We start from the raw sequence: 72,089 nt of genomic DNA on the forward strand, positions 1-72,089 counted from the left end.
CCATTAAGGCTGCCATATCATGTTTTGTTGTCATTTGTACAATATGTGTAAAGATCTGATGTTGATAGTGAACAATCAATTCTTGCATCCGTAGCTTTTGCATGCATTTAAAGAAATTAATATATCCCACTTGGTTTGTTAGGTTTCAAGAGAGGAAAACTATCCAGAAGACATAACATTGAGGATGACGAGAGCGGGACAATTTCCAGTGTAATCTCCAAACAGGATTTAAACTGTTGTAGCTCTGAGTCTCAGTGGAAAGAAAGATGAGAACTGACTCAGAATCAAATTAAAAATCTTGTTTACATTTTGAATATGTGTGCATAACAGAAGTTTGTCATGAAGATTTGATTTCACATTGACAATGTTTCACTAATGTTTAAAAGCTGTGTGAACGTTTAAGTCAAAGAGTATTAATAAACTATGAATCATTGTTTAGTAATGCTTATTCAGCACTCTTATGCATTTATCAAGTGTAAGTTAAGGTGCATATGTTCTTAACTTTAGTTATGGTTTAGTAAGGCTTGTTCAGTATTGTTATACATTAATTAAGTGTTATTTAAGGTGTATATGTTCTCTACTTTACAATAAGTCTACCAAAGAGCATTACTAACTGTTTACTTATGGTTTAGTCAGGCTTGTTCAGTATTGTTAAATACTAAATTAAGTGTTAGTTAAGGTGCATATGTTCTCTACTTTACAATAAGTCTACCAAAGAGCATTAATAACTGTTTATTGATGGTTTATTAAGGCTTATTCTGTATTGTTGCACATTAATTAAGTGTTAGTTAGGGTGCATATGTTCTCTACAATAAGTCTACCAAAGAGCATTAATAACTGTTTTTCGATGGTTTATTAAGGCTTATTCAGTATTGTTACACATTAATTAAGTGTTAGTTAAGGTGTATATGTTCTCAACTTTACAATAAGTCTACCAAAGAGCATTAATAACTGTTTATTGATGGTTTATTAAGGCTTATTCAGTATTGTTACACATTAATTAAGTGTTAGTGAAGGGGCATATGTTCTCTACTTTACAATAAGTCTACCAAAGAGCATTAATAACTGTTTATTGTTGGTTAGGTAAGGCTTATTCAGCATTGTTACACATTAAGTATTAGTAAAGTTGCATATGTTCTCCACTTTACAATAAGTCTACCAAATAGCATTAATAACTGTTTATTGATGGTTAGGAAAGGCTTATTCAGTATAGTTACACATTAATTAAGTGTTAGTTAAGGTGTGTATGTTCTCAACTTTACAATAAGTCTACCAAAGAGCATTAATAAATGTTTATTGATGGTTAGGTAAGGTTTATTCTGTATTGTTACACATTAATTAAGTATTAGTAAAGGTGGATATGTTCTCAACTTTACAATAAGTCTACCAAAGAGCATTAATAAATATTTATTGAGGGTTAGGTAAGGTTTATTCTGTATTGTTACACATTAATTAAGTGTTATTTAAGGTGTATATGTTCTCTACTTTACAATAAGTCTACCAAAGAGCATTACTAACTGTTTACTTATGGTTTAGTCAGGCTTGTTCAGTATTGTTAAATACTAAATTAAGTGTTAGTTAAGGTGCATATGTTCTCTACTTTACAATAAGTCTACCAAAGAGCATTAATAACTGTTTATTGATGGTTTATTAAGGCTTATTCTGTATTGTTGCACATTAATTAAGTGTTAGTTAGGGTGCATATGTTCTCTACAATAAGTCTACCAAAGAGCATTAATAACTGTTTTTCGATGGTTTATTAAGGCTTATTCAGTATTGTTACACATTAATTGTTAGTTAAGGTGTATATGTTCTCAACTTTACAATAAGTCTACCAAAGAGCATTAATAACTGTTTATTGATGGTTTATTAAGGCTTATTCAGTATTGTTACACATTAATTAAGTGTTAGTGAAGGGGCATATGTTCTCTACTTTACAATAAGTCTACCAAAGAGCATTAATAACTGTTTATTGTTGGTTAGGTAAGGCTTATTCAGCATTGTTACACATTAAGTATTAGTAAAGGTGCATATGTTCTCCACTTTACAATAAGTCTACCAAATAGCATTAATAACTGTTTATTGATGGTTAGGAAAGGCTTATTCAGTATTGTTACACATTAATTAAGTGTTAGTTAAGGTGCATACGTTCTCTACTTTACAATAAGGCTACCAAAGAGAATTAATAACTGTTTATTGATGGTTATGTGAGGCTTATTCAGTATTGTTACACATTAATTAAGTGTTAGTTAAGGTTTATATGTTCTCAACTTTACAATAACTCTACCAAAGAGCATTAATAACTGTTTATTGATGGTTTATTAAGGCTTATTCAGTATTGTTACACATTAATTAAGTGTTAGTTAAGGTGCATACGTTCTCTACTTTACAATAAGGCTACCAAAGAGCATTAATAACTGTTTATTGATGGTTATGTGAGGCTTATTCAGTATTGTTACACATTAATTAAGTGTTAGTTAAGGTTTATATGTTCTCAACTTTACAATAAGTCTACCAAAGAGCATTAATAACTGTTTATTGATGGTTTATTAAGGCTTATTCAGTATTGTTACACATTAATTAAGTGTTAGTGAAGGTGCATATGTTCTTTACTTTACAATAAGTCTACCAAAGAGCATTAATAACTGTTTATTGATGGTTAGGTAAGGCTTATTCAGTATTGTTACACATTAATTAAGTAATAGTTAGGTGCATATGTTCTCAACTTTACAATAAGTCTACCAAAGAGCATTAATAACTGTTTATTGATGGTTTATTAAGGCTTATTCAGTATTGTTACACATTAATTAAGTGTTAGTTAAGGTTTATATGTTCTCTACTTTACAATAAGTCTACCAAAGAGCATTAATAACTCTTTATTGATGGTTAGGTAAGGCTTATTCAGTATTGTTACACATGAATTAAGTAATAGTTAGGTGCATATGTTCTCAACTTTACAATAAGTCTACCAAAGAGCATTAATAACTGTGTAGTGATGGTTTAGTAAGGCTTATTCAGTATTGTTACACATTAATTAAGTGTTAGTTAAGGTGCATATGTTTTCTACTTTACAATAAGTCTACCAAAGAGCATTAATAACTGTTTATTGATGGTTAGGTAAGGCTTATTCAGTATTGTTACACATTAATTAAGTGTTAGTTAAGGTGCAGATGTTCTCTACTTTACAAAAAGTCTACGAAAGAGCATTAAAAACTGTTTATTGATGGTTAGGTAAGGCTTATTCAGTATTGTTACACATTAATTAAGTGTTAGTTAAGGTGTATATGTTCTCAACTTTACAATAAGTCTACCAAAGAGCATTAATAACTGTTTATTGATGGTTTATTAAGGCAAGGCAAGGCAAGGCAGCTTTATGTATATAGCACATTTCAGCAACAGGGCAATTCAAAGTGCTTTACATAAAACATTAAAGAGCAGTTAGAAAACAATAATAAACAAATTAAAAACATTAAAAGACAAGAATAAAATTGATAGTGCAGTATAAGAATAAAAGTTAATAAAATAGATTATTTAAAGAAAAGCAACATCAAAAAGATAGGTCTTTAGCTTAGATTTAAAAGAAGTGAGAGTTGCAGCGGACCTACCGGTTTCTGGGAGTTTGTTCCAGATATGTGGAGCATAAAAACTGAACGCTGCTTCCCCCTGTTTAGTTCTGACTCTGGGGACAACAAGTAGACCTGTCCCAGACGACCTGAGAGATCTGGGTGGGTCATAATGTAGTAACAGATCAGAAATGTATTTTGGCCCTAAACCGTTTAGTGATTTATAAACCAGTAAAAGTATTTTGAAATCAATTCTTTGAGGCACTGGAAGTGTAGAGACTTCAGTACTGGAGTGATGTGATCCACTTTCTTGGTTTTAGTGAGGACTCGAGCAGCAGCATTTTGAATCAGCTGCAGTTGTCTGATTGATTTTTTAGGGAGACCTGTAAAGACACCGTTACAGTAGTCAAGTCTACTGAAGATAAAAGCATGGACAAGTTTTTCCAGATCCTGCTGAGACATAAGCCCTTTAGGCCTTGATATATTTTTAAGGTGATAATAGGCTGATTTTTTAATTATGTTAATGTGGCTTTTAAAATTTAGGTCTGAGTCCATGACTACACCAAGATTTCTTGCTTTGTCTGTTGTTTTTAACATTGTCGTTTGAAGCTGTGCGCTGACTTTCAATCGTTCCTCTTTTGCTCCAAAAACAACCACCTCCGTTTTTTCTTCATTTAATTTAAGAAAGTTCTGGCACATCCAATCATTAATCTGTTCAATGCACATATTTAATTGTTGTATTGGGCTATAGTTCCCTGGCGATAAGGTTATGTAAATTTGTGTGTCATCCGCATAACTATGGTAACTTATTTTGTTGTTTTCCATAATCTGAGACAGTGGAAGCATGTAGATGTTGAACAGAAAAGGCCCCAGAACTGAGCCTTGGGGAAGGCTTATTCAGTATTGTTACACATTAATTAAGTAATAGTTAGTTGCATATGTTCTCAACTTTACAATAAGTCTACCAAAGAGCATTAATAACTGTGTAGTGATGGTTTAGTAAGGCTTATTCAGTATTGTTACACATTAATTAAGTGTTAGTTAAGGTGCACATGTTCTCCACTTTACAAAAAGTCTACCAAAGAGCATTAATAACTGTTTAGTGATGGTTTATTAAGGCTTATTCAGTATTGTTACACGTTAATTAAGTGTTAGTGAAGGGCATATGTTCTATACTTTACAATAAGTCCACAAAAGAGCATTAATAACTGTTTATTGATGTTAGTTAAGGCTTATTCAGTATTGTTACACATTAATTGAGTATTAGTTAAGGTGTATATGTTCTCAACTTTACAATAATTCTACCAAAGAGCAATAATAACTGTTTATTGATGGTTTATTAAGGCTTATTCAGTATTGTTACACATTAATTAAGAGACCATTTAAGGTTAAGTAATGCTTATATAGCATGCACAATAATTTATATAGATTAATGTCTATATGAAGACAAGGGAAGAAGCATGGAGCCTATGGAGTCTTTTCCCTGATCTCACCCTCTACCAAAAGTAAGTCAAATGTTGGAGGATGGACAAATATAGTGGACAAAGGTATGTGGACAACCATGACCCTTAAATAAACAATAAAAAAAGTTTTCTCATAATGACATGGCTTGGCCGTGAACCTCAAGACATACATGCTATCAAACATCTTTATCAACCACCTAGTAATATTAGGAAATACCTTCATCAACATCAACTAAGGCTTTACTTAGACACTTTAGTTAGCTTTTATTTCCAGTTCAGGCTTTTTAGTACATTACCTAATGTTAAAATATACACCTTAGTTAACTGTTATTAACAGTTAGTCAAGGCTTGTTACTGCATTAACTAATGGTTAAATAGACACATTATTTAACTGTTATTAACAGTTATTCAAGGCTTATTATTCCATTTACTAATGATATAATAGACACCTTAATTAACTGTTTTTAATAGTTAGTGAGGGCTTATTACTGCATTTACTAATGGTAAAATAGACACCTTAGTTAACTGTGATTAACAGTTTGTTAAGGCATCGACTAATGGTAAATAATGCATCAATTCATACCTTAATTAACATGAGCATTGTTAATAAATGTTTATTACACAATTTATTAAACCCTTAATAATGGGTAGTTAATGCTTATTAATGCATTAACTAATGCTAATTAATGTACCCTTATTGTAAAATGTTACCCTGAATTCTTATTTCTCTCTCAGACCAGAGGTTTCTCTGCTTCTCTCGGACTTTTCTACCAATAGCAGTGTGTTGGCTGATACTGTTAGTCATCATGGGCCTCTGTATCTACTGTGAGTACCACTGTCTTAAATTGTTGTTGTAAGTCCTTATTTAAAGGACAGGCTGACATTTTGTCACATCTGTCAGATACCTACATGTACATAGAAACAGTTTTTGCTCGGTGTAATCCTTCCTCCTCTTCATACTGGCTCTGCTCAAAGATGTATTCCAAAGTTGATCTGAAGCTAATATGAGGCTTCAGCAGTCTGAGTTAGAGAAATCAACTGTGTATCACCTAAAGTTACAACCTTCATAGTACCAAGTTCACTCTTTATGTTTTCCCAGACAGGACTTCTGAAGTAGAGTGATAACACCACCAAAATATTTAAAGATAAAATCATATTTTTACAAACTTAGATGACTGAAGTAGGACTCTGGACTTTGTCCTCTATCTTTCATTAGAAAGATTATTCTCCAGTATAAACAGGAGGAATGATCAGAGCAAGAAATCTTAGTTTCAGAGTTCATATGAACACCTGACTATTGTTTTAAAGGGGTGATAGAATGATTATATAGGGTATTTCACATTATTCCTTAAAGTCTCCTAATGGGGTATGTAACATTGGTTGGGCTGAAAATGGCCTGGTTGATATTTTATTGGCCTTTATGCATCCCTGTGTTTTGGCCCTATTTGTAACAAGAACTTTTCTTCCAAATATGGTATGCCCATTAATATTTAGATGAGCTGCGCGCTGATTGGTTGAGAAAATCCCCATACACACACATTAGAGAAGCGACAGAATCTCATATTCCAGACACTGCAATGTTTCATTACCAAATTCACATCTGAGACTTTTATGCGAGAAATCAACTATATAAACCTCAAATATGGGCCGTTTTACCAAAATTGATGGCTAATTGCAAATTTGGTAAGACGTGTTGGACTTTAGGAGCTCCACACAGTCTGACGAGAAAGCGGCAGCCTGCTGGGCTCCATACAAGGGCAAAATCACCCTTTGTGGATTACTGCACTATGGGGCTCCACGGCCTGCTGCCGGCATAACTATAATATATTTACAGTTTGAATTTTGTCACGGCACTTATATCACAGCTACCCCAAGGTCTTACAACACTAACAAAAGCTAACAGTCCGATTTGAATTTAAGGCATTTTTATGAAGGTGAGGGGTCTTGTTAGAAGGAGCAGCTAGCTAGCTAGCTATATGTCCCATTGAAAACAATGGGAAAATATCGCGGCTAACTAGCTACACTTTTGGCATAACTATAGTATATTTACAGTTTGAATTTTGTCACGGCACTTATATAACATCTACCCCAAGGTCTTATAAAGCTAACTGTCGTGTCCGATTTCAAATTAAGGCATTTTTGTGAACGCCGGGGGTCTTGTTAGGAGGAGAAGCTAGCTAGCTTTGTGTCCCATTGAATACAATGGGAAACAATTGCGGCTAGCTAGCTACACTTTCGGCATAACTACAGTATATTTACAGTTAAAATTTCGTCACTGCATGTAAAATTACAGGTTTCCCAAGGTCTTACAAAGCTTAGCTAACACTTGTCCGATTTCGGATTTCAATTTAATGCATTTTTGTGAATTTCAGAGGTCTCGTTTGCACTGCAAGAGTGGTCATAAATAACCATACATATATAGACAAGGTAAAAAGGGTGAGATTAAAAATTGGGGGGGGGGGGGACTATCACTTCTTTGCTTTCCTGTGTTGATTCAACAGAGATATTGACAGAGGAACAAATGAGTGTTTATATTTGTTCTTTCTGCAGTCTGGGACCCTATAGCGCCTCCCAGAGGGCAGGAGTTGATACTCCCCATGCAACACATGGGAGGAGTCCTGGGAGATTTTGTCAGCCAGTCTGACAGTATGCAATACGTGGCTTTCAGTGAAATTGTTCTCCACTGAACGTCCCACCTATTTGGAACAAATCCTTAGGAGCTGCAGAATCCTGGCCTTCAGTTGGACTGAGAGGCCCCCAAACCAGACTGCGCCTCCATACTGCAGGATACTTTGAATTGTTGACACAAAAAAAAGAAACAGGATTTCGCTGCTCGCTCCGAATGACCTAAGTCTCCTTAAAAAGTAGATTCTCTGCTGTACTTTGCTGCAGCTAGCTCTCATTGATGGACTCCAACTCACCGCGGGCTCCATCAATGACACTCACGGACAAAAGGCGTTTATTTCCCCGATTGTTTGTTTAAATAACTCAACACCCATATCCATTATAAGATTAACTGGAACCTGCGTAAGAGATTGCGGGCATAACAAGCTCGCTGACCGCGCTCTCAGTCACACACCGGCCATTTAGCAGGAAGAGGGGAAGGAGAACAGCGAGCTGCAGGCCCTGGAGCTCTGTCAGAGCAGCGGCGTTTGGTAGTCCAGTCACCCAGAAAGGGTGAGTTTGCGCGGGTATTGAGAACCGTGGGCTGCCGGCCGTGACGTAGCTCAATCGAGCTCACAATCTGATCTCAGATCAGTTGTGTAGCCTATGTAAATGATGGGGAGTGACCGTTCTCTTAATACATCCATGGGCATGACAAAGGTACAGGTCTGGGGATGCTTACGTAAGCAACTAGCTTTGTTGAGATTCGCCTGTTTTCAGCAGCAGTTTCAAAATATGAGATTTTCATAGTAAAGGGGTGTCAATGGGAATTTGAGCTTCTATGTATGTCCTATTTACCCACCAAACTGTCGTTATTCTACTATGACAAGGTAAAATCGGTTTTGCATTCTATCACCCCTTTAAGATAGATTAAAACCTGGGAATCTATTCTGTAATGTCTTTTATTAGAATGTAAAACAAAAAATTGCCTTATCACTATTATTAAGAAGCTCATTTTCATTTTGCAGTTGCTACATTAAGTCATAAGAGGGAAAGTGAGCTGATGGCAGCCAATTGCAACCTCACAAACCTCAATGACAAACTCAGCATCTTAGAAAACCAGATCACAAACCTGACTGCAGTAAACCAGAACCTGGAGACACGAAACCAGAAGCTGAAGACACAAAACCAGGAGCTGGAAACACAAAACCAGGAGCTGGAGACACGAAACCAGGAGCTGGAGACACTAAATGAGACACGAAACCAGGAGCTGGAGACACGAAACCAGGAGCTGGAAACACAAAACCAGGAGCTGGAGACACGAAACCAGGAGCTGGAGACACGAAACCAGGAGCTGGAGACACTAAATGAGACACGAAACCAGGAGCTGGAGACACGAAACCAGGAGCTGGAGACACTAAATGAGACACGAAACCAGGAGCTGGAGACGGAGATGAACAACTTAACAAGACAAATACAAAACATCAGTCGAGCTCAGTGGAGCATTGATGAATACTGCCCCAAAGTAAATAACGGTATGTTAAGATCCCATTAATTAGGTCCAATAATAACCAATAATAATAATAATAATAATAATGATAATAATAATAATATCACAATGCACTAATGTTGTTTATTGGTTGGTCTCTATAGTTTCAGAGAGACGTGTCAAGCTTGTCAGAAGGGCTGGGGACTCATCAACGAGTCCAGCTGCTATCTGGTTAATGACGCTGATCAGAAAACCTGGGAAGAAGTTCAAGAAGACTGCAGAGCACGGAGTTCAGATTTGGTTGTTACACATAATAGAGATGAATGGGTAATGAGAAAACTGGCCATTTTTTTATGCAATTATGAAATGAAAATTAATTTTTCTGTAGGTCTGAACACAATGAATCTGTAGATCAGTGTGATTATTTAAGTGTTGTTTTTAAATATTTGATAAATGTTGTCTTCTCAGAATGTACTCCGTTAATACAGCCCGTACTGGATTGGCCTGAGAGCTGAAGGAGGGAGATGGAAGTGGAGCGATGGAAGTGACCTGACTGAAAGGTAAGAGACACATTCCTAAAAACATAAAATCTATCAGCCTTGATCTAAACATCATGTTCTCCCCTCATTGTCAGCGACTGGATAGATGAACCACCACCTCCTACTGATGGTCAGTGTGTAGTTGCTATCAGGTCCAGATGGATATCAACGAGCTGTGCTGACGGATACAGATGGATCTGCCAAAAGAAGCCTTTATCTGTTTAAACACACTGCAGTCAGACTTCAGAAGTTTATTGGATACTCTGCATGATAATATCAACTGGCTTAACCCTCTTTGTGGCAAAAATGTCCACGCACACAAAAACTGCTATTAAATCATCATATATCAATATATTTTTCTGCTTTTTTTTCATAAATCACTTAATCAACTTCTAACCTAATCAAAACTACCAAACATTCAATCATTTTCAGGATTTTAACCCTTTAAATGACAGTTTATTTATTTGAAGTATTTCAGTTTTTATTACAAAAAAGCACAAAAAATGATTTTTTTCCCATATAATGAATAATATGTAGATGGGGCTTTGGTGGGGATTAGAGGCTTGGATATGTCAAAGATAAGCAACAAAATTTATTTGATTGCATTTGTATTTTTTACATAGTGCCAGATACTCCCTTTGGACAAAAAAGAACGTAACATGAGACACAGCCATCTTCTAACAGTAAACAAACCGGGAACTATACTCTCAGACAGGCTTGCTGCGAGCATATCACTCCGCCCAAGTACTATATTCTTCCGCCTGAGAATATAGTTCCCGGTTTGTTTACAGTTAGAAGACGGCTGTGTCTCATGTTACGTTGTTTTTTGTACACGCTGTGACTCTATAAATCACAACATGTAAATAGGAACATGTTGGCGTTATTTGTGTGTAACAAGCATAGAGTGAAGGCGCTGGGCATAAGCCTTGGCGCATTTTACTAATTTGCTGTTAAAATAACAATGAAATGCTGCTCTATTGACTTTAGACCTGATTTTTGTTGGTCAATGGTGCGATCACTTCCCACTGCCTCAAGATAGCAATACGCCCAGAATGCACCTGAACACACCTCCCTGTAAGACCAGCATGCCCAGAATGCACCTGAACACACCTCCCTGTAAGACCAGCACGTCCAGAATGCACCTGAACACACCTCCCTGTAAGACCAGCATGCCCAGAATGCACCTGAACACACCTCCCTGTAAGACCAGCACGCAAATGGGTACACAGATGGGCGCAGGTGCATTTGCTATTTAAACGATGTGGGTGCTAGACGGGAAATTGACAACTGTGTCTGCCTGTTGTAGTCAAGACACCTAAACTGAGACCAAGTCAACACCAAGACCAGAGTGAAACAATACAGAGACAAGACCGAGACTTTGAGGGGGCAAGACCGAGTCAAGACCAAAGACCAAAGACCAAGACAAGACCAAAGACCAAGACAAGACCAGTGCCAGACAGCCAGAGCTTCTCCTCCTGTCTTCCGCATTCCCTTTCTTGGAAGTGTGTGTTAAAGTGCCGTGGAGAGGGGGTTAAAAGTAACACATTTCCAATTAGAAATTAGTCAAGTCATTGGTTGCAAAGCTCTTATTTTTGCCCCGAGGAGTGAGCATGGTGGAGCTATGGCGAGGATACAGAGAGCAGCCTTCCTGGAAGCCGTGCAGCTGAAGGAGTTGTTAACTCCGCCCAAACAGCTGATTTCCTGTCTCCACCCATGATTTCCTCACATCTCTCTCGTGCTTTCTCGTGGGAGGGACTAATATGTCAAATATATGTCATTTCTATTCATTAGCACCTTACTCATCTGTACATCTGTGTTCATATACTGTCTTTTTATATAAGCCTGTTTGTTGTGTAAATATGTTTGTTTTATAACTATTATTATTAGAACTAATTCTATTTTTTATATTTCTTATACTTCATGTATATATTTTTTCTCCTATGTCTACTTAATGTGTATTTGTGATTTCTGATGTGTGTAATGTTTTTCTTTTGAGCTGCTGTAGCACAGGAATTTCCCCAGTGCGGGATGAATAAAGTCTATCTTATCTTATCTAAGGGGGGAAGGGAGGCAAGTGAGGGAGTCGAGGAGGCAACTTAAAGGTCCCATGGCATGAAAATTTCACTTTATGAGGTTTTTTAATATTAATATGAGTTCCCCCAGCCTGCCTATGGTCCCCCAGTGGCTAGAAATGGTGATAGGTGTAAACCGAGCCCTGGGTATCCTGCTCTGCCTTTGAGAAAATGAAAGCTCAGATGGGCCGATCTGGAATCTTCTCCTTATGAGGTCATAAGGAGCAAGGTTACCTCCCCTTTCTCTGCTTTACCCGCCCAGAGAATTTGGCCCACCCATGAGAGAGAGACATCATGGCTTTCAAACGAGCAAAGTGGCAGTTGGTCAAGGCCACACCCCTTAACTTAAGCGACATGAGAAGGAGCTCAAGACCGGTCTTGAGTACTACAACACTAAAAACAGTGCTGGTTAAACCAATAAAACCTAATCAGCATCAGCTGCTAACCAAACAACAGCTCTGTCAAAACTTCAGAGAAGAACTTAAAAAAACATATCATCTCCATCTGTATGATTTTTAGATTTGAATCGAGGGCAGCAGCTTTTTGCAGGTTTTTTAAAATGGACACAAACACCCGTTTCCTGTGTAAAACCCTTGTGTTTTCTCCTTAACTTCTTCTGGGACATGGTCTCCACTCCCCCAAATTGAAAGCCCTGTATGAACACCCTAAAACCCATGCCACGTCCCTAATGCAGATCTTTGTGCTCTAATACAGCAGCAGTCAATGTAGTGCTGACAGCGATAAATACGTGGACTTTATACGAATTACATTGCTTTACTTTTCACAGCTATAGGTAATTGGTTCATGAGAACAGCCTGAATAACAACCATAAAACTAAAGGCAAACACCAAGTCAAAGATTAAACCCTGATAGATCCTCCTTAAGCAGTAATAATCATCAAACAATAAATGAATAAAAACAGACTCTGTCTTGACATCAACATCTGAAGAGTGCTGAATCTGTTTGACATAATACTCCTTATCGCAACCTCGACCCTAAAAACAAGTCAAGCCCTTGAATATAAGAACAGACTGTCCTGAACAAACACACACACACACACACACACACACACACACACATAAAGCCACTGTTATGCACCTTAAGAAATAAAACCATCAAGTAAGAAGACATCTCTGTTGCACCGGCAATCTTTTGCTATTTTACACACATAATGTGTTTTACTATCTTTGTGGGGACCCGTCATTGACATAATCCATGCCCTAGCCCCCTTACCCTAACCTTAACCATCCCAACTAAATGCCTAACCTTAACCCTTACCCTCACCCTAACCATAACCTAATTCTATCCCTAATCCTAGTGTAATGGGTGTGACGTCATGGCCCTGGTGAGGGCGGAGGTTATTTAGGGACACCGGTAATTTGCGCTCTCTCTCTCTCTTTGTCTCTATCGACCCGCAAAGTCAGGAAGTGCAACGGGGTGTACATGTGCGACGGCCAAACATTTTGCCTTGTGGTAGGTGCCGTTTTCATTAAAACCTATACAGCATAATAAGTGTAAGAAAAGTTGTTTAATTAGGAAATGCATTTGTTTTCATAGAGTGCAGAAGACTGCAGTGACAGAATACAGGTTGCCGTAGGCTATAGGTGCGCTGTAAAACAAATCCAGTCAGCTGTTCAGATGAGCTCAAACTTGGAGCGGAGATAATGATTGTAAGTTATGAACCGTGAAATCTATTAAATATAGTAGAATATAACTGAGATGTTCAGTGTGTTTTTGTTTTTCCTTTCTAGTACCGGTCATAACGACATTAAAACATACTGCTGGTCTGAATGAAATGTAAATGACTTAAAAGTACGGCAGACTGTCCGACAATTTTATGAATTATTTATTATTTATATTGTGTCTTAAAATATGCTGAAAAATGGACTAATATTGTCTTGATTTGTTATAGGTCTGTTTTCGAATGCAATATTGTCTGTCATTGTTTTTTCCCCACCCTTATTTATAGTAACGGGCATTTATTAGTACAATTGGTTTTCTTTCTTAGTTGGGTTTGTTCGTTTTATTTCATTTTTATTATTATTATTATTATTATTATTATTATTATTAAAGGGTAAAGTCCAATATCACTGACGGGCGCTGTACAATTCTAAAGCTGGTTATAGGCTCAGATATAGCTTTGGAGACCCCTTATTGCCTGTTAGTGTGGTTTGAGGTGTTGTTTTCTATTATTCCTTGCATGGAATTAATGTTTTAAAGTGTGTAGTGTTAATTTGTTCTTTTGCTCTTTTATTGTGTATATTGGGCCCTGAAGCATATCAATAGCCTCTATTATTATGTGCATTATTTGCTATATAAGTGATTGTGTCGATGCCATTGCACTTTCCCCGTTAAAGTTGTTACTGTGTAGTTTTATGCTGGCCTTATTGGCCTTTTCCTATTAGTGTTTTTTATCTATGCCAACTTTGTGAATAAACTCAATTCATATTTTGTAATTGGCCTCTCGTCCTGGTTTGTTCTGGACACTTACCTGTTTGAATCACTACACTAGAACCAACTATTAACCCTCAAACAGCCTTTTAAACTTGTGGGGTCCAGCATTTTGGCCCCACAAAGATGTTGGGTCCCCACAAGTATACTGTAATCCCGGTTGTTGGACCCCACGAATGTAGTTAAACAAGAAGACACACACACACACACACACACACACACACACACACACACACACACACACACACACACAAACACACACACACACCTACAGTGTTATGAGTACAAGGCTCGGAAAGACATTTCCAAAATAAAATTTGAAAGTTATAAACTTTTTTACAAAGTACATTTTTAGTTTTAAATCATGTAAAGGGTCATTGCTGCTGTTTGAACACTTAAAGTTTAGATTAGTATATTTAAAAAAATATTATGTGTGTGTATGTGTGTGTGTACAGGCTGCTGCCACAGGAGGGCAGCATGATTATGTGAAATATAAAGACCTGCATCTGTGTGTGTGTGTGTGTGTGTGTGTGTGTGTGTGTGTGTGTGTGTGTGTGTGTGTGCGTGCATGTGTGTGCGTGTGTGTTTAGGTTCAGTAACACTGCGTTTCATGTGACATGTTCAAACTCTCTCTTCTTCTGAACCTCTTCTATTTATTCTCTATCTATTCATCCCCCGTGCTGCTGAATCTGGGTAACACATTTTGTTCCTTCATGTTTTTAACATGCTTGATTGACAATAAACTAATCTGAATAATCTGAATCTGAGTTACCAAGTTAAAAAGTCTTTTAGAGTGTATGTTATGCCTATAATACACTAGAAGGCTTTGAAAAGACTAAAGTCTGACACCATCTCACATCTAAAGATAACCATCTCACATTAATGTTAAAGACGTTTGTCATGATATGCAAAGACTGAGGATCTTGCAGATTCACAAATTGCAAGAATACAACTAGATTCATTTTGAAAAATGTAAAGCGCCACTGTGTAATGTTTTGAGTTGATTCTTAGCAAAAAGAATGTGTTCTTTCACAAATATATGCTCATTCATGTGTAATTACTTCCACCAACTAATCAAAGTATTCTCGTACACGTAGAATCTGCCATTCAGAATCGTTCAGAATACATATGAGTGAGTCGTCTCGAATGAAGGCAGCCATGCAGCGCCTTCATCTTTAAAAATACATTAGCTAAAGAGGGACATACCTCCGCCTTTCGCCCTTTTACACTCAGTGGCACCGTGACAAATGCCAGCCGGGGGATTGACTCTCAGGATTATTCCGATATTGGAAACTAGTCCGCGGAATTGGAATCACTTGAAAAGTCGTTTGGTAGAAGTTCGGCATTAGTCAAGCATTAGTCTCGCTTTGCCAGACCTTCCTCCTTCCTAGAGCTGTGGAGGAAGGTCTGGCTAGTCCACACAGCATTCTGGGATGGGAGAAAAAACGTGCTCTGGTTTATTAGCATTTCTTTAAACCAATCACAATCATCTTGGGCGTGCTAAGGGCCAGATGGAGCCACGGTGCCTCTGCTAAATAGTCTCAGGAAAGAACTTGTTTCGGTGGAACATGTGTACGTTCAAAAGTAGTTTTAGTCGTGCAACAGAAAACTCAGATTGGACAGATAGTCTAGCTAGCTGTCTGGATTTACCCTGCAGAGATCTGAGGAGCAGTTAACCATAGTCCTCATAAATCCACCATAGTTTAAAATGTTGTTAGAAAATTATGATTACATTCTTCTTTTCTGTTAATATTAAATTGTTTGCATAGTAAAAAGCCAAAATACTACTGGCGCTCTCATGAGATAATCCTGGGAGCTGACTGACTAACCTTGTGAAAAACACAGAATGCTCCTGAGGAGGAGGAGATGCCCTGCCTCACCAGAGATAAGAGACAATATTGACTTTTCCTATTATGACTGTATTTTACTCATAAAAAAGCTGCTATTGAAGGCTATCGTTAGTCATTTTCTGTACTTAGGCTTATACGAGTGCTGTAAAACTGACTGTACTTGCAAGTAAACAAATTTTGAGACAATTTCAGTGATTCTGTCCATTCCTTGATAAATAATTATCTTAACAACTTGGTCCTTCGAGCCGGAAACACAAACACAAAGAAAACCCAAGGCAACGGATATCCGGTCTAAATGTGTCAGGGTTAGGGATAGAACTCAGGCGCAGAGACTGGAACTGGTGTAAAAATAATTTGTTTATTGAATAATGAGAGTGAGTTGGTAGCATGAGGGTCTGGGTCTGAAGCAGGCTGGGGCTGGCAGTGGTGGTGTTGAGTCCGGTGTTGGCAGAGCAGACGGTTGTAGGCGCTGGTTCTTGAGATAGCTGGGTTGGCAGAGGAGATGCTGGGTCCGAGAAAAGATTGTACTGGCAGAAGACTCCGAAGGTGAGTATTTCTGGGAACACGGACCAGACAGGTTAGTAACTCGACAACAACAAGACCGAAAATACTGCATGAAGGCTGGCAGTAACACGTACTGTGGTAAGCTAACAATCCGGCTCAGGTCAGGCTGGTCTTTAAGGGCGTTTTCACACATACTTCATTTGGTCTGGACTTTCGGACTTTTTAGTTTGATCTGAACCAAAATTACAGGTGTGAAACCTCACCCGGACCAATTTTGGTCCGATTAAAAAGAGGTGGTGTCGGTCTGGACCAAAACTGAACCATGGTCCGGTTCGTTTATAGTGTGAAAGCATTTTTTGGATGGTTCGGACTTTCGGAACAAATACAAGAAGCTCTGGCAGGCTGTCCTTGTGTTACAAGACCGGGGAAGCTCCTTTAAGGAAGAGAGAGAGACGGTGAATGAGCTCAGAGCAGACAGCTGTCGGCTATCAGAGCAGAGAATACATCAGCAGTTTACTTGTTAAGTGGTAGTAGTGGTAGTTAGTGGTAGTGGCGCTTTCATAACTGCAGTGTGAAACCGAAACTTACCGGATCAAATGTAGACTATAGCTAGGTTTCCATCCACTTGTCGATCGAATTATCTGAAGTTCGGTAAAAAAATGTGTGTGAAAGAGTGTGAAAGTGAGACATTTTGAGGGTGTTTCCGTTCATTTTCGCACTGAATCGCACAACATTCAAGCAAATATTTGCGAACAAAGTTTTGCTAGACAAAAGTAGTTGTTAATATTAGAAGCCGAGGAAGCTCCGATGGGCCTTTGGCCGAGGATCTGATCCAGCTCATCAAAAAGGTGGAACTTGCTTTTTATTTTCCCTCTGGCACCGCTGCGAGACAACTCTCTTTTTTGAGACGTGTATCGCTGTTAGAGCTCCTTCCATTTACTCCGCAGGACGTCCCACGGCTTGCCGTAACCTTTGTTGGCCATTTTCTTCGCGAGTTCCTGATAAATGATGGCATTTCTTAGAATTTTGCTATCTAAAATAGACGTTATATTTTGCTCGTAAATTAAATTCAAAAAGTCTCTCGTCTCCTCGTTCGTCCACTTCCATCATGTCTTTGTTGGCGCCCGTCATGTGTGCAAACAGAGCGAAAATACTGGGCGGAAATGAACTAAAACTTCTTCTTCTTCGTTTTGTGGCGGGTTGCAACCATAAAATTACCTAAAACTTAATCGCAATTCATTAATGTATTCAGCAAATAACGTTTCCATCAGTGTTTATCGCATAAGCCGTATATATATCGATCGGGAGAAAATCCGATGAGGCCGAACGTATTTCCTTTGAGTCGATATTCATGAAATTCTATCGAATTTTTCTGTTTCCATGACCAAACGTGTGGATGGAAACATAGCTAGTGTAACAAAAACATGAACCTTGGTCCGGACCTTGGTTCGGCCTTTCAGGTGTGAAAACGCCCCAAAGGTGGATGATGAGCAGATGAGCTGCAGGTGCGCTGATGAGTAACTGGTGTCAGGTGCGGAGAGAGAACAGCAGGAGGGGCGTGTCCACACACGGTGGCGAGTGAGGGTGACAAAAAACACACCAACCACACTGCAAGCATACAAACTGAAGAAATAAAACAAAACACAATCACACACACACACCAGACTCAGTCACTGGGTGTGACAAAATTAATGAAATACGGAATTTCTGTTGGCGAAGGAGCAATCCGGATGTGGAACGTCGTGGAGATAGACTGGTCGAGCATACATTATGTGCTAGTTTTTTTTTTATATAAAAAGGGTACGACAAAGGTAAAATGTAAAGTCTAACAATTTAAACTCAACAGGGTGTCTTAAATAGGCGTGTGACGATGGAGAGCTGTTTGTCTCACCATGTGTTAAACAAGCAGGACGGGCTTTGTGTTTAGCTGATAAGAAGTGATTGTATCTGATGTCTTCTGTTTCGTGTTCTACATCTCTAACCCTTCTCTTTTCATTCCCCTCCTTCCGTCTCTCCTGTCTGGATCTTTTTTCACGCTGCACAGCGAGCGGGTAGCTTTTAAAAAAAACATTGGATTCATTTCTTTTAAAGCAGCGGCTCGCTCTCTCGTCCATCATGTTGCATCATCTTCAAAAGCTGCGTTCAACAAGGCCGCTCGCACTCTCGCTCGGCTGTGCAGCCCTCGCCGGGTAATAGGGCTGATGGGTAATGTAGGGGGGAAACAAAGCAGAGGGACATTTCCCTTGTTTTCAGATTTTAGTTCTCACAAAAAAAAGTCAAACTATGAATAATTGAAAGTGATTTTCATTTGGATGACACATTAGCAGGAAAATAAAAGTTGTCCTCTTGCTGTTCAGCACAGTTTACATTATACACTGTAGCCTACTGTGGTGGGGAGGACAACACGGGACAAGAAAGTAAAATGAAAAAAGGGGCTCATCAGCCACCGTTTCTCTAAGTCAGTAAATACAGAAAAACTACCGTATTTTCCGGACTATAAGTCGCACTTTTTTTCCTACTTTGGCTGGTCCTGCGACTTATAGTCAGGTGTGACTTAAATATCAAAATATATATAATTTAACATGTTTTTACATGTTCATTCATACTGAAAACATTACCTACAGCCGCGAGAGGGCGCTCTAGGCTTGTGACAACTAGAACGCTCCTCCTAAAGACAACTGAGAAAGAAAAGAGACAAACTGCAGGTAGTAAAATATGCAGCCCCGAAAACGGTAATCGAGCAGCAGAAAGAGAGTTTGAAATGAGGGAGAAACTTATGAGGGAGACTGGCGAAAAGGTGACTCTTACTGCAATGAAGAAATCAAAGAAAGCTAATCGGCTAATCGCGGGCTGAAAGCTAGATGACCAGAGGTGGAGGAACGAGTCTGGAGGGGCTCGTTCACGGTGCAGTTACGTCTCCACGCCTTTTAATACCTCCATGCTCCACGCCCTGGTAGCTAGTTGTTCTGTGTGCTATTGTATAGTTCAATAACTGTTAATGTGTTACGTTAACATACCGGACACCTTCCGTATTCAGCGTATTGTTCTGTGTGCTATTGTGTAGTTGAATAACTCTTGTATTTATAATCTAAATAAATGTGACTTATAGTCCGGTGCGACTTATATATGTTTTTTTTCTCTTCATGACGCATTTTTTGACTGATGCGACTTATACTCCGGAGCGACTTATAGTCCGAAAAATACGGTAAATACAGTATGCCGGCCCAAACCTGGAGAATATAAATAGCGTGTATTTCAATGTGCATTGTATCATTATTGTTCATCACACACACACACACACACACACACACACACACACACACACACACACACACACACACACACACACACACACACGCACTGTTACATGTGCCTCTTGTGTGTGTGTCTTGTTTCTTTCTCTCTCTCTCTCGGTTTCCTACTCTGCCCTCCTCCCTCTGCCAGTTGCACACCTGAGAGTAATCAGTGCTCAGGTAGAGTGGGGGAGGTGATAAGAAGGCAGAGAGTGGAGAGCACATGGAGAGAGCACACTGGCAGCACACCAGTGAGGAGTTGTCTCCTCATCCTCCTTTTTCTCCACAAGCAGGTCTGTTCTTTTCCCAACCTCCATGCACATTTAGGTGCTGGAGTTTTGTTGTTTTAGTTTATTGTTTTAGTTTGGGCTGGAGATTACCGGTAGTTCAGTTATTCGTTCTTTTTGTTTGTTCTCGGATTAGTTTACCCTTTTTAATTAGTTTAGGGGGGAGACGCGGGGAGCGACGACCCACTGCGAGGTTGGTCCAGCCAGTCTTCCCATCTTTTGTTCTTTTTGGCTGGGGTCTCCAGTCCCTTTTTTTTGTTTCTTTTTGGTTTGTTACTTTTGGGAGTATTTATTATTTAATAAAGCTTGTTGGATTATTGTTAATTATTGTTAACCTGGTGTTTGGCATTCTTTTTATATATGTTGCATCCTCCATTCCCTTTTGAGCCTTTGTTTGTTCCTTTTAATGGAGGCCGTAACACACACACACACACACACACACACACCGCTGATTTGACAAATTTCTCTCTGATTTGGCTCCGTCTGTTTGAACGTGTCACATCGGCGTTCGTCTAAAAAAACATACGGAAACACACACACATGGATGAGCGATCATGCGTGTATTTCAGAGACCTGATGTCACGTGTGTGTGTGTGTGTGTATGTGTGTAGAAAAGTGTGTGTGTGTCACATCAGTGTGTCTGTGTGAGCCGCTTGCTGGCCGTCTGTCTCTTCTCATTGCACAGTTTCGTATTTCTGCTCTCAGATTCATGTCTCTGTTTCTAACATCTGGCTTCAGGTGAAAGGGGCTAGGGGGAGGGATATTGTGTTGTGTATAACTGTGTGTGTGAGGGGGGGTATGAAGAACTTTATGCTACATTAACATGCATGAAAACTGCTATATAAATAAAATGATTGATTGTGAGTATAAACTGTGTGTGTGTATGTCTGTCCGTTTGTGGTTTAATTTTTTAAATAATTGCATTGTCTGTCGAATCCAACAACCGGTGGTTTGACATGAAACTCCAGAGGATGTGTCCTTTTTTTTTTTTAGATTTTCAATAATGAACTTTGACCTTCAGGAAAAGCTTGTTAAAATGAACACCTAACCGACTGGAGTGTTTATTCTGAGTGATGCTCTGCTGACAGAACAACATACCTACAGTAAATCAAACTTACATCTTCCTCAAAACCTGCAAATCTGAAAATATTCTTCTCCGTTTTGCTGCAGCTCTGATTTCATTTTGTGTTGTAGCGGCAAGATCGAAGGTAGCTGGTTAAATGTGAGTGCTCCATGTGGTATAGGAACCCCACCCCCCGCCGAATCCCTAGTCAATGCACTTTCCACTAACCATCAGAAAATGGTTTATTGCCACAGTAAGTTACACAAACATGGAATTTGCAGTGGTATTTGGTGCATACATAAAGAAACTAACAATAACTGCAGAAACAGAAATAAATGTATACAAAATAGCTGTTTAGCATAGAAAAAGGAATCTGAATGAGTTGAGTGCAGAATATCTATCTACACAGTGCCTGGTCTAATGTCCAGTTCTTGTGTTCCTCGGCCCAAGCACTTCCTTGCTATTTGTTGTTGTTCCTCAGTAGTGGCTTCTTTGCAGCAATTCAACGATGAAGGCCTGATTCATGCAATCTCCTCTGAACAGTTGACGTAGAGACGTGTCTGCTACTAAGCCTTTATGTGGGCTCTAATCTGAGCTGCTGTTAACTTGGGGTTTCTGACTACTCAACTAATTCTCTGCAGCACAGGTAACTGTTGATCTTCCTTTCCTGGGGCGGTCCTCATGAGAGCCAGTTTCATCATAGCGTTTGATGGTTTTCGCGACTGCACTTGAGAAATACATTCAAAGTTCTTGAAATTTTCCAGAGTGACTGACCTACATGTGTAAAGTAATGATGGATTGTCATTTCTCTTTACTTAGTTGAGTATTTCTTGCCATAATATGAATTAAAACAGTAGTTGAATAGGGCTTTTTACTGTTTATCGCTGTGTACCAACCCTACCTCTGCACAACACAATTGATGGTCTCAAACACATTAAAAACGCAAGAAATTCCACAAATTAACTCTGGCAATGCACACCTGTTAATTGAAACCCATTCCTGGTGACTACCTCATGAAGCTGATTGAGAGAATGCCAAGAGTGTGTAAAGCTGTCATCAAAGCAAAAGGTGGCTACTTTGAAGAATGTAAAATATAAAACATTTTCTGGTTTGTGATTGGCTTTTTCCTTTACATAATTCCCTTGGTGTTTTTTCATTGTTTAATGTATTAAGTATTAATCCACAATAGAAAATAATAATACAAAATAAAAAAAACACTGAATCAGAAGGTGTGTCCAAACTTTTGACTGGTACTTTTTTTTTAGTTTTTATGTAATGTGTCACATTTTAGAGTACATGTGTAACTCCAAACTGTACTTAAGTTAATGCATGTAGTCACATGCAACCACTGTTAATCAGCCAGACTAACAGAGAACACCTGTGTGATCTAATTAACCTCACCTGGATCACTTGATTAAAGTAAAGCAGAAGACTCAGGTGTGTGTGTGTGTGTGTGTGTGTGTGTGTGTGTGTGTGTGTGTGTGTGTGTGTGTGTGTGTGTGTGTGTGTGTGTGTGTGTGTGTGTGTGTGTGTGTGTTTTCTGCTTCTCAGCTGACAGCTTCTGTGACATGTATTGTTTTCTTTTTATCCAATGTATCCTGTTCAAGGGTCAGTGGAAACTACAGTCTATCCCAGAAAAAGTAATGCACTGTAATTCGTATATATTGGCATTTGGTGCATACATAAAAAAATAAATTCAACATTCGTTTGAAAGAATAAACAAATACAGAAACAAATATATACAAAATAGCTACAAAAAGGCAGAATGGGTTGAGTGCAAAATGTATATAAATTAATGTAATTAAGAGTCTGTACATTTCTGGCTTTGTGCCCCCTTTGATCTGATCTTATACACTAAGACACGTCCGACAGTAATGCACGCACTTTATTTCCCCTTCACAACACATTATTAGCTGACGAATTGAAAAAAATGACAAGTCACATCCTCTGACGCAATTAATACAGTGAAATTTATTTTTTGTAGGTCTGAACACACTGAATCTGTAGATTACAGTCTTTGTATTTAACATAAGTGTTTACATGTCTTATAATTGTTTCTTGGTTGTCAGAATGTACTCAATTATTCCAGAAGGTACACTGGATTGGCCTGAGAGCTGAAGGAGGGAGATGGAAGTGAATTGATGGAAGTGATCAGACTCAAAAGGTAAGAGACACATTCCTAAACACTTTGAATTATAAAAAGAGGCTGAAGACCTGTCTGATTAACCAAATCTAACTAACTATCTGTATTGATCTGAACTATTCATATCACATTTTGTTTAGCCTTGCTGTCTGTCATTTCTACTTACACATACACACATCAGTCCATATATCCTCATTTTATATATATTATTGTAATTTATTTTATGCTTTTGAGGTTTATGTAGCCAACGTTATGCTTTTATTTTTAATTTTTTAATTCAGCTTACTTGTGTTCAATTTATTGTTTTTTGTGTAGGACACTTGTAATTTTAATTATTCTTCTCTTCCTTAGGTGAAACTCCTTCAATAAGCCAATAAGGATTTTCTGCACAATCTTTATTTTTTAACTTTTGTTATTGTTATCTTGATTTTATTGTGCAAAATAAACAAACAAAAAAAAAAAAAAATAATAAAATATATCAGCCTTGATCTAAACATAATGCTCTTTCCTCACTGTCAGCTACTGGATACTAGACTGACAACCACCACCTGTCCGTCAGTGTGTAGTTTATGTCAGGTATAGATGGAGATCAGTGAGCAAATCGTGAAGACTTCTACTTCACAATTTAAATGTTTGGGTTTTGTTTTCATAAATAAAAATGTAAAAGGGCATTTTATTTTATTTTTTTGGAAGAAGAGAAAATAAATCTTTGAATTCTTTTTCAAAGCTGTTGGTGTGTCTCTGAAAAAAAAAAAAAAAAAAAAAAAAAAAAACAGTCCGATGTAATGTATACCTGAATTAGATAATGGACAAAATAGCTATTGCTACGGACAATCTGAAAAAAATACAATGAATGGCCTGAAGGGGCACTAAACTGTTAATTATTAAAGGGATATTTCACCATTGGAAAGATGAATACATCTTTAAATTGGGTCACTTATGTAGTAGAAATGTGAATTTGTTTTTAGAAATTGGTGGCTTCTAGGGCGAGAAAAGCCAGAAAATGTGTTTTTGGCTCATGTGGATGAAAGACACCAAATCCCAGAATGCACTTGCTTCGCTGCTTTAGCATCTACTCCCAAACCACGTCTATCATTTACAGATGGACAGACTACTCAACTCTGTTTAATTGTTATTTCAACCATATACACGAAACAGCATTTCACTGTGGATCAAGTGGTTACACAATTAAAATATATAAAAACGGCATTATATAAAAACAACATACGAAACAGGCTACATTTAGTGCACACATTATATGCTCTGTAAAGTTCAGCTAACACATAGCTACTAGCATTAGCGCTTGATGTATAAACACAGCCGTAAATTTGCGTAGAATGATCGGCATTTAACAGTCACAAACTCCACCAGCAGTTAGCAGTTAGTTGGATACAAGCACCCAATTTCTGCACCAGGCAGTCCGTGTTAACACAGCCCACCTTGGCGACAGAGCAGCCGGCCTGGTAGCTGGATAGTCCGGTACACTGTTGTTCAGTTTCCAAAACAACAAAAACACAGCAGTCTCTGAACTCGTGTTGGGAGTTTCGTTGAAAATGGATGTAGTCCAGTTTGTTGTCTAATGAGCGGACACTTGCAAGCAGGATTGATGGTTCAATGTTTCCCCACTGATGATGTCCCTTTACTGGCCAGATGCATCGAGCGACACCGCTGGTCTCCATAGCCGGTGGGCGAAGCTCACATAGCGTGTTGAGTATTCAGTCTGTAATAGTGTCCTGCATGTTCTCCAATCTGTACCATTGTATCCCGGTGGTACACTTGTGCAGTAGTTTGAATGCACATAATTGTTGTTCTAGAATTTTATTCAGTATCTATCTATCTATCTATCTATCTATCTATCTATCTATCTATCTATCTATCTATCTATCTATCTATCTGAGGCCAGTAGCGAGAATTCAAGATGGCTGACACTCGTTTTGCTTCGGCAATACTCAGAAAGACGACAGTCCACCCACAGTACAGAGATCTCTCGTCTCAGGGTGACATGAGGGAGGGAAGCACGGTCATTCAAAAATACTACCGTGTTTCTGCTGATACAAAGCTTAATGCTAAATCGGTGATGTATCCCTTTAATAACTCTGAATGTGGCTTCAGAGCCAGGCCAAGGGTCAGCTGGGCCAGAGTCCGCTAACAAGGCAACAGGACCAGAAGTCGACTGGGCAGCCAACAGGACAGAGGGAGCAGGAGTCGGCTGGACTGCCGCCAAAACACTGGGGACTGAAGTCTCTGGGAAGCCGGGCACTGGCAAAGTCTCTGAGACGCTGGGGAACGGCACAGTCTCTGAGATGCCGGGGAACGGCACAGTCTTTTGGGCGCCGGGGAACGGCACAGTCACAGGGGCAGTATTAGATGCGCCGGAGACCGGCAAAGCCACAGGGGAAGTCCCTGGGGTGCCGGAGACCGGCAAAGCCAAAGGGGCAGTCCTTGGGGCGCCGGAGACTGGCAAAGCTACAGGGGCAGTCTCTGGGGCAGTCGGCCGACGAAGACTCTGGACGGCTGGACGTCAGCTGAGACTCAGGAACACTGGTCAGCTCGGGAATACTGGTCAGCACAGACTCAGGGCCGCTGGACAGCACAGGCCCTGGTCCGCTGGACAGCATGGGCTCTGGGCTGAAAAGTGGTTGATGCAGGGCATAGCGTTGGGAGCCATGTAGACAGGTTTTCAGGGAAGCTTCAGGAAGGCGAACTGGACCATTGATTTCCATCTTGAAAGCTGGCAGCTTTAGCCTCCTCAGCTCGTCTAGCACACCTAGCTAAATGCTTGAAAACAGTCGAAAAAGTCTCTGGTTCTCCTCCTGGTGGACAAACGACAGGACTAGGAGTAGTAAGCAGAAGAGCAGGCTGGGTGACAGACAAAAACCCAGTAGTCAAAATACTATCAGGCTGAGCAACAGGCAGGCTGGTGGGTGCTAGCTGGCAGTGAGGTAGGCCGGGAGTTAGAACAGGAGCAATGATGGATTTAGCAGGCTTGGAAGAACACCACCCCTTAGCAGATTGCTGAGCTGGAGTGGAAATAAAGTGTTTAACCCAGTTTGGAATAGAGTCCTCAAACCAGGGATTTTTGGACACCTTAAAACGAGCATACGACAGAATTGCCTCCTTCTGGTAATCACTGTCGGTCTTCATACACATCATTTTAAGCTCAATCAAGTCACAAATAAAGTCACAAAGTTTGTCCGGCATAGAATGTGCATAATCTATATCCCAGTCCTTAGGAAGCAGCAAACAGTAGAGAAAATAAAAACAAAACTGGGAACCCACCGGAAAATGAAGCCTTTCGGCTGGGTCCAAGTGGTCAGATAATTCTGTCGGTAGAGAATGTTGGCCCCAATGGCAGACATGGCAGGTGATGTGATGAGCTTGAATATTTATAAAACAAAAATCCATACAGCAAAAGGTGTCCAAAAACAGCAGGCAAGGTTATCCTAAAAGAACGAAGTAACAAAGAGGAACAGGAACCACGGGAATAAGCAACACAGAGACAAAAAACAGGCAGACTAATACACAGCATTCCGACACAGAAAATACATACAATGATCTGACACAAGACAAGGGAACACAAAGACTAAATAGACAGGGTAACGAGGTAACACGAGACAGGTGACACAAGGGCTGGGAAACAGAACAATCGAAAAAGGTGGGAAAACACAAGGCAGGAAGTAAAGCAAGACAAGACAAGACAGAAAACCAGACTATCAAAATAAAACAGGAAACAGAAACAAACACAACCATAACAGATATATTTAGAAGAGGTAAGTTTGTCCCCCTCAAAAAATATGAAAGACCCACTCCCCAAAAGAGGTAAAAACTAACCGTTCAGGGCCCAAAACATGTACAGAAAACAATAACTGTGTCTACTTGTGCTACATCAAGGGATTAAAGAACACAACAGGGCGTGACAAATAAAGATGTGATTTCTTGTCTTTGATGTAGATTTAAACTTTGGAGCTTTAACAAGGTCTCATTCTCTAATAGATTTGTTGTTGAGAAGTACATGATTCCTAAAAAACATCCTGAAATGTGAAGATGTTTTTAATGTGTAGAAAGTTTTGAACAATACAGAATAATAATAATAATAATAATAATAATAATAATAATAATAATAATAATAATAATAATTATTATAATAATTCCCTTTACATAAAGAAAGACATTTGCAACAATAAAACATATGTGAATTAGATCATTGATTCTATAGGTATGTCTACTGTCAATGTGAGAAAAATACAATGACTCACCTGAAGGGGGAATGAACTCTGAATGTGCTTTTGTTCTCCTTTGTTAGAGATGTGATGTTTATAATTTGTATATCAGCAGATTGATGAGAGGGACAGACAGACTGCTCAGCTTCCTGTTTCCTGTGTGACAGTTTATATTGTTGCTACTCATGAGCCAAAATGGAGGTACTGCTTCACTTGTTTTTCACAAAATGTCCCCAGAGCTCTTTTCTTTAGCATTTGATTTAAATAATATTAATATGTAGAGTGTTTTCTATTCATCTATCTAGAAAAAAAGTGATGTTTTTCGTGACAAATAAAGATGTGATTTCTTGTCTTTTATGTAGATTTAAACTTTGGAGCTTTATCAAGGTCTCATTCTGTAATAGATTTGTTGTTGAGAAGTACATGATTCCTAAAAAAAACATCTTGAAACACGTGAAGATGTGTTGAATATGTAGAAAGTTTTGAACATTACAGAATTTATGTAATTTCCTTTACATAAATAAAGAAATTTGCAACATATATTGTTGCATAAAAAATCACCAGAATCCGGGAAATTAAATGTTTGACGTTGAAAATGTTATGTGGGAGGACCCCCTGACCCCCGGTTGTAATGTTTCACCCCTAATGTTGAGACAAAACCTACGTCCTTGGGCGGCGGTAATCTATTTGTCCTCCAAAAAGGGAACCGGACACAAACGTTGCTTGAAGATGCTACAGACACACACTGTGAATTCACACCTTTAAAAGGAGAAGACTTGAGACATTAGCAGCTAACCAATCAATAATTGGTACACTGTAAACGTCACCACTTCCCTTCATAAAGTCTCTGTTACTTTAAAAAAAGTTTGATTCTTATCTGCGGGTGAGATTATGTATGATAGAACTAAATTGTGTGCATCTTATCTTTTGTCTAACAGTATGCTGTATTATTTTTCATAATGCTTCATTCATTGATTCATTCATGATGCTTTTGTAGCAATAAAACAAAGAACAACATAAACACTCATAATTACACTTAATGTAATTATTTTAGGCTACCAGAGTCTATATATTTCTGACTTTGTTCCCCCTGTGATCTCATCTTTTAAGACACTTTTTAGACTGTAATGCACGCGCTAAACTTCCCTTTCACAACAACACCTTATTATTAGCTGCCGATTTAGAAGAAACGACAAGTCACATCCTCAAAGTAGAAGTCCAGTAAAGACCATCACAGTGGAGCAGACTCCCTCCTAACAGCTCTCATACAGGACTGCAGCAGGACTTTAAACATTTGTTCAGGATGAACAGAAATCCACAGGAGGAAATTGGTAATTAAAAATACTCTGTTTATGTTTCTGTATGTAAATCTACTATATGTATATGCGCCAGGATGTTGTCTACATTTGTGTTTGATGTTTATCTTTCAGAGGAAATCGAGGAAGCAGAAGCAGCAGCTAACTATGTTAGTGTACCAGCATGCACTGTGGAGAAAGTGGCAGCTCGTCCAGGTACATTTCACACATTTAATATTGTTAAACATGAGATTTATTCATCAATCATGATGCTAAAAAATATGATAGTTTGAAGATTGAAAATGTGTAAGGGTTAATGCCCTTTGAGGTGTCCATTTGTCAGGTATTATTGGACTTCTGCGTGTCGGACGGTTCACGCCTCGCCGTTGTCCATTAATACCTGACAGTGCACACCTAGAAGGGCATTAACCCGCTTAAACCATGGGCACTTGCCAAATATAGTTCATATTTAATTTTTTTTACAATCAAAATCTAAAGTTTATCCAAACAATAACTCAGTTTCCCTGGTTATGCCTGATGGTTTGACTAATACCTGGAACAATCATTTCCATCCATCAGGTTCTTATGCAATGCCAACGTTGTTCACTCCCCCAGGAATTAGGAATGACATTAGGTATGACTTGCCACCAGAGCATGACGTTAACTTTTTTTTGCCTCATGAAGGTGAAAAACATCACTTGCTGTGTCTCTATCATCCTATCCTGTCCTATTCATGGTAGCCTACTCATGGACTTTGCGCCGTCATCACGTGCTGGAGTAGGGGGGCCAGCCTTGATAATACTGCATAGGGGTCCGGTGTTGGCTCGTTACGCCACTGCATATAAGAGATGAGATGACTGAAAAAATCAGGAGTAGCTTACGTGCACCACAACAACAAAAACACTGGTGAATGTGGACCATAACACATGAGTTGTTGCAAAAAAGTTGCAACTTTTTTTGTATAATAAAAAATAAAAAATAAAAAAAATAAAAAGGAAACTTGTTTTGGGAAGAATAATAATTAGTACTATTAATTAAGTACTTTGGGCTGAGATTTCCTAGGAACCTTACCAAAAAGACTCAGGATGATGATGTTGGTATAATATGAAAACGGCTGGTGGATTTAAAGGAACACGCCAACTTATTGGGAATTTAGCTTATTCACCGTAACCCCCAGAGTAAGACAAGTCCATACATACCCTTCTCATCTCCGTGCGTGCTGTAACGCTGTCTGATGGTTCCAGCATTAGCTTAGCCTAGCACAGATCCTGCAGGTAACTGGTTCCAACTAGCCTACTGCTCCCAATTGTGACAAAAGTGACAAAATAACTCCAACATGTTCCTATTTACATGTTGTGATTTGTAGAGTCACAGCGTGTACAAAAAACAACGTAACATGAGACACAGCCGTCTTCTAACAGTAAATAAACCTGGAACTATATTCTCAGACAGGCTTGCTGCGAGCATATCACTCCACCCAAGTACTATATTCTTCCGCCTGAGAATATAGTTCCCAGTTTGTTTACAGTTAGAAGACGGCTGTGTCTAATGTTACGTTGTTTTTTGTACACGCTGTGACTCTATAAATCACAACACGTAAATAGGAACATGTTGGCGTTATTTTGTCACTTATTCGGAGCAGTAGGATTACTGGAACCATTCACCTGCATGTTCTGTGCTGGCCTGATGCTGCTGGAGACATCAGACAGCATTACAGCACACACGGAGATGAGAAGGGTATGTATGGACTTGTCTAACTCTAGGGGTTACGGTGAAGAAGCTAAATTCCCAATAAGTCGGCGTGTTCCTTTAAGACACAATAATAATTTATTGAATGAATCAAATATGAACATATGTGTCAGTGGCTCGTTGATCTTTACATTGTTGGTTAATTCCCTATCCTGGGCTGGGACTCACATTCATACGGTTTGATAAAGTACATATTGGACTTTAACTTATCATTGCACAATAACGAGCGTACAGTACAGGCCAAAAGATTGGACACACCTTCTCATTCAATGTGTTTCTTTATTTTCATGACTATTTACCTTGTAGATTATCACTGAAGGCATCAAAACTATGAATGAACACATATGGAATTATGTACTTAACAAAAAAGTGTGAAATAACTGAAAACATGTCTTATATTTTAGGTTCTTCAAAGTAGCCACCCTTTGCTTTTTTTGATAACTCTGCAAACCCTTGGTGTTCTCTCAATGAGCTTCATGAGGTAGTCACCTGAAATGGTTTTACCTTCACAGGTGTGCTTTGTCAGGGTTAATTAGTGGAATTATTTCCCTTATTAATAAAAAAGCAAAGGGTGGCTACTTTAAATAATTAAAATATACATGTTTTCAGTTATTTCACACTTTTTTGTTAAGTACATAATTCCATATGTGTTCATTCATAGTTTTGATGCCTTCAGTGAGAATCTACAATGTAAATAGTCATGAAAATAAAAAGGAAACGCATTGAATGAGAAGGTGTGTCCAAACTTTTGGCCTGTACTGTAGCTGTCCTCAATTTAGGTCATCCTGTAGGTCTCATCTGCGTTTATTCCTGCATCCACCGTGTGTGATTGTGTGTGTTTGTGTGTGTGCGCGTCAGTCGCGGGGGAAACGGAGCAACACACAGCTGACAAGATTGAAACAGCAGCAACTTTCAGAGACTTTACAGTGAAAAATTGTTACAGCGTACATTGATGTTACAATGTATACAGGTTGGCAGGACGGTCTGAAAAGTTTTGCATGGTCTTTCGCTGTACGTTTTGTTGGTACATGTGAGATGTTCGAGTCACACGTCTCGTCTTCATAACAGAAACAAGGAAATTAATTTGACCCGTTCTCCCTCCCGCTTGGTCAGTGGCTGCGCGTGGGACTGCTGGGATTGTGTTAGTAATGAAAATGCGATAGGGAGCCCCGGCTGTCAATCAATGTCTTCCAGTGATGCGGGCCCATGATTGGACCAGGCCCGTAAGCAACCGCGTACCCTGCTTACCGATAGTTACGCATCTGAATCACTCAATTCTCATTGGCTACCGGCCAATGTGGCAGGTAGATTGACATTGTTACCCGCCAATTGCAAAATTCACCCGCATCTGGCGGGTGGTCAGGTGTTAATTTCATGCCCTGCTTGCCACCCTTAGCAACCGGAGCTATTTAGCTGATCGAACCCTTCAGTTTAGCTACGAGCCAGAAAGCTAACGCTATGCTAGCAAGATCCAAAGTCAATAACATTGTGTACAGTTGGCAATCAGTAAAAATAATTTGACAGTATGTTGAACAACAGGACAAGATAGCTATCCAGCCATGTTATTGTCCCCAAAACAATATGACGACTTTTACGAAGAATTTGATCCATGTGTAACGTTACTGTCGGCTTCAGCAACCTGAACAGTGAACGGGATGTGAGCGATAACGTTATTCTCTGTGAAAGAAAGTCAGTCCAGATGGGCAGTATAACTTATTTCTTGCAGCGTGTGTTTTAGAGCCATCCTGTGGTGTTCAGAGGACGAGTTGGAAATAATAAATCCACATTTCCTTTTTGATTTAATGTAGTGCATTCATTTAGAACAGTAAAACGACAGTTTCACCGGAACTCCTTTAGTAGGTGTCCTACATCACTTTTTTATGGACACCCTGCAGCCAATCAGAATCGAGTATTCACCCAGACCATGGTATAAGAATGTTTAAAAGCTCAGCTTCTTTTTTCTGTACTGTAAGACTTGATGTATTAAAAGCACCTTTGACTGTTAAATCAGCATCATTTATTAAACTGAATTCTTATTTCTCTCTCAGACCAGAGGTCTCTCTGCTTCTCTCAGACTTTTCTACCGATAGCAGTGTGTTGGCTGATACTGTTGGTCATCATGGGCCTCCGTATCTACTGTGAGTACCACTGTCTGAACTTGTTTTTGTTAGTCCTTATTTAAAGGACAGGTTCACATTTTATAAAGTCTGTCAAATGCCCATATGTTTATAGAAACAGTTTTTGCTCGGTGTAATCATTCCTCCTCCTCATACTGGCTCTGTGCGAATGTTGCAAGGGTCCCCAATAAGGGGGAAATTTGAATGAAGGAACTGACAGCGTGAACATTGTTTATTGGAGAAAATGGACAGAAAGGCACAGATATGATACAATATAAGAGATAGCTATATCTTAAAATAGCCTTGATAGAAATGTTAAAACATGTTTTAATATAAGAATTCAGGCCAAAATAACTTATAAACAGACCAAGCAGAGGCCACTTGTGGAGAGGCAGACTACACTAAAGAGTGTTCAGGAGTAACCTAACGCTTAACACACACTAGAAGACTTTGAACAGACTTTGAAAAGACTGATGTCTGACACCATCTCACATCTGAAGACAATCATCTCCCGTCTAACGTTAAAGACTGTCATAATATGTAAAGACTGGAGATCTTGCAGGGTCACACATTGCAAGACTATAACTAGACTTTGTGTTTTCCCAGACAAGATTAATGCTGCAGAGTTATAAAAACACATAGAAGATATATAAAAATAAAATCATATTTTGGCAAAGTAAGCCTACTGAAGTAGAACTTTGTCCTCTATCTCTAACTTTGAAGTGCATTAGAAAGATTATTCTCCATTATGAACAGGAGGAATGATCAGAGCAAGAAAACTCAGTTTTAATGTCCATATGGACACCTGCCTATTGTTTTAAGATATATCTGAAACATCCATCCTGTAATGTCTATTATTATAATGCACATTGCAAAAATTGCATTATCACTATGACTATGATGCAAAAAAAAATATTTTGCAGTTACCAATCGCATCCTCAACGACAAACTCAGCGTCTTAGAAAACCAGGTCACAGACCTGACTGCAGTAAACCAGGAGCTGGAGACGGAGAGGAACAACTCAAGAGGACCAATACAGAACATCAGTCGAGCTCAGTGGAGCATTGATGAATACTGCCCCAAATTAAATAATGGTGTGTTCAGATCACAATAATGAGATCCAATAATAACCAATAATAATAATATCACAATGCAGTAATGTTGTTTATTGGTTGGTCTCTTTAGTTTCAGAGAGACAGTGTAGAGCTTGTCAGAAGGGCTGGACACTCTTCAAGTCCAGCTGCTATCTGATTAATGACGCTGATCCTCCTGAAGAGAAAACCTGGGAAGAAGCTCGAGAAGACTGCAGATCACGGAGTTCAGATTTGGTTGTTGTACATGATGAAGATGAACTGGTAATGAGAAAACTTTGGGAGTTTTGATGAAAACAATTATGAAATAAAACGTATTTTCTCTAGGTGTGAACACATTGTGAGTCTGTAGAGCAGTGTGTTAAAAATTAAAGCATAGTGTTTAAATCTCTGATAAATGTTTCTCTCTTCTCAGGATGTACTCATTTTTAACGGCTGGTCCTGGATTGGCCTGAGAGCTGAAGGAGGGACATGGAAGTGGATCGATGGAAGTGATCTGACTGAAAGGTAAGAGACACATTCCTAAACACTTTGAATCATAAAATCTGTCAGCCTTGATCTAAACATCATGTTCTTCCCTCAGCGACTGGATACCAACACCACCACAACCTCCTACTGATGGTGAGTGTGCAGTTTTTGTCATGTTCGGATGGAGATCAGAGAGCTGTGCTGAAGAGAGAAACACATGGATCTGCCAAAAGAAGGTTTTATCTGTTTAAACACTGCAGTCAGACTTGAGAAGTTTACTGGATACTCTGCATGATAATATCAACTGGCTTCATTAATATATATATATATATATATATATATATATATATATATATATATATATATATATATATATATATATATATATAATGTACAACAAGTTTTGTTTTAATAAATAAACATGTACAGGGTTTTATTTTTGAAGAGGAAATACATATTTCAAAGCTGTTTGTGTGTCTGAAAAAAAAAACAGACACTCAGATGTAATGTATAGGTGAATTAAATAATTTATTCTATAGGTATGGCTACTGTCAATCTGAGAAAAATACAATGACTCACCTGAAGGGGGAATGAACTCTGAATGTGCTTTAGTTCTCCTTTGTTAGAGATGTGATGTTTATAATTTGTATATCAGCAGATTGATGAGAGGGACAGACAGAATGCTCAGCTTCCTGTTTCCTGTGTGACAGGTTATATTGTTGCTACTCATGAGCCAAAATGGAGGCACAGCATCACTTGTTTTTCACAAAATGTCCCCAGAGCTCTTCTCTTTAGCATTTGATTTCAATAATATTAATATGTAGAGTGTTTTCTATTCATCTATCTAGGAAATAAAGTGATTTTTTATTACATTGAATAAAAATCCTGCGACACATGGTTTTTAATCGTCTTTTCTTCCATATTGAAGGAACAACATAATTCAGGAAGTTACAACATCACTGAACAGGATGTGCGAGAAGCGGAGAGAAAAAATTGACAGTCATAAAAGTAAACTAATGAAACAGGGTGCAACCTTAAAGCAGAAGTCGACTAAAGACTGTCACAGTGGAAAGATTTTGAAGATTGATTTCAGAAAAACAGCTTACAACAAAAAGTGTCCTGAGGCAGTGGTGGAATGTAACTAAGTTTATTTACTCTGAGTACTGTACTTAAGTCTAATGTCCCATATATTTAGAGGTAAATTTGTCCCCCTCAAAAAATATGAAAGACAACCCACTCCCCAAAAGAGGTAAAAATAACCATTCAGGGGGCTCAAAACATGTACAGAAAACAATAACTGTGTGTACTTGTGCTCAACTTTGGAGCTTTAACAAGGTCTCATTCTTGTTGTGTTTGCAGACACTGGCATTTATGTATATGCTTCACCACCAGTAGGTGGCACTATGAGTGGTGTAATGAAGGGAAGTTACCGAGTGGTAAGGGTAGAAGAAGGAGAGAAGGTGTGTAGAAGAAGAGTGTACACAAGAGTGAAGACAAGTGCTACAAGTTTAAAAGTAATGCTGAAAATGAAGTAAAGTCTGAAGAGAATTAACCGTCTCCGTTTTGTCCAAGAACACAACAATACTGTTATAGATTTGCTGTTGAGAAGTACATGATTCCTAAAAAAACATCCTGAAACATGTGAAGATGTTTTGAATGTGTAGAAAGTTTTGAACAATACAGAATAATAATAATTTCCTTTACATAAATAAAGATATTTGCCACATATATTGTTGCATAATCACCAGAATCTAGGAAATTGATATTGTGTTGACATTGAAAATGTTATGTGGGAGGACCCCCTGAGGTAATGTTTCACCTCTAATGTTGAAAAAACGCCTACGTTCTTGGGCGGCAAAAATCGATTTGTCTTCCAAAAATGGAACCGGACACAAACGTAACTTGAAGATGCTGCAGACAGACAGAGTGAATTAACACCTTTAAAGGAGAAGACTTGAGACATTAGCGGCTAACCAGTCAGCAACTGGGACATCTAAAAAGCAGAACTACAAATCAAACACTTATGTATCTGTGAAATCTAAATTAAATAGGTAAACTGTAAACATCACCACTCCCCTTCATAAATGCTCTGTTACTTTAAAAAAAGATGAATGATTCTTATCTGCTGGTGAGATAATCTATAATGGAACTAAACTGTGAGCATCTTATCTTTTGTCTAACAGTATGCTGTATTATTTTTCATAATGCATGATGCTTTTGTAGCAATAAAACAAAGACCAACATAAACACTCATAATTACACTTAATGTAATTATTTTAGGCTACCAGAGTCTATATATTTCTGACTTTGTTCCCCCTGTGATCTCATCTTTTAAGACACTTTTAAGACTGTAATCCTTCCTCCTCTTCATACTGGCTCTGCTCAAAGATGTATTCCAAAGTTGATCTGAAGCTAATATGAGGCTTCAGCAGTCTGAGTTAGAGAAATCAAGTGTGTATCATCTAAAGTTACAACCTTTATAGTAACAAGTTCCCTCTTTGTTTTCTCAGACAGGATTTCTGAAACATATTTTTTTAGACGACTGAAGTAGGACTGTGGACTTTGTCCCCATCTTTTAAATTAGAAATGCATTAGTAAAAGATCTGTTATTCTCCAGCATGAACAGGAGGAATGATCAGAGCAAGCAAACAGAGTTTTAGCATTCATATGAACACCTGATTATTGTTTTAAATAGATGTAAAACATGAATCCATCCCGTAATGACTTTTATTATAATGTAAAACACTAAAGTGGCATAATTGATAAAAAACCAAAATGCATTGCCACTATGATTCAGAAGCTCTTTATGTTTTTTTGCAGTTACCAATCGCAACCTCAACGACAAACTCAGCGTCTTAGAAAACCAGATCACAGACCTGACGGAGAGGAACAACTTAAGAGGACCAAGACAAAACATCAGTCGAGCACAGTGGAGCATTGATGAATACGGCCCCAAAGAAAATAACGGTATGTTAAGATCCCGTTAATTAGGTCCAATAATAACCAAAAATTATATGCAGTAATGTTGTTTATTGGGTGGTGTCTGTTGTTTCAAAGAGACGGTGTAGAGCTTGTCAGAAGGACTGGGAAGTCTTCGAGTCCTGCTGCTATCTGATTAATGGTCCTCCTGATCAGAAAACCTGGGAAGAAGCTCGAAAAGACTGCAGAGCACGGAGCTCAGATTGGGTTGTTGCACAAGAGCATGAGGTAATGAGGAAGCGGTGGGAAGTGTTTTTTCGCTAGGTCTGAACACTGTATGTAAATCAATGTGTTTATTTAAGAAGTGTTTAAATATCTAATAACTGTTTCTCTCTTGTCAGGATTCACTCAGCTGGTCTTGTTTAGAAAAGGTTGGATCCTGGATTGGCCTGAGAGCTGAAAAAGGGAGATGGAAGTGGATTGATGGAAGGGATCTGCCTGAAAGGTAAGCAACACCTTCCTAAACACTTAGAATCATAAATATTGATTTAAATAGCATGCTCTTCCCTCAGTGTCAGCGGCTGGATAGATGAACCACCAGTTCTGTTCAGTTTCTGTCAAGTTCAGATGGATATCATTGAGCTGTGCTGACAGAAGGCGATGGATCTGCAAAAAGAAGAATTTATCTGTGTAAACACTGCAGTCAGACTTGAGAAGGTTACTGGATACTCTGCATGATAATATCAACTGGCTTCATTAATATCAAACCGTGAAGACTTCTACTTCATAATTTAAATGTTTGTGTTTTGATTTCATGAATAAAAATGTAATGACATTTTATGTATTTTTTTTGGAAACAGAGAAACTAAATCTTTACAGTGAATTATTTTTCAAAGCTGTTGGTGTGTCTCTGAAAAAACAACACAGTCTCACTCCCTACTCGTCAAATGTATGACGCATGGTCAAGGACCCTGGCGTCAAGTTTCAACGAAATAGGGGTACCCTTGACGTTATTTTTCGACGAGGGGGGTCCGTCAGATAGACATTCATGTTATTCCCTCACCGTCGGATATCGACGAAAGAAAAAAACACGCCCCCCCGCCCCTTAACTCGAAATCTGTGACAGTTATTGGTATTTTTAGCCCAATAACCGCTGTTTTAATCAACATTATTCACGAGATATTATCATGGTTTATATGTATTTCTTTTTATGTTATTATTTCGGTATATTTCGGCCAGGGAAGCTGGGTTGCTTTTTTTGTTTATTTATATTTTTTAAACTTTAACGCTACATCTATCAACATTTATTTAGATGTTATCATGGTATTCATTTCTTTACTTTAATAATATTATTTCGGTCTTATTACCGGTGAAATATTACAGTATATGCTGTAATACAGAACATTACGATATGATCCGAGCAGGAAGCATTCAAAGCCGATAGGCCTGTCCCACAATGCAATGCGGCCATTCATTTCAAAGAATCGGGCAGCGATCAGCTGGTCTTTAACGCCAGGATCGCTTCAACTTCAGAGCACGGAGTTCAGATTTGGCTGTTGTACATAATAAAGAGGTAGGTAATGAGGTAATGAGGAAGCGGTGGGAATTTTTATGATGCAATTATTAAATTGAAATGTATTTTCGCTAGGTCTGAACACTGTATGTGAATCAGTGTGTTTATTTGTCTTTATCTGTGTAAACACTGCAGTCAGACTTGAGAAGGTTACTGGATACTCTGCATGATAATATCAACTGGCTTCATTAATATCAAACCGTGAAGACTTCTACTTCACAACTGAAATGTTTGTGTTTTGTTTTCATAAATAAAAATGTAAAGTCATTTTATTTTTTTTGGAAGGAGAGAAAATATATTTTTACAGTAAATTATTTTTCAAAGCTGTTTGTGTGTCTCTGATAAGAAAAACGCTGTAATGTATAGGTGAATTAGATAATGGATAAAATAGGTATGGCTACTGTCAATCTGTCAACAATGACTGGTCTGAATGGGGAATAAACTCTTAATTATGAATAACTCTGAATGTGCCTTAGTTCTCCTTTGCTAAAGATGTGATGCTTATAATTTGTATATCAGCAGATTGATGAGAGGGACAGACAGACTGTTCAACTTCCTGTTTCCTGTGTGATATTTGATATTACTCATGACCCAAAATGAGAGAACTGTATTACTTGTTTTTCTTCAGTATTTAATGTAAATCATATTAATATGCGGAGTGTTTTATCTATCTAGAAGCAAAGTCATGTTTTATTACATTGAATAAAATGATGCGAGACATTGTTGTTATCGTCTTATTCTTACTTCAGGTTCAACCAAGGGTTTTGTGTATCATGACGGTGGGTCACTTGTTACCGGGTTAAATCGCTTATGTACTATTAACTATACAAAGACAATACAAAATACATAAAATAAACATCTCTCAATACATACTCTCATGCAACACAAAAACATGTTCTCATATACATTAGACAGGTCCCTATAGAGTAATACTCTCACATACATTAGACAGGTCCCTATAGAGTAATACTCTCATATACATTAGACAGGTCCCAATATAGTAAGCACATTAACTCCTCCTTACATTGGCATTCTTTAATTGAAAAACCCTGTCAGCTGCATTCTCCGCAAGTGTAGCACTGCCCTTGCACAATGAGATATTGCACAACTAACATATTGCCCAACCCCAATAGCCTACATATTGCACAAATGACACAATGCATTGACATAATGCACAACCCAAATAGCCTACATATTGTGTAACCGATGTGATCTCTGCGTTGTGTATAATTGAAGACTTCACACTTGCTTCTCAATCTTGTTGGATTTATTCTGGTAAACAAAGAATTATATCCTGGTCAGCAAAGTAGGACACAGCGTACACACCCAGTCATTCACGGGCACACTCCTCGTGCACTGGCCTTTTTTTAAATCATGTACAATGGCGTATATAATATCACAACACGACATTAAATTGAACAAATATGTGAACAAAACAATACAATATGTACCTGTTAAACAAAGAATTATATCCTGGTCAGCCACGTAGGACACAGCCTACACACCAAGTCATTCTAATTACAGATGGACAAAAGCAAATTAGCGACCTAGCATGCTACGCTAACTAGCCGGCTAAGCTAACTAGCATGACCTCAGCACTTTCTGTACATTGCCCGAGAGAAGTATTTCATACAGTACTTTAGGTATACATAGCCGTCGCTACATTCTACTGAAGTATTTATGCATCATCATATCAACATGGTGTGTAAATGAAATATTATTAAAAGAAACAATTAAAATGTGCTTATGACTGGGTGCAATCCAACCTACCACGGGCACGCTCCTCGTTCACTGGCACTACTAAATCACGTACAAGGGCATATATCTACAGAGGAGACGCCCCCACTGACCAACCACAATACAGAATGCCAAGAAAACCTCTTGGTATTGGATGATTAAACCCTGGCAAGTGGAATCACTAAATAACTCTGTTACAATTGCACAACTAACATATCGCACAACTCCAATAGCCTACATATTGCACAATGACATAATGCACAACCCAAATAGCGTGTTTTCTCTTGTCATGTTTCGATTGTCTTCCTGTCCACATTGGTGTAGTTTCCAACAGTCTATCCGTACCGAAAGTTAAATGCGGTGAACTGAGGTTTGTCCATACAGTATGGCTGACGCCCCTTTCGAATGACATCATCAAATACTATGTTTAGAAAACGTGTATTGTATTCTGATGTACAATTTGTTTAAAATGAAAACAAGTGAAATTAATAATGAATGTGATGTTTTATTTAGCAGAAGTACATTATGTTGTTCTATCCTATCCAATGTTTCCTACATTTCTATGCAGATTTCCTATGCTCTATTCTGATTAAATGTCTCCCCCCCCCCCCCTCCCTCTGTCGGCCCACCCTGACTTATTATTGGTCACCGCTGAGCCAACCCTCTTAAAAAATCCTGGGATCTCCCAGGAACAGTTCTCTGTAATCTGAAAACCCTGCTGAGGAGTCTTGTTATCCAACTTAACAGAACTAAAATAAGATAAAAATAACTCAAACATACTTTTCTACTGACACTCAGAGGATGAGGTGGCTCCTCGTGTGATTTTAGTAGAAGCTCTTTGTATTATATAACTTTAGAAAAGACACAGGGACCCAATTTTCCCGCAGGGATCATTAAAGTTTTATCTTATCTTGAGTCACTGTGGCAGCAGCAAAGGAGTGGATACCGATAAAAATACAGTGAATGGAAGAAAAGAAAAAAAAAAAGAGGATTTTAGCAGCATTGTTTTTCCACCCGAAAGTTAAGGTCTGAGATATTTTGGGCATCCTGTTCATTTCTTAGAAAATGTTCAGTGACTCATAGTTCTCTCTCTCTTCAAGCCTGGAGGAACTGTGTTACAGATGAAGCCATCTAAAATTTTGTAAAGAAAAGTTGAGAGCATTCGGTCAAGAATGGCTAATCAAAAGTGTAAAGAGGGTAGAGCTCCCGACTCCAAACATAAAAAAAAACTACCTTTAATAGTTGTGAAGTGTAGGTTACTCTGCGGAAGGTCTGTAAAAAAAATTAACAATAATCCATTTAATAGTTGTTTAGATATTTCTGCCTGAAGTTGAATGACACTATCATGGCTGAAAAGTTGAAGGCGCTTCTCAAACAATAGTCGAGAAGATACGTTTTTTTTTTGCTTTTTTTATAAGAAGCATCTAATCACGGAGCTCTAAATTCTATACACGCAAGTCCTGGCTGCCAGATAACTCCACTGTCAACCAAACTAAGCAGACTCTTTGGTTTCTGAGTTATTGGTGTACTTTTGTCCCTTTTGAAGGAGCTACACTAACAGTTTCCCCCCAGATTCCTTGGTGCTAAGCTAGGCTAACATACATTAACAGTCCTGGATGGTCACACACAGACGAAACTGATATCATTTTTCTTATCGGACTCTGGGGAAGACGAGTTCAGAAAATGGCAGACTGTTGCTTTGAGGAGAATTTTAAAGAGTGTTAAGTGATCGGTACCAGAATACCTGACTGAGGGACTTTGTGTGTGTGTGTGTGTGTAGGAGTCAGATGAAGTGAGAAAGAGGAGGAAGACAATCCTGTAAATCCTCGTCTGCTGCTGCTTTAGCATCTCTGCCTGCTCCCCTTTCCCTGAGATTATAGCCACTACACATGGGATACGGATGTGCATGTGTGTGTGTGTGTGTGTGTGTGTGTAAGTAAGTCACTTATAAGCCTTGGTGTGTGTCATTGTGTGTTTATGTGTCTTGATATGTGTACTTGTGAGATAAAAAACTGTTTAAAGCTTCCTGCATGTGTGTGTGATAATAATCCCTGTGTGTGTGTGTGTGTGTGTGTGTGTGTGTGTGTGTGTGTGTGTGTGTGTGTGTGTGTGTGTGTTTTAGTAGTTCCCTCGTCTCCCTCAACAGGAATCTGAGCCGGAAAATCCTGACGCTCCGACACAGAAATCCAGTTTAATGATGACGAGAGGCAGCAGACACACCGCCAACTGGAATAATCTCATCAGGAAGAGGAGGAGGAGGAGGAGGAGGAAGGTGGGTGAAGTCAGTGATGTAGGCTGTCTAAATGTAATGTTTGTTGGCAGTCCATACTTATATTATGACTTTGAGGTAAACCGGGATTTCTTCTCATTAATAAGGTTTGATTGTGAACAGATCAGATACTCAATCATCAGGTTTATTTAACTTCTATAAGTCTTCCGAACTGTTGTTCACTCCTCCCCTCTAACCCCACCCACAGGGGAGTTTTCCATCCCGATATCTAAACCAGAGAAGGGAACCGTTGCGGTTTTTAACACGTCGTTAACGTTATTGAAACGCTCATAGTTTGGTTAGGTTTGTCAAGAATTGGGGGGACAAAACTCAGGCGCAGACTGGAGTAGGTGGTAAGGAATCTCATTTTATTGAAGCTGTGAGTGTGGGCAGGCAGAGGGGGGTGCTCCTCAGTGCAGCTGCAGACTTGATGTTCCGGTGCGTGGCGTGGCTATTGGCAGCAGAGGATTTCCGAAAGGTGGGTTATTTCTGAGGACAGACATCTTCCAGTTAGTCACATCAGGAAACGGAGCAGACAGGTAAGCACAAAGACAAGAAACTAGACTAAACACAAATCTCGAAGGCTGGTGAATAAGCATACTCAGTGGTAAGCAACATTCTGGCAGGGAGAGGAAAGTCAGACTGGTATTTGAAGGCAGAACTTTTTCACGGCAGACATGTTGACATGTCATAGTAGCAAAAGCACAGTTGTGTTCAAAACCATTACTGATGGCTGCATTCCACTTAGGAGAGACCCTGGTATTAAACCATTAATGATGGCTGCATTCCACTTAGAAGAGACCCTGGTATTAAACCATTAATGATGGCTGCATTCCACTTAGGAGTGACCCTGGTATTAAACCATTAATGATGGCTGCATTCCACTTAGAAGAGACCCTGGTATTAAACCATTAATGATGGCTGCATTCCACTTAGGAGAGACCCTGGTATTAAACCATTACTGATGGCTGCATTCCACTTAGGAGAGACCCTGGTATTAAACCATTAATGATGGCTGCATTCCACTTAGGAGAGGTCCTGGTATTAAACCATTACTGATGGCTGCATTCCACTTAGGAGAGGTCCTGGTATTAAACCTTTACTGATGGCTGCATTCCACTTAGGAGAGACCCTGGTATTAAACCATTACTGATGGCTGCATTCCACTTAGGAGAGGTCCTGGTATTAAACCTTTACTGATGGCTGCATTCCACTTAGGAGAGGTCCTGGTATTAAACCATTACTGATGGCTGCATTCCACTTAGGAGAGGTCCTGGTATTGTGCATGCTGACTCAGTGAAATAGCTTCCTGGGACACTTGATGGAAGTGAGCCATCGTTAAGGTTATCAGTTTCAGCTGTGCTTTTCCTGCTATGACAAGTCAACATGTCTGCTGTGAAAAAGGTCCATGATGGAGCAGGATGAGCAGCAGGTGCACTGACTGGAATTGGTGCCAGGTGTGGGGAGAGTCAACAGGGGGGGTCGTGTCCATACTCTGCAGAACATGCAGGCGGAAACAGGAACACAGGCAGACAGATGAAAAACCAAAACACACCAAACACACGGCAGGCATAACAAAATTAAGAAATAAACCAAAACACATTCACTCACACACACACACACACACACACACACACACACACCAGACTGTCACTGTGTGGAAGTCACGGCAGGCGGGGCCGTGACAAGGTTTAGACACCAAAACTACTTAGTTAAGTTTAGAAAAAGATGGTGATTTGAGTGCAAATCAGACGTTAATTCACTTCCAGTTACGCACGTAACGCAGAACGTGACGTTTGTATCATGAAACTCACCATTGACTTTTTTTTTTTTTTCTTCAAACGGGACATGAACGGGTCCCCTGGGTAAAAAGTCCTGTGTTTGTTTGCCTCGTTATGTGGAACTTGGGGCTCTTATACTCCCTCCCCTTACTTCCCTCTCTGCTTCCGTCATAACTACCACGGCCACTAGAGGGCGCTGACACTGTAAAAGTAAAGATGGGTTGTAATTGCTGCTTGAACAAACGACCTATAGAGGGTTTTCGGGGAGGACGGTCTCGGTTTATTCTTAATTTCCTGATAAAACACAATTCCTCCTAAAAGTAATTAGTAAGTATCCTAAGGGAGATGTGTGGGGTGTAATGAACCATCCAACCTAGCAAAGTTAAGCCAAGTGGTTCCTTGACGCAATTTTTTTTTTCTTCTGGTTTCTCGTAAATGTATGACTTTATAATCTCAGAAAATGTTTAAAAAAAACTTGTACATTTGTATATTTTTTAAAGTTTTTTCCCTACATTTATGACTTTAATCTCAGACAATATTTAAATTTTTACCGCATACATTTCACTTCATAATCTGAGAATATATATATATATATATATATGTACATTTATGACTTTAATCTCCAAATATATATATATATATATAAATTAATTTAAAATAATAACAAATTTAAATTTGTGATTTTCTCTTGTAAATGTTCAATTTTAATCTCAGAGAATCTTCAAGTTTATCTCAAATTTGTGAGGTTTCTTTTGTAATTTATTGACATTAAATCTCAGGAAAAATATTGAAGGTTTTTTATTTTAAATACAGTACAGGCCAAAAGTTTGGACACACTTTCTCATTCAATGCGTTTCCTTTTTATTTTCATGACTATTTACATTGTAGATTCTCACTGAAGGCATCAAAACTATGAATGAACACATATGGAATTATGTACTTAACAAAAAAGTGTGAAATAACTGAAAACATGTCTTATATTTTAGATTCCTCAAAGTAGCCACCCTTTGCTTTTTTTATTAATAAGGGAACAAATTCCACTAATTAACCCTGACAAAGCACACCTGTGAAGGTAAAACCATTTCAGGTGACTACCTCATGAAGCTCATTGAGAGAACACCAAGGGTTTGCAGAGTTATCAAAAAAAGCAAAGGGTGGCTACTTTGAAGAATCTAAAATATAAGACATGTTTTCAGTTATTTCACACTTTTTTGTTAAGTACATAATTCCATAATGTGTTCATTCATAGTTTTGATGCCTTCAGTGAGAATCTACGATGCAAATAGTCATGAAAATTAAGGAAACGCATTGAATGAGAAGGTGTGTCCAAACTTTTGGCCTGTACTGTATGTGAGTTTTTTTCTTGTACATTTACAACTTTTATCTCAGAAAATATTAGTTTTTTTCTTTATGAATTTGTGAGTTTCTTCTTGTACAGTTTATTTTTTTCGTTTTCTAAACCCAACTGTCCCGTTCTTGTCCCGCATGTCATAAGCCCACCCATGAACTTTTCTTTTACCCAACTGTGTCAAAAGTGACGCCAATAGTCCAGGCACGGCGCCAGGATTCCAGTTTTGGATGGGCCAGACCAATTGTGGGTGGGCCTTAAATTAAAAACGTTATCAAATCCCTGTTTATATATATAATAAAAATGACTAATATACTGTTATATTATATATATTATATGTGCTTAAATAATAAAGATTGTAATAGCTTGATGCTATTTATATGTTGTTGCATTGTAAAAAGTTTCGGTGCAAAGGCTCTCCTTGATTCTGACCAAAAGAAGAGCGCTTTGGAATCTCCATTACGCACCATACCTGGCTGTGCTGCTATATATAGCACATCTCTCCTAACCTCAGGCCTATAGACTGTAAAAGTGGTCAGGAATCTAATATTTCCCCAAAACATAGTTTAGTTCTGCTCGTATAACATGAGGCCGAATATTTCACAATTCCTTTCAATTGTTTTAAGTTTTCAACAATATACAGATCAACAACACTGCCCGACAGTTTCAATCAATACTCGGACACAGAACATGTTCATTGACAACGTCATCTGTCATGTAAAACAAGACTCAAGTTATTTCCTTACTTTAGTGTGATGATTCATGTTATAAACATGTTTAACAAAAATAAATAAATCACATTAACAAGCCCTAAAGCATTATTGGCCATAACAAGAGAAAACCATGAGGGAACAACAACTTGACAACAGTAACAAGCTGTTATAGAAATAGAACTGCGCCTGCAGCTTCTGTAGCGGGTTATGAATTGATTATTTTAATCCATATATCTCATATAACGACATAATACAATACAGGCAGAGTAGCCACATACCTTACTGTTATCCTCTGGCGGTCCTACACAATTAAACTCCCTAAAGCAGAAGAAGTGACCGGATACTTTAGCACTGGTTGAGTTGCGGGCTCATCCACGGAAGACCGATCCACATCCACAGGGTTATATCCATAGGGGCTATATCATCCACTCGCGAGGCAGAGGCAAAGGCACTAGCACCGGCGCTGGTCGCGCTAACCGCACTAGCATCCTGCGGTGGCCGTGACAAAGATGTGCTCGGCGTTGTGGATCTCAGCTCTCCTTCATCTCCTGGTTGCAGCGATGACTCTGAGACAGTTCGTGCACGTTTAAGGTACCTAAACAACGACTGTTGCAACCTTGTCCTTTACTGGAAATGATTTTCACACTCTCAGATCACTGGGAGCTAGCCTAGCCTAGCCTAGCCTAGCCTAGCATACCGACAAGCTACATCCGATCCGAACCTCACTGTCTGCTGAACTTGCGCAGAAACATAAAATTAGGTGCCATTTTAGCATTAAAAGTAATTTTGAAGTAACTACAGCCTCAAATGTTGCTGCTAATGAAGTCATTTCTAATTCAGACATTTATTTAACTGAACGTGAATTGCAAAATGTTACTTCCTGCTTCCACGTGGTGCAGCCAAAAACAGCTGATACATGACTGAAGCTTAGCTGAGATCGCTGGTTTGTTTTGGGGGTTCGACAAACTGCAGTGGGGGGAGGAGAGAGGGGTGGATCAGACGATGAGGGGATGAAAGGATGAGAGGAGGAGGGAGGAGAGGATGAGCTTGTAGAAGAAAAAGTGCGGCGACGGTTTCTGACAGAGATCTGACAGCTGCTGCAGGTTCACATCAACCCTCGGTTCTGCCGAGTTCGCACACTCCCGTCACATCAAGTCAGCTTTTTACCCACAGATCCCACAGGTTCAGGACAGGGCTGTGTGTGTGTGTGTGTGTGTGTGTGTGTGTGTACCAGAGAGAGCTTGTGTATGCTCATTTGCAAAAGTGACTTACAAGAGCAGCAGAGAATGTGCACAGTATATGAGAGAGTTAAAGACAGATTGAGAGCTTGTGTGTGTGTGTGTGTGTTTGAGGTATTACTTTATGAAGTCTCAAGAGTGTGTGTATGTCTGCACGAGTTTGAGAGAGAAATTGAGAGCTGTGTGTGTGTGTGTGTGTGTGTGTGTAAGACACACCTCTGTCACTTGTCTTACCGTTGTGTTTGAGGGTTTGTTTGCATCGTAGGTTTGCGTCTGTGAGCAGAAAACATAACCTGTTATTATTTGTGTTCCTCTGTGAAACTGTAAAGGTTGAGTCTGCAGCCTCTCGGAGCTTAACCTGAAAAAACGCAGTGCGTTAATAAAATAAAATATTTCTTCATTCATTTAATTCACTGCATTTCCTTTAGGGCTGCAACTAATGCGTATTTCAAGTACTTTATGTATCGATAATATGTACTAACTTGATTAATCGATTAATTGTTAGCTCTATAAATAGTAAAAAAGAATGTCCATTGTAGTTTCGCAGAGATTAAATTTCTACATAGTTAGTTAATTATAAAATCCACTGATGCATATTAAAATTTAAATAAGCTAGCAAGTTAATCATTTTAGTTGTTTAGACTTATATGATTAACAGCTTATTTAAATTGTCTATGCCATGGAGTGTATTGATTTGGAGAAACGTCCAAAAAGCAAAGTGATAGAGGTGCTTGAAACTTTGGCTTAAGTAAAAGTAGAAATACTCGATAACAAGTCCTGCTTTCAAACTCTTTCTCAAGTAAAAGTACAAAAATAATATGTATAGCAAATTTACCTAAAGTAAAGTACTCATTACGCAGAAAATGTCCCATTCCAACATTTTCAACAATATGTTTTAGATCATTGAAGGGCTGTCAAAACTGGCCAAAAATGAGGTTCAAATTTTGATGAGGCTTGAATATATTTAAATACTTGTGCACATTATGTCCATAAGAGGGCAAACCAACACAACGGGAGACATAACAACTTGTACAGATATATTTATTTCGACATGACCATTAAAATAGATTTCAACACAGTAGACCTCTCTCCTCCCACCTCTCTCTCTCTCTCTCTCTCTCTCTCTCTCTCTCTGCAGCATTCAGGAGGCAGGACTTCACGTATTTGTAATTTGGTTCTAAAAAACATTGTCAGACATGGTCATTGTTGCTGGGGCTCGATCTCTGCTGCTTGTCTTCTTTGTATTATTTTGTAATATTGCATTGCGTTAATTGCATTAACTACTTAATGCTACTGATGCTTTTGCCATCATCCGTGCTTGCTCCAATTGTGTGCCACATGTTTGAATGTCTTAATCCCTTTTGGTTAACGCTGCTGGCATTACATTACATATCATTTAGCTGCTAAAATTTGGCTTTTATCCAAAGCAAGTTACAATTAAGTGAGAGGGAGGGGTGGTGGATGCACACCAGAGCACCCCATGCAGACACGGGGAGAACAGGCAAACTCCACACAGACAGGCCCGGGATGAGCAGGGTTCGGTACCTTCTTGCTGTGAGGCCACAGTGCAAACCATTGGGCCACCGTGCAATCATTATAGATGTAATTTATTTTATTTTATTTTTTTAACCATTGTATTGTAGAATGCTATGGTCAACAGACCGGGGCCTACCGATGGAAATTAGCCATAGAGGCTAAACCTGCTCCTTTTAGTCTAGAGTTAAATAAAGGGGACTGGTCACAACATTATAAACTAATACACTAAACTAAACTTCATTATCCCCGAATGGGACAATTCTTTGTACAGCTAGCAGAGAATAAAAGACAACAGTCATACACAACATAACATACATTAATTTTCCATATTCCAACGGGAAAAATTGCATCAAGCTATTAATGAGACCAATGGTAACAAGGAGAAATGAGCTCTTCAATCTCTTGGTCTTAAACCTCGAACAATTGTACCTGATGGCAGCAGCCTGGATTCACAGGACAAGGGGTGACTCGGGTCAGCGAGTATAGCTTTAGGCGTTCCTCATGGCTCTGACCCTGTATGAAAGGGGATTACTCTTCAAAATGAATCCCTGCAATTTTCCCACACATTATTATGATGACGTTTAGTTGTTGCATATTTTTCAAGGTTAGAGACCCAAACCAGCAGTTAAAACAGACTCGATCAAAAATCATCATGAAAGATGTATCAACATTAAAGTGCTCATATTATGGTCATTTTCAGGTTCATAATTGTATTTAGAGGTTGTACCAGAATAGGTTTACATGGTTTAATAAAAAAAAAAAAAAACACCATATTTTTGTTGTACTGCATGTCGTTGCAGCTCCTCTTTTCACCCTGTGTGTTGAGCTCTCTGTTTTGGCTACCGAGTGAGGCATCTCACTTCTGTTCCATCTTTGTTGGGAGTTGCACATGCTCAGTACCTAGGTAAGGACTACTAGCCAGTCACAAGCAGAGTATGAGGGCGTGCCCTGACAGTAGCTAGGTAAGGACTACTAGCCAGTCAGAAGCAGAGTATGAGGGTGTGCCCTGACAGTAGCTAGGTAAGGACTACTAGCCAGTCAGAAGCAGAGTATGAGGGCGTGCCCTGACAGTACCTAGGTAAGGACTACTAGCCAGTCAGAAGCAGAGTATGAGGGCGTGCCCTGACAGTAGCTAGGTAAGGACTACTAGCCAGTCAGAAGCAGAGTATGAAGGCGTGCCACGTGTGTTACAAAGTGACCATGTTTGTCTCTGAAGTAAAGGCTGGACTACAATAGAGCTGTTTGGAGCAGTTTGTGAACAGTGTTTTCTGTTGGAGATGGTAAGTCCCTTTGGGGGGGACTTTGGGCTTTTTCACTTTGTAAACCTATAATGTGCAAAAAAGATATATAACACAATAAGGGAAAGGGAAAAAGCATAATATGAGCACTTTAAAACGTCTTAGCTTCCGATAAAAGTACATTTGCTGGTGGACTTTAGCACAAATTGCATCTGTGTTGGCAAAATGTCATGTTATTGAGTATAATTGCACCTAATTATTTGTAATGCAGTACAGCTTATAACTGTAAAAACAGGAGAACTTGGCGGATACTTCTTCTTTCTAAAATCAATAATAATTTCTTTGGTTTTCAAGACATTCATGTTCAGGATCGAGCACTCACACAAGTCAATGAAATCATTCACCACTAGACCGTGATCAGTGTCCTTCTCATTAAGTAGTGACACAATTACTAAATCAGCCGCAAACTTAATAATATGCCTGTCTACTTCTCGACTCCGGCACTCGTTGGTGTTCAAGTTAAATAGAAGTTGGTGAAAGGACACTTTGCTGTACCTTGAATATGTCGGAAGATCTGGGAGTTAGTCCTTACCGACATAAGATCCTGAATCTCAAAGTAGCTTTATCGTCATTACATTAAGGGGTCAGGCAACAATATAATGAAATTTGGGTGGCAGTTCCATGAGGCATGAACACATTACACAGTTAAAAATGACATTTACAAAAATTAAAGGTAATACTGTACTTTATACTGTAAGAATCCAAACAACAAAGTGCAAACTGCGCAAACACATCAAGCAACAGCTGCACTGTATAGTATGAAAAGCAATGTAAACAATAAAAACAATTCAATGTTATGTTATTGCACGATGAATCTAGTCATCTCTCCGGTTAGACATTTTCCTCGGCGCCTTTGTGGCGTAATCTTCTTCCCCCCTGGCTGTTCCTTTACTTCCGGTAGCGCTAGCTGCATAATAGAAACACCATCAACACTCAACATTCAAATATTAGTTTTCATATTCACTTATGGTGAACTGGTGAGATTAAATAATTACTTCTCCTTTTTGTGTGTAATATTATTGTTTTCTGTATGACCCTGTTTTTTTTACACATTTGAAAAATCAATCAATCAATCAACATTTGAATGTCTTGTTTTTTGTTTTTTTTACAATTTGAATTTAAAATTATCCGCTCTGTCTGTCAGAAAAACATCAGGGTCATATGTTTATGTGACTTTAAATTTGGAAAATGCCATTCGGTGTGTTTTGGAGTCATCTGAAGTAATTAAATGATTCAATAAAATGAAATGATGTTGGAGTAACCTGAGCTACCGGCTGAACAAACACTGATGCTGAGGATTCATCTAGAAACCGAAGAGCTGCTCCGCTCCGTAGAAACCGAATGGCTCGACACCCTTCATGCGTCCGTTGCTTTGAAGGGAAGCCAAATGGCTCGGCTCCACCGCGCTGATCTCATCCACTCTGCAAACTCTGAATATTAAAACACATAATGCATGCAGTTTCCCCTCTCTTGCATTTTTTCCCTGTAGTTCATTGTCGTGCACCGGTGCACTACGTGCTGATTTAGATGTGGGGTGTCAGCCAAGCTGCCCTCAGGCGGTTTTACCCTCTGCGACCCATTTTTATGGAGGCTCCTGCTTCCCCCCGCTGTCAGCCCGATGCTGCCGGGCCGACCACAGAGCAGTCAGGTGATTCATGTGATGGACCCCCAAATTGCTCGCCTCCAAAGTGCTCTTCTGCCTCATTAAAGAGTCCCAACCATCATTCAAAATCTGTCACACTATTTCATTTAGTCCACACAAGAATGACGTTATTGATTTTGTTACAAGACAGAAATGGAAGCAACAACAAACAACAAAATAATTCCAGTTTGTCTCCTAAAACACGGGGCTTTCAAGCCTGCAACCTTTTAGCCGAGAAAAGACGACTGTGAGCTGGGTACAGACAACAGTTAAGTTAGGACACCAAGGAGACTAGTTTCAGGAAAAAGATTATGATTCTCCCACTTTCCTGTTTTCATCTGTCCTATCAATAAAGGCAAGAAAAGCCATAAAATAATCTTTATTGGTGAAAGTCTTGTGTTTTCCCGAGGATGTGAACTCCGCTCCCCAGCTTGAATAATAAATACGAGGAACACATATGAATTACATTACATTTCATGTCATTTAGCTAATGCTTTTGTCCAAAGCGATTTCCAATTAACTGCTTTCAACCTTGAATGTACAAACTCCAGACAACAAGTAATAAGTGCAGTAGCTTCAAATAAGCAAAACTACAAAGAGCCAAATGAAAGTAGAGCTGTAAAAATATATTTGTATATATATATATATATATATCAGAGATGGGGACTTGCACTTAAGTCAAACAAACAGCTGACTTCAGACTTTACTCGGACTCGAGCCTCGAGACTCGTCAACAACCTGTTTTAATTATTGCTTTTTAATTCTAAATTCATTCATGTATTTCTATTTTCTTTTATTGGCTCATATACGTTGGGGAAACGTAAGACGAGCTGCATGTCCCCTGCCACAACACAAATGCAAAAGCTACAACACAAACACAAAAGCTACAACACAAACACAAAAGCTACAACACAAACACAAAAGCTACAACACAAACGCAAAAGCTACAACACAAACGCAAAAGCTACAACACAAACTCAAAAGCTACAACACAAACTCAAAAGCTACAACACAAACTCAAAAGCTACAACACAAACTCAAAAGCTACAACACAAACTCAAAAGCTACAACATAAATACATGAGCTGGAAGCGGATGTGGTTGACAAACGGAGCCGGAGGAGGAAAGTTCTTGTTTGTTTGAGAAGTAAGTGAAACATGGTTCCTTGCTCATTATGATTACTGTTGCAATGTGATTGTCACAAATAAGCAGCATTGTTCAATATCTTTTTTTATTTTCATATGTACTCTGCCATTTAGGCTACGAAGCTACAGCTATAACATTATCTAAATGGCGCCCAGCGTCTTTTACCCGCGAGTCCCACGTTTAAAGTCTATAGTTTGTCACGTTTAGTGAAGCTGTTTAAATCACACAAATATTATATCCCACTGTTATGTGCTTGAAACTTCTTAACCTTATCTATCTGGTTAGCGATCCGATCCCAATGGCAAATTCCCTCGATACTGTTGGTTTGGAAGTGTGTGTGTGTGTGTGTGTGTGTGTGTGTGTGTGTGTGTGTGTGTGTGTGTGGTTATGTTTACTGTAAATAGATATTTAAAGTGAATGCTAATTGTTTTACCTTCAATATACTGCCTATTATAGTGTGAGGGCGTTATATGACATACATACACACATACATGGGTTGGTCTGAATGAAATAAACCCAGAATTTTAAAAATTACCTTGCTTACTACTGGAAAATAAAATAAGTAAATAAATAGAATTCAGACTGTGGACTCCTGTGTTTACACTGTATTTAAAGCCATGTAAAAGGGTTTGTTCATAGACTGTATATTACCATTTGTACAGTCTATGGTTTTGTTGCATGTCCTTAGTCTTACCCCTACAAATAGGCAAACACACACACACTTTCCTTTGTAGCCTATATGGAAAGTACATACATACATATGAAAATACAAAGATATTGAACAAAATTGCTTATTTGTGACACTCACATAGCAACAGTAATCCTAATTAGCAAGGAACCATATTTCAATTACTTCTCAAACATGCAAGAACTTTCCTCCTGCTCATACGGTGACTTCTGTTGTCACTCACTTTTGTTGTCCCTTATGTATTTATGTTGTAGCTTTTGCATTTGTGTTGTGGCTTTTGCGTTTGTGTTGTGGCTTTTGCGTTTGTGTTGTAGCTTTTGAGTTTGTGTTGTAGCTTTTGAGTTTGTGTTGTTGCATTTGTGTTGTGGCTTTTGCATTTGTGTTGTAGCTTTTGCATTTGTGTTGTAGCTTTTGCGTTTGTGTTGTGGCTTTTGCGTTTGTGTTGTGGCTTTTGCGTTTGTGTTGTGGCTTTTGCGTTTGTGTTGTAGCTTTTGCGTTTGTGTTGAACCATGTCGGCCAACGTAGCAAACGCATGTGATGCATAGTTGATTCCGTGGATGATTTGTATGCTTTTATCTACACCAGGGGTGTCAAACTCAATTTCACTGGAAAAAGAGAATCGCACCAAGGGCCAGACGTGTATAGTTTGTTGACATGCTTTTATTTAATCGAAAAAGTAAAATATCTTTGACTCAGTTATTGCATGTCTCATATAGTCTTCTCACGTACAGTTTGGTCCACATAAAGCCCTGAAAAAGTGAGCAAAAAAAGTTCCAAAGCCATCCTAGAATTTAGCAAATTGAGCAAAACAATGATTACATTTTCTAAGTAGGCTACCACCCAGCCGACTCCAAACAAGCTCTTTCACAGCCTGAATATGCAAACTTTCTGCTTCTTCTGGGGGAATTTCTGAGTTTCAAAGTCGGCATATTTACCAAATTCTGCTTTGAGTGTCGCGTAATTGCAAGTTGAAAAACAGTTTCCCATGTTTTTGGTTTGGCGCACAACTAGGCGGGCCAAAATGTATTATGAACCTAAATTGATATGCGGGCCGGATCGGAATGTGCGAGGGGCCAGATTTGGCCCACGGGCCTTGAGTTTGACACATGTGATCTACATGATCGAGTAGTTGCAGCATTGTTGGCAGAGCACACAGTGCATTAATTTTCATAGCTTTATGTAGGAATGGTTCATGAGAAAAGCCTGGTGTGTATGTGTGCGTGTGTGTGTGTGTGTGTGTGTGTGTGTGTGTGTGTGTGTGTGTGTGTGTGTGTATGTGTTTGTGTGTGTGCGTGCGTGCTGACAATCAGCAAGTCTGTTTTATCAGAGCTCAGTCTTTCATCTCTGCAAAAGGCCTGAAAGCATCTGACTGGGTGACACTGACACCCAGGGGTCCCTGAACACATCAGCTCCCATCCTCCACACTTCAGCCTGAAAACCCCGAAATCAGATTATTCCACCACATAATTAGAATCAGAAAAGCGTTTATTGCCACAGTAAGTTACACTTAAGTGGAATTTGCATACATCAACAGACAAACAAACATATTAGACATTTATAAGAATCAGAGACAGAAACAAATATACCACCACGTCTGTCACACACAAAAAAATAAAATAAAAAATAAAATGACCTCACTTTTTTGGTTAAAACCCTGTCCTCAGTATGTAGGAACACACACACACACACACGCACTCAACCTCATGCAGACATACACACACTCTTGAGACTGCATAAAGTAATACCTCAAACAGACACAAGCTCTCAATTTGTCTTTAACTCTCTTGTGAACGTACACACACTCCCTGCTGCTCTTGTACGTCTCTTTTGCAAATGCAAATGTGCATACACAAGCTCCCTTTGGTTCACACACACACACACACACACACACACACACACACACACACACACACACACACAAAACGCTGGCTACGGACCTCCATCACAGCTCGATCGTATCAGCGGCAGTTAGTACATGTGTTTAGCCGAAAATGGGTGACTTTTAGCCGGGTACATAGCACAATGAGCTCCCGCTCGTTTTGGCTGATATTACGGTGAAATTTAGTCAAAAAGTGTGAAATAACTGAAAACATGTCTTATATTTTAGATTCTTCAAAGTAGCCACCCTTTGCTTTTTTATTAATAAGGGAAATAATTCCACTAATTAACCCTGACAAGGCACACCTGTGAAGGTAAAACCATTTCAGGTGACTACCTCATGAAGCTCATTGAGAGAACACCAAGGGTTTGCAGAGTTATCAAAAAAAGCAAAGGGTGGCTACTTTGAGGAATCTAAAATATAAGACATGTTTTCAGTTATTTCACACTTTTTTGTTAAGTACATAATTCCATATGTGTTCATTCATAGTTTTGATGCCTTCAGTGAGAATCTACGATGTAAATAGTCATGAAAATAAAGAAACACATTGAATCAGAAGGTGTGTCCAAACTTTTGGCCTGTACTGTACACAGTTTAAGAGCTGCAGGGCGGTAACACTGATTCCTGTAATGTGCATGTGCATCTGTGGATTTATTTTTTAGCCCCAGTGGCCCGGATGACTGCTCTGACAACAGGTATTATGGAATAATTTGAGAATGAAGCTTAATGGAGCTCGAGTAACGAGGCCCAGAGCTGGTGTCCTGCCTGTCTCTCCCATCACGTCAGACGGGCCGGTGGCCTGGTGGCTCCATCACCCTGCGACACCTACAGCGTCTTCGTAATGTGGAAGAAAGTCCACTGCTTTTCCACCTGGCTGCCTCAGAACAATAGGGCACATTTAAACCCAGGCACATTATGGAAACAGCACCGCAGAGGGCGATTTCTTTAATGCGATTATGCTCGTGTGATGGCGATGAAGCAGTGAAGTCGCTATAATCCAAATTCAAGAACGTCCGAGCTGGTTTATGGTTTAATATTAAAGAGAAACTTACACACAAAACAATCTGCAAAGTAGTGTGCAGCATTTAATTTACCAAGGATATGTGTTAGGTTTATTAAAAAAAAAGGCTGAATGGAGAAGATTTAAGAGGAATCAGGATTAAATACTGAGAGGAATCAAGCGGAGTAGAAGCAGCTGCAAGCTGCGTTTTTCCAAATTTAAACCAGACTCCAGACCTCCGAAAAATGACCCTATAAGGGCGCGTTCACACCAACACAAGAAGACTTTGTATTTCACAGTTACTGCTTTCCGTCAGATTGCTTATAGATCTCGACATTTCCCGAGCACAGTTGAAGGCAGCTTCATTTCCCTGAGAAAGAGAGACAGAAAAGAGACGGAGGAACTGACGCGACAGTCGGCTGTTCCACAAACTCCCGGGCAGTTCAGAGCTTGTGTTTAGTGTTATAAAACTTTTTTGTGGCAGAGACAGAGGCAGTGATGTTTCCTGTTTCCTGTACGGGACTCTCACACCGCCTCCAAACACACTGACGAGTCTGATCGCCAGTTACATGAGTTGATTTGGTAAATATGGATGATGCTCAAAGATTGAGATGACTGTTCACATATTATGAAACATATAAATTGGCCAATTATTTAGATAAAGCCTGGGAGAAGAGGAAAAAAGCTCTTTATCGAGTGTAGATGAGAACTAGTTGTTTGTGTGTGGTATGTGTGTACGTGTATATACATATGTGTATATGTGTGTATGTCTATATATTTGTATATTTGTCTGAAAGATTCGTATATGCAACAGGAAGACGTTTGTTGAATAAGTAAATTTGTGGTGTCTTGTAATCCCATGTGAGATGGGCCAAAATATTTGGCATGACACAAAAAAAAATATAACTAACTAACTAACTAACTACATGATAGGCTACCGCTCCGTGACACAGGGTTGCTTTTCTACAAAAGTTGAATCCGTCTCAACTTTTACCCACAGGCCACTGCAGGTTTTGTTTGACCCCCCCCGCCACAGCCTTAAATGCACTACCACCTATTAAAAAATGAATGGATACATTGGTTTACATACAGTATATATCTTGTCTGTGTTCCTGCCGCATAACATTAAGAAAACATCATGAAAGATTATTTTTAGTCCTTTTAACAAAATGCTATGAGACACATTCTTAGAGAGTTTGTGTCCTTAGAAAACAAAGCAATGCATTGTCATGAACGGGTTTGTATGATATCCTACGAAATTACGGTGACTGCCAGCCGGTCACGTGTCAGATAAGTTTAGTTAGATTTAGTTAAATTTAGCCGAGAAAAGTTGGCTGTGAGCCGAGTGCAGAGCACCGTGAGGGGGCGGTTCTTTCAGTGGGACTTCAGCAGGAAGTGAGCGTCATGCAGTTAAGTTTAGGCACCAAAACGACTAGTTAATATTAGAAATAAAGATTGTGATTTGGTTTAAAACAAAGGTCCCCTTAAGGAGTACCCCCCCGGACATGGACACCCGTCTTCACGCTCTTACACAGCAGCAGTCAATGTGCTGCTGACAGTAATAAATATGTGGAATACATACAGATTTACTTTTCAGAGCTATATGTATGAATGCTTTATGAGAACAGCCTGAATAAAGTTCCTCTGATGAAGTCTTGTCTTCGTCATTAATATCATCTAAATCTCTGCTATCTCTCTCTCTGTCTCTCTCCCTCTTTCTCTCTCTCTGTCTCTGTTTCTCTCTCTCTCGCTCTCTCTGTCTCTCTCTCTCTCTCTCTCTCTCTCTCTCTCTTCATCCCAGCTGACTTTCTGCTGGCAAGTATTTTTTTTTAAATCATTAAATTCAGCCGTTTTTTGGAGCGTCTCGGTTGTCCATCACGTTGCATCATCATCAAAAGCTGCGTTCGACAAGTCCGCGTCTTGTTCAACATATTGCAGCGTATTAGGAGACGAGGTGCGTTCGCTGGTGTAAGCTTCTGTGAAGTGACGGCGGATCAGACGCTGTGATTTTACATTTAGAGGCGAGCGTGTGTTAATGATCTCTTGTGTTTGATCTGTGTTTCTACGTTTAGTCCTCTGGATTTAACACTTGACTTCCTGTCCGTCTGCTGTGTGTGTGTGTTGATGAGACTCTTCTTCTGTGTTCAGCAGAGTGAAAAAAAAATCACCATACAAGAGATGCAATTTGAAATGAAGTGGGGCATTTTAAAACCCGTTGGGGCGGTTGTCAAGCATCAGAAACTTCTCACACATTGCAGAACACACACAAACTGTAGACAACATCCTGGTACATAAAAAAGATATAGAATATAACTTACACACACATAAAAACATAGAACTGTCATGATCCTGGGTTTTCTTTAGTTTAATTTTGTAGAATACAGATACAGAAAACTTTATTAATCCCCAAGGGGCAATTAATTTGTACAGTCTATCCCATCCATGTCATAAATAAGTACAAAAGTAACGACAACAATCAGCCTCCACATCAACATCAACATGCCAGTGACAACAATAGCATAGATTTGTGTTCAGTAGCCTAATGGCTGAAGGAATGAAAGAATTTGCATATATACCGATTAGTTTTCCGTGCAGGGACATAATAGCGTCGACCTGATGGCATAACTAAAAATTCACTAAAAAGTGCATGGTCAGTTTGAGTTAATATTTTATCAGCTTTCTGGACCACTCGCACCTTCCACAAAGAGTCGGGTCTTCCTGCTGGACTCCAGTGATCTTGGAGTAGACCTTAACAATATTAGACAGACAGTTTTTGTCCTTAACAGACAAACCATTAAACCAGCACACAAATGAAAAATGAGAGTTTTATAAAAAGTAACATCAAATTTCCTTGCCAACACCAAAAGAGTTTAGCTTCATTAAGAGATTAATTCTCTGCTGCCCTCTCTTGGCTATTGTAGAAAGGGAATTCCGGCAAAAAAGACACAGGCCCGAAGGCTGAGATATCGGACTCCAATTACGCTAATTCCCGCGTATTCGTTGATAGGACTTATGGATACCAAAACTCAAGGATCAAATCTGAGACGATAGATTTAAGTTAAGCAAAGTTGATTGAGTCTAGCATAAAAGTTTACAAACACAGCTGTGGGTTCACAAAATCAGAGTCTAAGTTTCCCTAGCAACAGACATCAAGTCATAGCCTGGTCCACCAGGATCTTGGTTTGAATGAGCCCCGAACTACCCACTCCCTACACTGTTATCCTCCCCTCACAGGGGAGGGGGGGGGTCTCCTTGTTTCATGGGTGTGTGTGTGTGTGTGTGTGTGTGTGCTGCTATCTTCATACACCACAGCCAGGGTTAGGGTTGGTGCAATTTCCTCTTCTTGTTCTCGTAACCTTTCAACAATTCACTTTTATGCCATATAATGCCTAAACTACTTTTTATGACTTAAGCTTAACCTTCTGTACATTAAGAGGTCACTCAGAGTACTTTTAACCACTTCCCCAATTGACTGCACACAGCTCGTTTGCCACGAGCATATACACACATTTTCTTAATAAAATATTCCTACACTCTGTTCTCAATAAATTTCAGCTGTGAATCAAAAAATATTAATGAGAACACTGTATAGTGTCATTTCTCCTGCATGTCTTCCTGCATTGTGTGTTTGCACCTTTGTGATTGTCTGCCCCGCTCTGATGTGTTTCACCTGTTCATGAGCCCTCATCTCACCTGTCTCTCATTACTACCCTGAGTGTGTCTAAATTCGGATACTTCCGTGAGTTCACTTACATGTAGTGCACTGTGTTCACTTGTCCAGTGTGTAACTTTCGCCAGGGTAGTGTTGTCTTAAATCATTCATCTTGTGTTTAACCCTTTGGGGACGAAAAACGCACCGGCATGCAAAACTCCTACTCAAAATGCGATATTACAAAAATATTTAAAATTTTAATCAAACTTTGGTAAACTCATTTCAAGCACCATAACAATTCGTACAACACATCATAAGTTAAAGGTGCCCGGCCACACATATTTCATGACTTTGTGGTAATGTCTGAAGTTCTACCATAGACTCTGTAACATTTTTTGAGGAGAAAATGCCTTGGTTACCTTGTTTGAAGCCATTCTAGGGTGGTATAGAAAGCCTGCAGGAAGACTCAGCTCGATTTCTGACAGTTCTCATTAATATTGAACAAGCTAAGCTGCTTGACTCTGATTGGCTAACAGCTGGCCAATGCGAGCCCGGCTGTCAGAATCCTTTTTGTATGGCAGGGCACCTTTTAAGGGTTGTTTTCAAAAGAGATTTGAGGACTTTCTGAAATTTTGAAACATCAACATTTCAGCTTTGGTGCCAGATTATCTCTTTACACATTGCTTGAGAAAAAAATTGGGCTTCACTATACGGAAATAAACTGCAGCTGGGCAAAGCATCGCCGCCACCTGTTGTCGTCCTTTTGACTTGTTCTCTCACTAACTGACTGAAGTAAAGTGGTACTTATCGAAGAGAAAAAAATATGTATACAGTATATTACATTTGTATAGTTAGTGTATTCACTGTTTCAGTAGTAACTGCTGCAGCTTCCTTGCACACCGCTGTCACAACTTTAAAAATACGTCGGTGGTCCCGTAGCTTCCGCTCCGTAGCAAAGATGGCAAACGTTAAGTGCATCCGTGTACTCGCAGTGCTGCAGTACTGCATGTGGCGAAGTCCCTCGACTTCCAATGGAACTCATGGGACATTATATCGGAAAAAATGTGTACGTTAGTGAACGGGGAAAAACATGGTATCCTGTTTGAATTGAGCCGTGAATTTCACATATGATGATCGTCAACTGAAAAGATCATTTTGCAAGTCGAGAAAGTATCAGTTTGTCATAAAACTGTTGAAGTACATGACTGTGAAAATACTTTATTAGAAAGACTACTTGACTTGGAAAAAGTATTCAGATCCTTTACTTCAGTGAAAGTACTACTACCACACTGTAAAAATACTATGTTACAAGTAAAAGTCCTGCATTGGAAATGTTACTCCAGTAAAAGTGTGTAAGTATCATCAGGAAAATGTAGTTAAAGTATTAAAAGTAAAGAAGAATACTCCCATTGTAGAAAGTGTAAAGGATCCAAACAGTTGTGTGTGTAATGGTCTAATCATCTCAGCTGGACTTGTAGCCGTTATATTGTTGGCTAGTTTACTTTATACTCAATCATCAGATTTTCTAAACTACTGTTTTGTGTGCAGAAAGCTTAATGTGTAAAGTAACTAGTAAAGCTGTAACAGATGAATGTAGTGGAGTAAAAAGTACAATATTTCTCACTGAAATGCAGAGTAGAAGTAGAATGTGGCATGAAAAGAAAAGACTGAAGTAAAGTTCAAGTACCTCAACATTCGGACTTCAGTACAGTACTGAAGTAAATGTACTTAGTTACATTCCACCATTGACAACAAGATTAAAATGCTTAAATATCTGTACTATTAATCATTAAGCTCCACTACGCAGTATTCTTTAGTCTCCATTTTTACAGCTTTATGGAGCTTTTCAGGTTGCATTCACACCTGAGTAGTTTAGTCCGTTTAAAATTAACAGTGGAGCGTTTTGTCTGATAGTCCGGTTGGTTGAAAGCTCATTGCAACTCTGGTGTGGACCGAACAACCAAACTCTGGTCTGCTTAAAAATGTGAGTCTAGGTTCGCTTCCAAGTGCTCTTGAGTTCGGTTCAGGTGAGAATGCGATCCGGCCTAAATATAGAAAGTTAACCCAACAAACTTTTCATTTACAAGCCTGCAATTTCAATTGGGATTTAAGGGATGGTAACTTTCAAATCCATCCATATCAGGATGCTTTTTGTTTAAAATAAATCTTCCTGCTGGCTCCAGGTCTCTCCAGTCTGCAAGTTGGATCCAAACCGGTTATTTCCAAATTGTGACAAGAAAATGTTAAAGTACCAGCTTTATCCATTGTTTCTTCTCTTCATCCTAAACTCGTTTAAAATGCTGCTGCAGGGGTGACCTCTGTCTTACCCAGTAAGGGCGAGCGCCCCATGTAGGCTGAGTCCTTTGCAGCGGCCAGGGTTCGGGTCCGACCTGCGGATCTTTGCTGCGGGTCATCCCCTGTCTCTCTCCCACCTTTCCTGTCAATCATCTGTCACTGTCAAATAAAGGGAAAATCCTCCAAACGTTATCTTTAATATCCTGCTGCAGTCCTGTATGAAAGCGTCTGGTCCACTGTGACGGTCTTTACTGAACTTCTGCTTTAAGGTTGCACCTTGTTTTAGTTTGTTTTTGTGACTGTCGTTTTTTTCTCTCTGCTTCTCGCACATCCCGTTCACAATGTTGTAACTTCCTGAATTATGTTGTTCCTACAATATGTAAGAAAAAGACAATAAAAACCATATGTCGCAGCATTTTTATTCAATGTAATAAAAAATCACTTTTTTTTGTAGATAGATGAATAGGAAATAGAAAAACATGATGCAGTGCCTCCATTTTGGCTCATGAGTAGCAACAATATAACCTGTCACACAGGAAACAGGAAGCTGAGCAGTCTGTCTGTCCCTCTCATCAATCTGCTGATATACAAATAATAAGCATCACATCTCTAACAAAGCAGAATAAAAGCACATTCAGAGTTCATTCCCCCTTCAGGTGAGTCATTGTATTCGCAGATTGACAGTAGCCTTACCTATAGAATCCATTATATAATTCACCTATACATTACATCTGAGTGTCTGTTTTTGTGTCTGACACACAACGAGCTTTGAAATATTGATTTTCTCTTCTAACAAAAATAAAACCCTTGTTTTAATAAACATGTTTATTTATTCCAACAAAACATTTAAATTGTAAAGTAGAAGTCTTCCCGGTTTGATATTTATGAAGCCAGTTGATATTATCATGCAGAATATCCAGTAACCTTCTCAAGTCTGAATGCAGTCTTTAAACAGATAAAACCTTCTTTTTGCAGATCCATCTATTTCTCTCAGCACAGTTCTCTGATCTCCATCCGTATCTCCATTTGAACACGTCATAAACTACACACTGACCATCAGTAGCATTTGGTTGTTCATTTATCCAGCCGCCGTTACTGATGGAAGAACATGATTTTTAGATCAAGGCTGATAGATTTTATGATTCAAAGTGTTTAGGAATGTGTCTCATACCTTTCAGTCAGATCACGTCCATTGATCCACTTCCATCTCCCTCCTTCAGCTCTCACGCCAACCCAGTACCCGCTGTAAAAACTCAGTACATTCTGAGAAGAGAGCAACAGTTATCAAATATTTAAAAACACTTAAATAATCACACTGATCTACAGATTCAGTGTGTTCAGACCTACAGAAAAATAGATTTTCATTTCATAATTGCATCATGAAAATTGTCAGTTTTCTTATTACCTGTTCACCTTGACTCTGTATAACAACCAAATCTGAACTCCGTGCTGTGCAGTCTTCTCGAGCTTCTTCCCAGGTTTTCTGATCAGTCTTATAAAACAGATAGCAGCTGGACTGGATGAGTTCCCAGCCTTTCTGACAAGCTCTACACCGTCTCTCTGAAACAACAGAGACCAATAAACAACATTACTGCATTGTGATTTTACTATTATTGGTTATTATTGGATCTCATTATTGTTATCTTAACATACCGTTATTTTCTTTGGGGCAGTATTCATCAATGATCCACTGAGCTTGTCTGATGTTTTGTATTGGTCCTCTTAAATTGTTAATCTCCTGGTTTCGTGTCTCCAGCTCCTGGTTTTGTGTCTCCAGCTCCTGGTTTCGTGTCTCCATCTCCTGGTTTCGTGTTTCCAGCTCCTGGTTTCGTGTCTCCAGCTCCTGGTTTTGTGTCTCCAACTCCTGGCTTTGTGTCTCCAGCTCCAGGTTTTGTGTCTCCAGCTCCTGGTTTTGTGTCTCCAGCTCCTGGTTTTGTGTCTCCAGCTCCTGGTTTCGTGTCTCCAGCTTCTGGTATACTGCAGTCAGGTTTGTGATTGGGTTTTCTAAGACGCTGAGTTTGTCGTTGAGGTTGCGTTTGGTAACTACAAAATAAAAAAAATAGCTTCTTATTCATAGTGATAATGCAATTTTGGTAATGCACATTATAATAATAGAAAAACTGTTTCTAGGAACATATGGGCATTAGACAGACTTGATAAAATGTGAACCTGAAAAATAAAGGACTAACAACAACAAGTTAAGACAGTGGTACTCACAGTAGATACGGAGGCCCATGATGACCAACAGTATCAGCCAACACACTGCTATCAGTAGAAAAGACTGAGAGAAGCAGTGAAACCTCTGGTCTGAGAGAGAAGTAAGAATTCAGTTTACTAAATGATGTTGATTAAACAGTCAACTGTGCTTTGAATACATTTTGAGTCCTACAGAAAAGAAGCTGAGTTTTTAAACATTTACACTTTCAAACTGTCATGGTTGATGAATCTTATGTCTAATAATATTAAATGTGTAAAATGTACCTGGACGAGCTGCCATTTTCTCCACAGTGCATGCTGGTGCATTAACATAGTTAGCTGCTGCTTCTTCCTCAATTTCCTCTGAAAGATAAACATCAAACACAAATGTAGACAACATCCTGCCACATAAACATATAGTAGATTTACACTCTAACACACACCTAAACATTAGAGTATTTTTAATTACCAATTTCCTCCTGTGGATTTCTGTTCATCCTGAACATGTTTAAAGTCCTGCTGCAGTCCTGTATGAGAGCTGTTAGGAGGGAGTCTGCTCCGCTGTGATGGTCTTTACTAGACTTCTACTTTGCGGATGTGACTGTGTTTTTTTTTTAATTCGGTAGCTAATAGTAACGTGTTGTTGTGAACAGGAAATATACAGGCTTTATTCTCCAAAGTGTCTTATAAGATAAGACCACAGGGGGAACAAAGTCAGAAATGTACAGACTCTGGTGGCCTAAAATGAGTATGGCTGTAAATGTTTCCATTTCTAAGCATTTTATGCCAATGTCATGCTACAAAAGCAAAGATAAGATGCTCACAGTTTAGTTCTATTATAGATGATCTCATCTTTTTTTAAAGTAACAGCCTTTATGAAGGGAAGTGGTGACGTTTACAGTGTACCAATTTAATTTAGATTTCACAGATAAATGTTTGATTTGTAGTTCTGCTTTTAAGATGTCACAGTTGTTGATTGGTTAGCCGCTAAGGTCTCAAGTCTTTTCCTTTAAAGGGGGTCCCCCCACATAACATTTTCAACATCAAACACTTAATTTCCTGGATTCTGGTGAATTGTTATGCAACAATATATGTTGCAAATGTCTTTATTTTTTGTAAAGGAAATTATTATTGTGTATTGTTCAAAACTTTCTACATATTCATATTCATGTATTAATTTTTTATCATTTATAGTTTTAAATTACTTCTACTTTGTTCTGTACAGCACTTTGTGCAATGTTGGTTGCTTTTTAAAGTGCTTTATGAATACATTTTGATTGATTAATATTCAAAACATCTTCACGTGTTTCAGGATGTTTTTTATGAATCATGTACAGTACAGGCCAAAAGTTTGGACACACCTTCTCATTCAATGTGTTTCCTTTTTATTTTCATGACTATTTACATTGTAGATTCTCACTGAATCACAACTATTAATGAACACATATGTACTTATTTACTTAACAAAAAAGTGTGAAATAACTGAAAACATCACTTATATTTTAGATTCTTCAAAGTAACCACCCTTTGCTTTTTTATTAATAAGGGAAAGAAATTCCACAAATTAACCCTGACAAGGCACACCTGTGAAGTGAAAACCATTTCAGGTGACTACCTCATGAAGCTCATTGAGAGAACACCAAGGGTTTGCAGAGTTATCAAAAAAAGCAAAGGGTGGCTACTTTGAGGAATCTAAAATATAAGTCAAGTTTTCAGTTATTTCACACTTTTTTGTTAAGTACATAATTCCATATGTGTTCATTCATAGTTTTGATGCCTTCAGTGAGAATCTACAATGTAAATAGTCATGAAAATAAAGAAACACATTGAATGAGAAGGTGTGTCCAAACTTTTGGCCTGTACTGTACTTCTCAACAACAAATCTATTACAGAATGAGATCTTGTTAAAGCTCCAAAGTTTAAATCTACATAAAAGACAAGAAATCACATCTTTCTTTATCACGACCTGTTGTGTTCTTTAACCCCTCGATGAAGCAGAAGTAGACACAGTTATTGTTTTTGTTGTAAGCCGTTTTTCGAAAATCAATCTTCAAAATCTTTCCACTGTGATTGTTTTTAGTCAACTTCTTCTTTAAGGTTGCATCCTGTTTCATTCAGTTTATTTTTGTGACTGTTTTCTTTTTTTTTCTATCTGCATCTCACACATCCTGTTTAATGATGTTGTAACTTCCTGAATGATGTTTGTTCTGACATGGAGTTAGCAATATGTATGAATAGTTAGAAAAAGAAAATACCACCAAAGTGTCACAGCGTTTAATTCAATGTAATGAAACAGGACTTTGCTTCTAGATAGATTAAACTCTCTACTTAATATGCTTTACATTCAGAGGTGTCAAGTAACGAAGTACAAATACTTTTTTACCTTACTTAAGTAGAAATTTTGGGTATCTATACTTTACTGGAGTAATTATTTTACAGCATACTTTTTACTTCTACTCCTCACATTTTCACGCAATTATCTGTACTTTCTACACTTTCTACTACTTACATTTTAAAAATAGCCTCGTTATCCCTATTTCATTTCAGCTTGTTTTCATTCCGGCTTGTTATTGTCAACCCTATCCAGAAAAATCGCGCCATCTGGAGAGAGTGAATGTGATTGTGGTTGGATGAGAAGTATAAACACATACCATTCCGACACCCTATTCGTTTGTACGCGATCCATCGCACCTGCACAGACCTGGTGCTGATACGGCACCGGTGCTGATACATTACCGGTGCCTTAACGACCGTTATCTACTGGACCGAATAGCAACTCAGATTTCGGTGCCTTATTAGGTGCTACTTAAATACCTGCGCTTCTCTCTGATGCTCCGAAAACGGACGTTAGAGGCAACTGAAACATTGCCGCACGGGACGCTAGTTAACACCACACTCGATAGCAGCTAACGTTAGCCTACTGTTAGCTAGCAGCTGGAGTAAACATGGTTAAAATGCTGACAGCTAAACGGTGTAAGTGTGTCTGTATTTCACTGGAGAGGATTCTAACACCAGACTGTAGCTGCCGTTGTCTGAAAAACACAGAGTCCTGTATGAGAGCTGTTAGGAGGGAGTCTGCTCCGGTGTGATGGTCTTTACTGGACTTCTACTATGAGATTGTGACTGTTTTCTTTTAATTCTGCAATACTAACGTGTTGTTGTGAAGGGGAAGTAGGCTATAGTGTGCATTGTTGTCCAAAGTGTCTTTTAAGATCACAATCACAAGGGGAACAAAGTCTGAAATGTAGACTCTGTACCAACTTACATTTCTCAGAATATGTTTGGTTTTTTGCTCTGCTTTTAAGATGTGACAGAGTTGTTGTTTGGCAAGCAGCTATTACCTCAAGTCTTCTCCTTTAATGGTGATGAAAAACCTTTCATCAACTGACACTAACTTTTATCATAATCAGATTTGATCAATAACGTCATTGTGGTGTGTGTTGTTTTGTGACAAAACATGTTGAGAATAAATATCTGCATTGAGACGAGCAGCACTGATGGACACAGTGATGTATTAATAACTCCAAAACATTCAAAACTTCAACACAACTAGTTATCACATATTGTTAATTAATAACAACTGAACAAATTGATAATTGTTCACACAGAAGTTTGTTGTTCATCATACTGAGAACAAACATCCATCACTCCTCCCCTGTACCTGCTTGTGTCTGTTTACAGAAGCTTATCCCAGCATGTACTGACGTGAAAGTCAGAAACAGATGCTGGACCTTTCAAGCACTTTCAAGGTGCATTTTCCAGCTTTTTAAGCACTGTTACATGCCAGACAAAGCACCTGTCTGCATGCTTTCTCTCTCTTGTTGTTCTTCCTCTTGCTCACTCTTTTTTTTCTCCAGAGGCCTGTACTACGAAGCAAGATTTGGCGTTAACGAGGTAACTTCAGGTTCAACCCAGGGTTTTCCGTATCACGACGGTGGATCACTTGTTACCGGGTTCAATTGCCATGGTAATTTACGCTGGACACCTAACCTGGTCGGGAGCAGATTAAGTTGGAGATCAGAAATCAACCAGTGTAAAAGCCCCGCCTACTGACCAATCAATACTTGATTGATAACAGTGTCACCGTTCTTATAGAAGATCAGGCAGAGAGAGAGAGAGAGAGAGAGAGAGAGAGAGAGAGAGAGAGAGGTGCGCTCAGAAAAGTTTAAACATTTAGAGACTAATAACCCTATTAACATTCCCTGATGGGTATTTTTATGAAAGATATAGATTTTCAGTGGAGGGAATTACATATCGGCTGTTTGTCGGCTTGTTGAGCCGTGTGTTGCCAATGCGCACATCGGTTAGAATTATATTTTTTTATTTTTTATTTGCTCTTACGATCGCTTACCACTGCCAGGGTTGCAACTGGAATAATAGGCTAAAGCAACGGCAGTTCATGGAAAGGAAAGTGTAATTATGGTCGGATCTTGTGCCTGACTGAAATAATATTGATAAGCGTTGTAATTTACGCATCTACAGTGACGACTATTTTTTTTGCCTGCTTTCCTTCATGTTTTAGGAAGCAGCGACTGTATTTCCTTTTATTGTCTATGGCAAAATCATGTCTGTGTTCTTCATATTTATGTAGAATTATATTTGCTATTGTTATGTAAAATATGCGGCTCTGGTAGATGTTTATGATTGGTCATGCTGCGCAAACACCGCCTCTTTTATGTGAACACGCGCGCGCGGCTGGATTGGGAAACCCTGGGTTGATTGAACTAGTTGATAACCAGCGTCGTGACACAGTTCATGCGGGACCGCGGTTGTTAGGTTGGGTGAAGCCCGGTAACTGAAAGAAATCCAGGTTATGTTGATCTTGATTCGTAGTACAGGCCTCTGGTTGGTAAGTGAAAAAAAGCTTATTTGAACAAAAAGCGTCTCAAGCAGGAGCAAAAGGTGGCAGGGAGCTGGCAGGCTGGAGATGTCCTCGGAGGGAGAGTGGAAAACAGGCGATGAAACCCAGGAACAGGATCAACGGCATGCCACACTTACAGCTGCGTGTACAAAACAACAAAAGTTAAGTCAACGGGAAAAGGCAGAGGTCAGATGCAAAAATAGCTATAATGGTAGAAAATCACGAGAACAAGGAAAGCAGAGCGCTTCCAAACATGATGAATTACGTGGCAGACTAGTGGAGTGAAGACCAGGCTAATATGGAGTGGGTGACGAGGTGAATGGAAGCAGGTTTGCCTCGTCTCCTTCTGTAGAAGCCAGCCTACATTTGAATTTGATTAATTATTGTATTTGTTGTCTTCTAGCCAATCCTTCTTGAAACAGTAACGTCAAGTCATGTTGTCTGAACAGACCAGTCTATATCGTGGACAATTCATTTCCGGATGTCACTCTTTTCGGCCGGATGTCCGTTACCTTGGGCTTTCTATGTGTTGTCGTTCTAACCACCGGTGGATTTCTGAGGACTATGGTTAACTTCTCTTCAAATCTCTGCAGAGTAAATCCAGACAGCTAGCTAGACTATCTGTCCAATCTGAGTTTTCTGTTGCACAACTAAAACAACCTTTGAACGTACTAAGACAGTTACTTTACACAACTTAATCTAATCTTAATCTTCATTTGCTCTACTTACCTCTGTCTTGCTTTATTTTTTCCTCATTCTGTTTTTTTCTTTTTTTTTTACTCCCAGAAGGATAAATCCTTTTTATTTTTTACTTTAAATTCATAATATTGGTTATCATGCTTTGATAGGAATGACATGGTGCCCCTTCAGGGAGGTTTCCTACTGAGATGTCATTACTAAAAAGGTAATTATATGTTTAATGGGGAGTGGTAGTTGCTGTCATTGTGTTTGAAACATTACTGTAGTAGATTAATGTTTGTCAGCCCTCGAGGGGGGCCCTATCCGCCGGGGACCCCAAGCTTTGCCTGGCTTGCCTGTTGACAAGCTGCGGCTCTGTTATGGTAAGAGGAAGAGGAGGAGGGTAGGTGAATGTTTGTGAAGGAAACAGGCCAGCGAGGGAGGAAATGACGGGAAGGTGAAAGTTTTTGTGTGTGTGTGTGTGTGTGTGTGTGTGTGTGTGTGTGTGTTTCGTACGGCTATCATTGTGAGGACCGGCATGAAATTGTAATCCTTGGAGTGAGGACATTTAGGCCAGTCCTCAGTTTATTTCTACTGTAATGCACTCTAGAGGCTATTTACATGTTTCTCTTAAAGTTTCACAGAGGTGCTCAGAAAAGTAATGAACTGAGAATTAATGCCAAAAATTCTGCGTGTACTCTACCTGAATAAACACACTTTTTGCTCTCTACTGCCCCCTATCTTTGCACATTTAGGGCACCCGAGCTTCTCAAATGATAAAAGACAGTCACATGGTTTTATTAGTTGAAATTGAACACATAAAAATATAGAGTTTTAACATGTTAAATTTTTAAGGTTAACACATTTTTCCTATAGTTATCAAAAATATAATTTCTTTTACTGCCTTAAATCCACTTTTAATGTAAGATCCACTTTTGTAATCACATATTGAGCTTCCTCTTCATATACAACCTACATGTAAGTAATTTGTGTGAAGGAAAACATAATTTGAGCATATTAATGGGTATTCAGACACTGTTCCAAACTCTGCATTTAGTTAACACAAGTGTACCATGTTGGTAAGCAAAAAATATGGAAATATGTACCAGTGTAATTGTTTGTCATCAATATACAAATGCAGTATTTATGTGTGGTTTAAACTCAATTAAGAACAGCTGATGTTTTCGCATAAAACTGGATGTTAATAAAGGGATTTTACACAAACATGTTTTTTTTCTATTCTTTCACTTCCAGAAAGCTAACTCCTTCATTTTCCTTTAACTTTCATCGGAGGAGTAAATAGGAGGGAGAGAGTTTAGAGGCGGGAGAGGAGGGTGAGAGGAGTGACGGATTAACAATTGCATGTGTTGGTAAAGTTAA

General features: G+C 38.9%; 2 protein-coding genes across 2 annotated transcripts; one reads left to right on the plus strand and one right to left on the minus strand.

Moving 5' to 3' along the window:
* The first annotated feature begins 28,786 nt into the window (after positions 1 to 28,786).
* LOC114556793 (C-type lectin domain family 17, member A-like) lies at positions 28,787 to 37,640 on the plus strand. The gene is made up of 9 exons (XM_028579838.1): positions 28,787 to 28,872; positions 28,972 to 29,052; positions 32,634 to 32,723; positions 33,626 to 33,796; positions 33,894 to 34,057; positions 34,209 to 34,300; positions 34,377 to 34,414; positions 37,082 to 37,228; positions 37,582 to 37,640. The coding sequence occupies exons 1-9, from the start codon at positions 28,845 to 28,847 to the stop codon at positions 37,638 to 37,640; spliced, it is 870 nt and encodes a 289-aa protein (XP_028435639.1). The 5' UTR covers positions 28,787 to 28,844.
* Positions 37,641 to 63,853: 26,213 nt separating this feature from the next.
* On the minus strand, positions 63,854 to 65,781 carry LOC114556794 (C-type lectin domain family 10 member A-like). Its single transcript, XM_028579839.1, has 7 exons — positions 65,640 to 65,781; positions 65,456 to 65,533; positions 65,192 to 65,281; positions 64,628 to 65,017; positions 64,380 to 64,534; positions 64,146 to 64,237; positions 63,854 to 64,069 (listed from the first exon to the last, which is right to left on the minus strand). The coding sequence occupies exons 1-7, from the start codon at positions 65,674 to 65,676 to the stop codon at positions 63,922 to 63,924; spliced, it is 990 nt and encodes a 329-aa protein (XP_028435640.1). The 5' UTR covers positions 65,677 to 65,781; the 3' UTR covers positions 63,854 to 63,921.
* Positions 65,782 to 72,089: the final 6,308 nt, after the last annotated feature.

The sequence above is a fragment of the Perca flavescens genome, chromosome 6 (assembly GCF_004354835.1).
Source record: "Perca flavescens isolate YP-PL-M2 chromosome 6, PFLA_1.0, whole genome shotgun sequence".
Lineage (NCBI taxonomy): Eukaryota > Metazoa > Chordata > Actinopteri > Perciformes > Percidae > Perca > Perca flavescens.

Bases quoted from the DNA above. Each gene is read 5' to 3' on its own strand.
- LOC114556793 (XM_028579838.1), top strand. From the start codon at position 28,845: ATGAACAGAAATCCACAGGAGGAAATTG. The intron at 29,053-32,633 runs GTACATTTCACA...TTTCTCTCTCAG, and splicing joins GAAAGTGGCAGCTCGTCCAG to ACCAGAGGTCTCTCTGCTTC. The intron at 34,058-34,208 runs GTAATGAGAAAA...CTCTCTTCTCAG, and splicing joins TACATGATGAAGATGAACTG to GATGTACTCATTTTTAACGG.
- LOC114556794 (XM_028579839.1), bottom strand. From the start codon at position 65,676: ATGTTCAGGATGAACAGAAATCCACAGGAGGAAATTG. The intron at 65,282-65,455 runs GTACATTTTACA...CTTCTCTCTCAG, and splicing joins GAAAATGGCAGCTCGTCCAG to ACCAGAGGTTTCACTGCTTC. The intron at 64,535-64,627 runs GTATGTTAAGAT...CTGTTGTTTCAG, and splicing joins CTGCCCCAAAGAAAATAACG to AGAGACGGTGTAGAGCTTGT.